Genomic DNA, 72089 nt, shown 5'->3' on the forward strand with positions numbered 1-72089 from the left:
TGATACAGGTGGGTTTATTACTTGACGCAATTTTCATAAAACTGTATTTTGAAACAATAGCCAATGAATTGAAGTGATTTAGCATATGAGCAAGCAAAATGTACAATGTGTTTTAAACAATATTTGATGTGCGTATTTATTCGTTAATATTACAAGGTTTAATCTTTATTCCGTGATTTCATTTTGTTGTTTTCACACGGGAAATCGGGGAAAACCCACAGGGAAAATCCATTTTACCTGTTTGAGCGTGCGCAGTGCAACTTTGGCTGACATGCGCATGCGCATTTGCTATTAAAACAATGGCGGCTCGAATATTTTGAAGCGCCAAAATAACAAACTTTGGAGGTATTTTTTTTTCCCAATTGTGCACCTGTTTCACTTGGGGAGCAACGGATTCTGATAAAGTAAGTTTTTATGTGTTGATTCATGTAAAAATTATGTAGTTCCACGAGGGGTGCAACGGAATTGCATCTTTTCCATGCTCATCCCACGGCCTACAACATTATAAATTTCCTGTCTTTCACTATCTGGTGGAGTCAACATACTGTTGGTTACTCCAGCTGGTATCTCAGCTTAACCTTCAGTCCATTCATCTTCTGGAGAGTTAGCTGTTGTTAAATCATCTGCATCATTTGACGTTTCAATACTATCAGATGTATCATCCATTGACTCTTGTAAACTTCTGTACCAATTCTCATTGATAATGATGCCTTGATCTTCATACAAAGGACTTGTGTTAATCAACCATGCAGCTGCTTGCATTACTTTGTGAGGTCTTATATTCATTGAAAGCACAGAACTTTTGTATTGTAATCTTCGTTTAAATTTAACTTTAATAGTACCTGCCTCATCTGACAACCTAGGAAGCACATTCACTGTGCTGTTTATATCAGCTGGAACATTAACACCATTCCCAGGCTGTCCAAAATTGCGGTAACAAAACCTGGGTTACCGCAAATGTAGTTTTACGGTAACCTAATTTGGTTTCCCTCGAGAGATTTTACAGTAACTTGTCCAAACTAGTGCAGTAAGAAATTGTAGTAATATCACAGAATTCTGTGGTAATATATTCAAAATTCACAACTTTCCTAACGGTCTGGATTCGGCTTTCCACATGAATCAGGAATAGAATACCGTTATGGAAATTTCTCTTTGGTGGAAAAAATTGAAGCCAAGTGAAAAACTTGCTTAATTGAATTAAAACGCTGTACTTTATGTAACTTTATGTAACTCGTTTTCAAGCATTGATGTCCAGTTCCCTCATAATACCGCGCACCAATATGGGGAAAATCCAAAACATAATTTTTATGCACGTAGCAATTGTTATGCATGTTGTTATAGAGAAATGAACACGAACAATACTCAAGAACATGAGCGAATCAAGTGACAAGAGCGTTTCGCTTAAAGCTTTTGATAAATGGCCGTTTAAGGACAATTTCAAGATAAAAGAAGAAAAAGGACGCGTTGTGTGGGGGAAATGTAAGTTTTGTTCACAAATTGACAGGGGAAGTTACTTAAATGAAGCAAGAAGAAGAGGTTTAAAAGGAAATGCGTTAAAAGGTGCTATCAGCCACTTAGATGGAGTCCATCATATTCATCGTACAAATTTCTCAAAACACGTCGGAGACGCAAATTCAATGCACTCTTGGGCAAAAAAACGTGTTGTAGGTAGTACTCAGTTTCTCGAAACATGCACGCCTTCTACCTCATCCGGTACAACAATATCTACAGCTCATCAGCCTCGTATTGACGTGCAGTTGATGAACATAAGTAGTGAAATATATAGTGCTTTGTTCACTACAGTACTGACCATGGCAGAGGAAGAACTTTCGTTAAGAAAACTTGATCCACTTGTGAAGATGCAAAAGAAAAATGGGTTAAAAATGGCCAAGGAAAAAGTTAACAAGCACACATCAAGAGAGATGGTTTCAATTCTGGCAGAGGTTGTAACAGAACTTGTAGAAGATAAAGCGAAAGAAAGTAAGTTCTGGTCAGTAGGAAGTGATGGAAGTGAAGCACAAAAGACAAGAGATGAAAAGGAATTGGTATATGGCAAGGTGGTTTGCCATGGTGATTTTGGGGTGAAGACTCCAGTTTTCCTGTTGGCATGCAAAAGTCTCAAAGACTTCGGTGGGGCAAATGCATCAGGGGTATATAAAGCAATGATCTTTGCATGCACAGAGTACCTTTCAGAGTACGAGATTAAAGAGAAAGTTTCATCACTTGTGGCAGATGGGGCTAGTGTGAACTTTGGTGAACACAATGGAGCTTTGACACAATTCTCTAAATTTTTGAGATGGAAGGTTCTTCTACTTCATTGCATGAACCATCGTCTAGAGCTGGCAATGAATGACAGCTTCAAGTCTATACCAATCTTCAAACAAATAAAGGAGATGATGGGACAGATTTTTCGTTTATTCAAGAACAGTGGCAAGAACTGGCGTGTGTTTCAGGTACTTTCTGAAAAACTGGGCGTGTTTATAGTTCGTTTTACTAAACCTGATGGAACAAGATTCCAAGCACATGTGTACACAGCTCTTCACAACTTTATACGAAATTTTCTTGTTTTGTTGCTGTTCGCAGAAAATGCACAGGAAGCAAGTGGTTTAGTAACTCCTGAGATGAAATTGCGATTGGCAGGATTTAGGAGAAAATGGGTATCATATGAATTTCTTGGTGCATGTCACTTTTTTCACAAAGTCCTCAAAGAAACAAAGACGTTGTCCCTATCGATGGAGAAAGATACAGCCCTTATATATGAGCTACACGAAGCAATAATCCAAGCAGAAGATAGTATTAGAGATCTGCAGGATGAAGTGTGTGATCTTCCATTTCCATACGTGGTTAATGAGTATGATGAATGTGTATTAGAGGTATCAGATCTTAAAGGAAGAGAAAAACATGGTCCACAAAAACACACAATAAGTTCAAATCTGAGGCAAGCTGCAGAAGTGAATATAAATGACCATGTTGTTAAGGAAACCTTTAAGCTTGAAAAGGTAAGTAATTGTAACTTAAATTTTGGTAAAAATGTATTATATGTAGTGTACATTTTTGTTTATTGCCTTAGCATAATTGGTAAATCTCGTTAACCAAAAACAACATTAACTTAAATAAGTTACTTGGGCACATTTCTCGGTAGGTAAGAACTGGACAGGCATCTACGAACAACATTCGTGAAGATTTGTTATCAACAATCTCTTCTTGTCTAAAAAAGAGATTCAATGATAAGAAGGAAGAGTTCAAGCTCATGGAACATTTTAATGTATTCAACACACAAGATTGGCTGGTAGAAGATGATGACGATTCTAAAGCGAACGACAAGACAACAAAAAGCTAGGAGAAATTTTTTCTTGGTAATAAAAAGCTAGTTAGACAGACTTTTTAGTGTATTTTTTTATTGATGCATTTTCTTAAGGTTTGACCATGTTCTCAAACCTAACAAGTTTGACCCTGCTGAGGCATTAAAAGAGTGGCTAAAGATAAAAAGGCTAGTTTGTCGCAAGTATGGTCATCTTTCAAAATATCAGCATTCAGTTTGGACAAAATTTTTATCAACTCAAAAGGATCAATATCCACATTGCAGCATGGCTATTGAGATAATGCTTGTAACAATGTGCTCATCAAGCGCAGTTGAAAGGGGTTTCTCAGCAGTTAGACGCCAGCTGCGTGATCAGAGAGTGTTAATGAAACACAAGCTTCTCGACGAATCTCTTCGCATTAAGATAAACATGCCAGCATTACGAGAACTAATCCAAAATTGTGACCGCTTAGTTGTTGCAAAAGCAGTCGAGGTATATCACAAGAAGAAAAAGTGGCGTTGGAAGGTAAAAGAGCCTGTTTCTAAGAAAAGCAGAACGGCAGAATTGGAAGATCCTACAAGTCGAGACCCAGAAGAATCGAATGAGTCAGACAACGAGTACAATGATGAAAATAATGAATGGTTGTATGATTCAGATCATTCATATTCATACTCTGATAGTGATGAAGATTTTTAATTATTAAAAATAATTCTGATCCTAGTGAAGTAAATGATGTAGTCGCTGAAAATTATGAACTGCAGCAGTTTTTTAGATGTGCATGTGATGTTTGTCTTGGTAACCTGGTAAAATTGTTTAAAAATGTTAATAAAAGTTTGGTTATGGTATGGGCAATAGTATTAAAGTACTAATATACGTTTATAGTTATCTTATTTTTCTTCAAACTCTCGACGAAAATGTTGTGAATTTTTTAAAAGAGGTTTGATGGATTTAGAGGTAGTACCTTTTTAATATATACTTGCTCATGGCTATCTTACGATATTTATTTTAAGATTAAAAAACTTGTGCCAGTTGTGGAAACCTCGTTACCGCGAAGGCGGTTTTGCAGTAACCCAAATTCGCTTCCGCCAAATCTAATTTTGGACAGCCTGATTCCCAGTGATCTTGAGTTGGCCACCTCTTGGAGCTTGAAATATTTTTTGAAATGCTAACCAAGGAGCAATAAGTCGACATTCTAATTCATTTAGATCGAAGAAAGGTGGTTTTTCTGGAAATTGCATTCCATTAGCAATCGCACAAGGAATTTTCCCTTTTTTTAGGTGGTTGTTACAGGTTTGACAAATCCATTCAATATTATCAATACTTTTTAAATTTTGTAGATACTCAGTCATATCAGGATTAACAATTCTTAGTCTGTCTGCAGGAGAAACAGAATGTTTATACCACAATTGGTCACAGCAAGTGCAAACATACAGAGGTCCTGTAGATATAGAGTTATGAAATTTTGTAACAAGTTCCAATGTATCAATGTTACATTGTGAATTATTACCTTTGTTATGATTTGCAATCACAGGGTTGGTATTTTTTCTAAAAGCTCTCTTCTTTTCTTTATCTTTTGCAAGTCTAGTTTACCTTTGCTGAGTGGTCTCATTTTGTCTTTTTGCTTTTTCAACATTCTTTTTTTTCCCAAGTCTAGCCTCCTTTTGCTGACTGGTCTCATTTTGTATTCTTGCTTTTTCAGCATTCCTTTCTTTTTACAAGTCTAGTCTCCCTTTGTTGAGGGGTCTCATTTTGTCTTCTTATTTTCTCAGCATTACATTTTTTTGCAAGTCTAGCCTTCCTTTGCTGAGTGGTCTCATTTTGTCTTCTTGCTTTTTTTGCATTATTCTCCATTGCAAGTCTAGCTTCCCTTTGCTGAATGGTTTCATTTTGTCTTTTTGCTTTTTTAACATTATTTTGTGTAAGTTTAGCTTCCTTTTGTTGAGTGGTCTCATTCTGGCTTCTTGAATATGATTGTGTGTCCACACCATCACAATTGATGCACTTTACACCCCTCAACTCAAATGGCAATATGATATTTGCTTCAGTGCATGTTGATGTTAATCGAAAATATTGTACAAAATTTTCTATTCCTTCGACTGATATTAAAACACAGTAACCAAATGCAGATGGTCTACCACATAAATCTCGTGAGTGTGAATCAAACACTTTAAATACACCAGGAAAAGACATCATGACTGCTACAGTATTCATACCAATTGTAAGCAAACAACTTTTATAGCTTAAAGAATCAAATACTTCATTCAAAGCATGCTCAAGAGTCACATATGGGGGACTATTTTCACTCAAATATAATGCTCCTGAGAACGAATTACTGTATTGCAAATTAAGAGAATGATTATCAACATCTACAAACTCAGGCACATCAGTCAGTAATAAATAACTCTTATTTATACTCTGGCTGATAATTCCATACAAAGTGTTTCCTCTTACTAAAATTGTGTTCAGAATTGACTGATCCCAAATATTGACTGATTTAATTTCTTTGTAAACAATTGCATACAGTGACATGGCTACACACTGTTTACCAGCATTCATACCAAACATTAAATCATTACCTTGATTAACATCAGCATGTACTGTATAAGCAGGATCAACTATATCATTTATAGTCCTAGGACCCGGATTTGCCTCCACATCATTGGAGAGTCTTAGTAACAATGGCACATAAACATTGTGATAATATATCATTTGAACATACCATAGGCACAATTCACTGTTCTTTTGACTCTTATTAAATTGGCTTTTCAGATAAGGCAACCAGAATACATTAAAATAGAACAGTAATAGGATTTGATTCCAAAGTTTCCCCTTAAGACGGCACATACTGTTGCGACGGTCTGTAAAATTGTGGTGTGAACCAATCCTTGACCGATAAACTTGAATGGTAACGCCCATATCTGTCTAAAACTCATAAATTAAATTTCAATTGTTCACTTGAAGTTTTTATTTGTCAGTAAATTTGTCAGTAATGCACCTGTACGTCCTCGTGGCACGTGTTATCTCAGCACAGCAGAGTGGCTGTCTATATATTGAAAATTCGTCAAGTCTGCTGCAGCAAGTGTTTTGTTTGAATATATCAGCACAACGGCTGTCGTTTTATATAAACGCACAATCGCTGGGTTCAATTTCAATACCCGCACAATGGCTGGGTTCAATTTCAATACCCGCACAATGGCAAGGTTCAGTTTTGGTACGTGGCCTTTCACGTAAATGATCCCTGATCTATGACGACCAGTGCGAGCAACAATGGCTCCGTTTATTTGATTTTTTGATACGTGCACCTCTGACACGTAGAGCGCCTGACAAATAGCCAGTGCAGGCAAGTTTGCCTCGTAAAAACGATGTAGCTCCTAAATCCGATTGTGGTCGAAATTGCTGGACCACAATGGACAAATGAGCGATTGAAATAAACAAATATCCCAACAAATATCTTACCTTGGCCTAGAAATTATGAGGTGCTGTTACCACCAAAATTCAGACACGTTATTTTATAAAATGCAGGGTCGAATTTATAAAATGGAGGGTCGAATTTATAAAATGCAGGGTCGAATTTATAAAATGGAGGGTCGAATTTATGAAATTCAGGGTCGAATTTTCTTAAAATGCAGGGTCGAATTTTTAAAATGGAGGGTAGAATTTTGTTAAAATGGAGGGTCGAATTTTCTTAAAATGCAGCAGCCACCGGGGATTTATCCCCGAGGATTATTTTGCCGCATTTCGCGCCATATTATAATCATAATTTCTCACATCATTACTATAGAATATGGCGGAAGAATATTCAAATGTCGCTCAGCTATTTAGCAAGCTAGCGACCTGATTGCGTAGCTTTCCTATACCAGATGCCGTGGGCCAAACAAATAACAGACACCCTGTTACCGAAACAACATCAAATGTTCCAAGTTCTCAAACAAACAAACTTGTAGCAAATGCAGCTCGAGCTTCAACGTCGACTTCGTCAAGGGTACATAACGAACTACAAACCCTTTTCCCTCATCATTTTACTTCAACTTCTGGCCAGAGAAAAAATTTTTCAAATTCAAGAAAGAGAAGAAGGAAAAATAACCAAGATAATGCCAAGAATAGTAAAAAGTCCAATGTGAAAAGTCTTACAAGAAAATTTGTCTGTTTATCTGACAAGGACCAGCAAGAGGTGCCCGAACGTGAAGAAATGCGAGAATTATTAGTCCATGGCCTTGGCGAAGTTAAAATAGCTATACCAGAAGACGCTAATGAAAAGACAACTAGAGACAAATTAATTGAAACATTTCCAAAGCTCAAAAATAGTGGTGGATTCGAGTTTATGTACGTACAGTGCAGAAGGAAGGATCTTAATGTTGTACCTCCAGGGCCAGATGGTCTTTCAATGAAGTATCTGGCTTCTTTCATTGGTCAAGGAAAGATATATGTCCGTCCCATTCAACAAGATCTGCCTATTGAAGAAGATGAAATTGAAGCTGTGGAAGTTGAAAAAGAGCAATGTATTAATTGTTCCCTCATGGTGGACATTCATCTTTTAAGAGAGCATTATGAAATTTGCACTGAGGATGTAACCCAATCAACAGGTACTATTTCAGAATTGTTAGAAATTGTAACTCACTTATGTCAATTAAAGAGTACTTGATCATGCTGTCACTGTCAGCTGGTAACTATAATCAGTGATTGTAATACTGACAAAAAAATTCTTAAATTTTTTTTACCCTGGTTGGTTATACAGTAGCTAAAGCTTTAACCATATAGTCAAAAGAGAATTTTAAAGCTCACCTTGAATAACCAAAACAATACTATATTGTGTGCCTTATGTCATTCCTAATTTCTTATGAAATACCCTATATGATAATACAACATATTTTAATTCACTCAGTGCACCTAAGGGATACTGGTTGTCTGAAGCGTGGAATAAAACTTTGGATATTATAATCACAACTCTTCAACAGCCAGACTTTTGCCTTAAATTGCGGGGCTTTTTAAGGGGATAAAACTACATTGCTACATCATAATGAAGATAATATTTAATGTAAATTCCAACTGAGCTATACTAAATGCTGAATGGGACCATTTGAAAAGAGAAAGTATTTGAGCTTATGAAAATAAGTACCTCTATCTAGTAGAGTAATCAGTATTGTTTCATATTTTATTGGTTTAGAGTTGTCAGAAGGAGTTGAAGACATTACTCCAGATGAATTTCTTGAAAGGCCTGCATTTCAGTTGGAAAGGGACAAGAAAACTAATGAAGTGACTGACAATCAACATCATATTGCTACACCTGTAACCAATGCAGCTGAAATTTCACAGCATAATTCATTCCCAGCTACCACTAGTACCAGTAAGTATTTTAGAGCATACATAAAGTGTGAGACAATAAATACAACCAATGGTAGTAAGGTTTTACAACAATGTTTTGAAAGATTAAGATTTTTAATAGTACATTAGCATATTTTTAGTATATTTAAAAACTATATTTTCAGGAACCTATGATCAGCATTCTGATGGGGAATATAGAAATTACATAAGTATTATAGATGATGAGATAAGTGATAATGATGACCCACAACTTCAAGTGGCAATTGAAGAGAGTTTGACTAAAACTGATGCCACTGAAGAGAGCCAAAGTGTACAAGAACTGCTGTCTGCCTTTCAGTCTGCAAACCTTTCCAATTCTGAATCAACTTTCCTAAATGCAAATGTTACTGTCAGCAGAAAGTGTGTCTTTTCCTCAACCCAGAGAGCAATAGAAAGAAATAGATTTACATTCTTCAAGCCAGTTGTTGTTGCATTTGCTGGTGAAGAAGCAGTTGACGAAGGAGGCCCAACAAGGGAATTTTTCGGTTGTTAATGTGTGAAATAAGTGAATCCTCTATATTTCACGGGTCTTGGTTTTCTCATGACCTTGGTCTCCTTGCAAGCAGATGTTATGAATTAGCTGGGAAGCTTGTTGCTTGGAGCATCCTGCATGGAGGAAGTGGCCCTCGCTGTTTATCGTCAGTTGGTTATGATCTGCAACAATCGTGCCAGGTTGCTCTGGAGAAAGGCGTTGATGCTGTTAATGACATGGAAATGAAAAGCATGTTGCAAGACTTCATAAATTGCACATCTGAAGATATCTTCACATCATTGGTCAGCCAGCATGGTGACAAAATTGCAGAGCTTGGTTATTCAAAAATCTATAGTTGCAACCTGTCACATAAAAATGAAATGATTGAGTCCTTGCTGAAGCAACATTTTGTTTATGGGGTCAATGCAGAAGTATTGCAATTCTTCTATGGATTAAATTCTATTGGTCAGCTTGGTGACATGATTTTGCAAAACAGAGGGCTGTTTGATTTGATCTTGGGCAACCAACATCCGGTATTAACAAAATCAACATTCATGGCATTGTACGAGCTAAACCGTTCAGAAGAAGGTTCCAATGAGAGAAGCAAGGAAGATACTACAATCTACTGCTTCAAAGTTTTTCTGCAAGATCTCGAAGAAGGTGATGTTCACAGGATATCTTTGGAAGATCTTCTTGTATTTAACACTGGGGCCAATTGTTTCCCTCCATTAGGATTCAGTAAGAAAATTATTATTGATTTTTATAACTTTGAAGAAAACAACCGTCGTCGTCCATTTGCATCAACATGTGGACTCTATTTTTTCCTTCCAAGAGGATTTGAAGATCCTGTTGAATTCTCAGAATTCTTAAGAGAAGCACTTTTGCAGTGTCATGGATTCGGAAAGCTCTAAATGTGATATATCTCATTAGTCATAAACAACAGGCAGCCTTAATAAAATTTTATATTTTTTTAATGTTCTGTTCATTGGGAATGATGGTCTCATATTTAAAGTTGTGAAAGTTAATTGGTGTTTTGAAAAGGCCATTTTTTGTGAATAAGCATGATAGATATAATTATGAATTCTTTCTTGCTTTTAAAGATATAGAACTTTGTAAGATATCTAATTGGCACAACTAATGACATCACACTGCATAATGGAAGGTAAAATTTCAGCAAAAAATAGAACCATGGTTCAAAATTAACCATGATGTTAATTCACACATGCATGGTACTTTAATTGTTAGATATTTCAAGTTCAAAATTAAGATATTTTAACTAGCCAATTAATATTTTTCCAAAACCCAGGCAGTGTGACATCACTACATGTGTTATTTTGATATCTTGGAAAAGTTGAATATACTTGGGTTATGTTAAAGACTAAGGAAGCACTAAAGCTATCTGAGATAAGCTGATGTGAAGTTTGAAGATGCATGTCAAATCTGTGGGTTCACATTCTGTTCACATATTTAGATATTTATATATTCAAGTGCTGTTCTTGAAATTGCAACATATCTACATGTGTATAATAAAGTATTTACACTGTATTTACATTTCTACCTCTGTTACATTGCAATGTAAAGTTTTTAACAAATTGATAGCTGCGAACAGATTCATACGGGGAAGGATTACTTGGGCAATTCTGTGTAAACTCAACATTAAGTTAATCAAACTGTTGTTGAGACAAGGGACAATTGGTCTCATCGACTTCAACATCCTGTTCATAACAGGCATCCGAACTTGCTGGACCATCCCAATCTATGCCATATTCACTATCAACCATGTCTTGGGCTCTTTCTGCATTCTCAAAATTTCCCTGAACCCAGAGTTGAAGTGGGGTTTTATTTTGCTCAGAACTCAGAGGGTGTCGTATCCACGCATTAGCCCAAGATTTCAATTTTGTATTAATAACTTGGCAAAAGCAGTAGTGTAAGCACCAAAAATCTATTTCGTTTATTGGGTCAAGCAAACCAATATCTTCCATTGACATGAAAATGTCATAAAACAAATCTAAGACATCCCTGTAAACATCCCGCCATAGTCGTTCCACTCTTTGGTTATGCACACTTCTCCCGACAAGTGCAGAACCTCTATCAGTTCCCCGTTTATTAATGATGTACTCTACAACATCAACATTTTCTCCACCTTTATCGCATCGAATACAAGATGGCAATCCCCATTGTTCAACAGCACTTAAGGAACTTTGTAGCACTGTATGCGCTTGATTATTGGTATGGCAATCTAAAAACACAGGAATCCTAGTATATTCATCCACGCAACCATGCACAACGAACCGCCACCTAATAAGTTTATGGTTTCCATCTAAGTGCCACAAAGCCAATGGACGAGAGACACAGTACACCCTGCGATTAATTGAATGGCACTTTCTTGCAGCTACTCCAAGGGGGTCAACTCGGCTTAGAGAATCTCTAATACGTGCTGGTGGAACTTTAATGTTACAGGAAGCTAAATGCCCAGCAAGGTTTTTAGAGCCAGTGTTTGGGTAAAATAGCTTGATTTCACGAATTTTATTATCCAGGTCGCAATTGGAAATATCTGTAAATGATCGCGCTGACAAACCAAATTGAGAAATACGACGCTTGATTGTTCTTCTGCCAATTTGTAACATCTCCGCAATTTGTGGAACATTAAAGCCAACATCTAAAAGACCTTCAAGTTGCTCTCTGGATAGATCATAAGAAGGACGTCCGGCTTTTCCAGTATATATCTTAGGAGTTTGTGACCATGTTTTCACATTTCTTTCCAGGATTCTTTTGGCAGTCAGCAAATCACGAAAAATGTCTTTAGGCATTCTTACATTGTTATCCAAAGCATACAATGCCTCGAATATAAGGTCCACCTCTTCAAGAATTTCATTTGCTTCTAAGCTGTTATTTTGCATAGAAAAATGGATGTTTTCAAGTTTTAGAACCGTTAATCTTTTTAACTCATTTGCTGTTACAGACTCGTCAGACTCCAAATCATTGTAGTTTAGCGCCATTTTGAATTTTTCATTTGCGCGGGAAATTTTTCGTCAACATACTGTAACTGAGAAATTACCGTACAATTTGTCGCGTTCAAATTATCACACAAATTTGGCTTGCCTACAATAGCCCCCGGTTTTAAAAATTCGACCCTGCATTTTTAGAAAATTCGACCCTGCATTGTAAGAAAATTCTACCTTGCATTTTAAGAAAATTCGACCCTGCATTTTAAGAAAATTCGACCCTGCATTTTATAAATTCGACCCTGCATTTTATAAATTCGACCCTGCATTTTATAAATTCGACCCTCCATTTTATAAATTCGACCCTGCATTTTATAAATTCGACCCTCCATTTTATAAATTCGACCCTGCATTTTATAAAATAACGTGTCTGAATTTTGGCGGTAACGGCACCTCATAAGAAATGTGCGAAAATCTTCGATCGATCGAACGAAAATGAAATTTGCGAAACCCTTCAAATGAAAATGAAATCTTGAATTGTTTTGAATTCTTGATAACTTCCACATTTGGAAATTGAAAGATCTGCTTCCATGCCTTTTTTGTTTTATTAAATTTTAAGTATAGAAATTTATAAGCGACTTTTACAGATTAATTTCTCCGTCCTGCTCAAATCACAATGGTTTATGTACATGTTTTGTTTTTGGCTCATTTTTTTTAACACTTTACTTCGGGTTTGTCGGACTTATTCAGCGAACTGGATTTCTCCTCCCAGCTTGACAAATTTAACTTTTCTTGCTGCTATATTTGGGGACTGGACGGAATTATGGAAGTTAATAAATAATGCCATATTTGGAAAACCGCATGCAACAAACGTTCTTTTTGCCTCTGCTGCTGTCCTGGAAAGGTTTTAAACAGTCCGTGGAAAATACATTTTTTTTTAACAAGGGTAAGGGAAGTGAAAACGTTTTACTTTCGTATTGATGTCGTCAGGAACGCCGGAACATTGCAAAGGGAAAGAGAAGGAACGCCGGAACATTGCAAAGGGAAAGAGAGGCAGATTCCCGTAAAAGGGCACTTCTGTTTTAACGCACACTAAATAGTGCTGGCAAAACATTCGCGGGAAGTGGAACTTCGTCTCATCATGATTTATCTTTATTGCATGATTTCGGGATCTGGGAGTGTTTTGCCAGGCGAATGGACTATTTTTTACCTAATATTAAAAATTTTTTTTAGTCCTTTGACATGGCAGATGAAAGTATCACTGGTTTTGTTCAAAATGTTTCCCCTATTCAATCAGGGCCAAAGAAGAACTTCTTTGACTTTCAATTGCAGACTGAAGTTGACAAGTCAGTGAGAGCAATATGCTTTTCTCCCCCCAAACGAAAGCTGTTTGTTGAATGTGAAAATGATTCAACCCCTGTAAAAATCTGCAAGTTCAGACATGACAACAAGGAAGATTCAAGGGATATCTTGATGGGTGACCACATTGTTGTCACAAAGTTGAAGACAAAGGATGTTTCTTTTCCAAAGAAAGATTTTATTGCTGCTGACTTCAACTTATCTATGCTACAAACCATTTCTCCTCAGCAACTTGTCAGCTTGAAAGCCAAACTGTTACATCTGCAGAAGGAACAAGTTGTAAACACCCCACAAGGAGTCCTAAGAATGGCTGAAGGGTTGTTGGTGGATGTACAAGGTTCAGCTAAGATCACTTTCTGGGAAGATGACATAAAAAAGGTTGAGCCTGGCAAGACATACCAGTTTAAAAATCTTAGAGTAAAAAAAGACAAACTGGCTGGGAATCTTTATGTTAATCTTGCAAAAGGAATTGGAACTATTTTGCCCTGTGAAGCTTTTAAATGTGATCTTTTTATACCTGACTATGATCCAAGCCAACTAACAACATGTACACTCAACCAAGCTCATATTTCTGGTATTACAGAAGTCCGCCTCAATTACTGTTGCTTCAAGTGCAACAGCAATGTGGAAGAGAAGAACATCACGACATGTGAGAATACAAGATGCAAGCTCGTACAAAGGCTAGATAAGTGCAATAAAAAATGGTATGCAAAGGCACTTGTCAGTGCAGGTGATGTCCATGTTTATCTGATTTTTCGTGATCAAGTTTTGATGAGAGCATTGTCCTTGTCAGAAGCATTACCTCCCAATCTCACAAAGGAATTCATTGTCAAAAAGCTGCTGCTGCTGGAAACCATTAATATTACTTATCATGGTAAGTCAAAACTCGTTGAAAGTCTAGAGTTATGTTGGGAATAGAACTTGAATACTTTATTTGTTTTGCTAAAGTATTAACATTATATATAGAACAGTGGTTAAAATCAGGTTAAAGTTATTGTGCTTGAATTTCTTTTGTTCAAAGTTGAAATTGGTTGAAAGTCCGGATTTATTTTGGCACCATGAACTTGAATACTTCATTTCTTTTGTTGAAGTATTGACATTATAGAACAGTAAGTTAAAATCATGTTAATGTAACTTGTTTGGACTTCATTTGTTTTGTAAATATTAAAGTGAAAGTCAAGTCCTTTCTGCACATTGTTTCTGCTCATAAAAATGTGATAACTCCTGAAAGTAAAAATTGACCACATTTAATTGCATGTTTCAAAATTCTCTGGGCAAAAACTTTAGTTCATACTCATTTAGAACAATAGCAAGCCAAAATGGTACTATGTATCAGATACTGAAAAAGGTATATCATTTTTAAAAAATACAACAGTTCAAAATGTTAAAGGGGAACTCCACTCCCAAAACAAGTTTGGTTTATCTGAAAGATAATACCTTGAACAGATTGTTCCTGAAGTATTTCGGTCTAATTCTTTATAGTAAAGCAGAAATCGCTCGTCAAAGTTCGCGATTTTTGCATATTTCAACGCCATTTTGTTATTTCCAGTGCAGACGCGAATTCGGTCAGCGCCCTCATTTTTGATGTCATTGCGTGCTTCGACGCATTCGTTTCTCCGCGGGAATTTAAAAACATACTACGCGCTGAATCTCCTCCGCAGAGCCCGCTAAAACAGTCTTACCGTCTTACATCCTAAAACCGTAAAACCGTCTTACATAAAGTTTGCTGGGGAAGCGTGAGCGCGCATTGCATGAAGGGAGGACGAAAATTGAAGGGGAGCGGGCTCTGCCAACAAATGTCAAAAACTATGGTCAATTGACCAAACTTCGACTCCAACGTAAGATATGAATAAAATCTCAAAATGTCAATGCATATGAGTGATTCTTTGGAGGAAATTCAGGAGAACTTTCAAGATCTTAGTATCGAAGGTCAGTAAAGTCATTTAAATATAAGATTTTGCACGCGAATGAGTGGTATCAGATTGTTTACCTTTAGCAATTATTTTATTATTTTTATATAAATGCACAGGAGGATTGGGAAAGGTAGCTTTATTGGATTTGAGATCGCTTGACGTCCATGATTTAAGCGAGTCTTACTGTATTGTTTTTGACATATACATGAAGTTGTAGATGATCCTAGGCGGAACTGATTCTTGGATATTATATAGCCATTATAGGTTCATAATACCTTAGTTTTTGTAATAATTTATTACTAATGAATAGACATATAAAAATCGTATTATGTGATGGTTTAGACCCTGATGAAAGACGGGGGATTCAGGCGTTCCTTACTAAATTTATATTATTACTATTTTCATGAATAGAAGAAGACTCTGGCTTTTTTCCCGCTAATGCTAGTACTCCAGAAAGGTTGGAAGTTAAAAAGGTGCACCATTTGACTCCTAAGTTGGATAATGAACCATCAACAAAGAGATTGCACACAAGTGAAAGCCCTACAAATGCGGCCAGTAAGTTTGTTTTTTTAATATGTATTAAACGTGAGAGTTTTTATAACCATTTTATGATAATTATGAAATGTTATGTAATTATCAGACATGTAGAATGGCATCATATATGATTGGGGATGGGGATATCCAAAATTAAAAAATATATTGTGAAATTTAAGGCTTTTAACTTGCACACCCACTTTTTTCCCACTTACAGTATTCATCTATACAATAAGCAGGGGCTCTTAAATCCCCCCTACTTGGCTATGTGCCAGATACTTATGCTAATTGTCAATTGGTTGATCATATAAAAAGGTTGATTTATTTCAATGGGTTGTAAATTTATTATTGAGAGTCTTACTTTTTACAAGTACTTAATAAGTATTTTTTACAGGTTTGCAGCAAATGTTATTCTCATTTGTGAATCACACACAGTAGTACATGCTTACTTATTTTACTCCTGAATAATATCATCTCTAGACAGTTTTTATGCTAGGCAACTATTTTCTTGTAATGGATAACAATTTCCACTTATAGATATATATGTCTGAGGGCATGCTTTCTGAGAAGAACTTGATTTTAGGCAACATTCTTTGCATTTTTGTGACACTTTTTTTCTAAATGTATTGTTATTCAGGGCAAAGTTTTCTTTGACAAAAGAAAAATGTTTCTGAATGAGGCCTTGCCCATTTGCCATTTCTGCACTCATCCCTGATTTACATACTGTTTGCTGTGCAAGTGGCAGTGTTTAATCAGACTTCAAATATGCTGTGCACACAAGCATTTTGCTCTTGGTTTCTGGTACTCAGGATGGCATTTTGCTGTAGACACATTAAATAATGTCACAACATGAGAGGGCCTGTATGAAGAATACTATAATTAGGATGAACTTAAATTAAAAATTCAATAATGATAAGTTTTATCAGGTATAAGGGCAATTCATGTGACCTATTATCATTTATATGGTAATTTTCCAAAATGCTTATGAGATATCAAGGAGATTATTTTGAACTGTATAAATATTGCACCAAAATATTAAAGCAGAGTGCATTGCAGTCCCATAATGCAAGTCTTACTAACCAAGCTGATTGAGATTCAATCCTCAAAAATTCCTCCCCTAACTTTAGCAAAAATTGTTTTAACATAAATTTAACATCAAAGGTACTGTAGATTCTATAGAGTAAATAATCTGGTAATGAGTTATTAACCAGGGACCCTGTTCCTTGAGAACTGAGTTTCCCCAATGATAGTAAATTTCTAATATGTACTTTGGGTAAGGTTTGACAATAATTATTGACTAACTAATTTTTTTATGGCTATATGTTTGTATAGGAAATGAACATGCTGAGCATATGGATTCAAAAGATCAAAGAAAAAATATCACTAGCAACATTTTACCAAAGGATGTATTGGTTGGTATACTGAAGGAGAATTTTGTCGAACTGAGTGGAGCTGCAATAAACCAAACTGAAGTGTTTGATATTTTACATTTGGACAAATCTAAAAAGATATTGGCAACAAATGCCATGAAAGAAGCGTTTTCTGGTGTCTTAGTTTCACGTAAAAGAAAAGACAATATCACACTTTACAAGAATGTTGCACGAAAAAGCTCATTCAATTTTAATCCACCATCATTATCCTTGCAAGAATCGTCTGAGATAAAAAATATCAAGGAAGTCATTGCAAGTGTTTGCTGAGTTGGAATTAGTAAATCAGCATTTAGAAAAAGAGCTGTCTGATGATAACATCAACAGAGATGCTGTCCGTACATTGGTTGATATGCAAAAGAAGCTGTTTGTAAGAATTCAGGAACTTTCAAATATCCGAGAAAATGTGTATGAGAAGGAAATCCAGCAATTACTTCAACATCAAAAGGAATGTGAAAGACTTTGTGCAAATGACAAGAAGAAACTTAATGAGGAAATGCAAACATTCATTGGTTTCTTAAATATTGGACTTGAAACCAGTTTAGATCAGATTAATTTTGATTCTATTTTTAACGATCTGCCATCAAATGTAAGAGAAAGATGCTCGATTCTTTATGATGTGTTGGATACATTGTTTTTGAACAAAAGTAGTGCAAGAAATGTTTCAGAAATGCGGGTGAAAGGTTCTGTTCACTCACTTGCAATCCTGGTGAGTTTGAAAAGCCAGAAAATTCAGAACGATTTTAAAACTATGTTGACATGCCTATTTATATCATTTGGAGCTGGTATGCGATTTATTAATGTACTCAATCACTTGGGTTTGACAGTCAGTTGGGCCACAATTATGAGGTTCTTTGACAAGCGTGCTGACAAGAATCGTGAAGATATTGCAAAACATTCTCCAATAGAAAGGCCTATCTTCCTAATGTTTGACAACATAAATATGTATCGCGGAAAGCATAAGCACTTGCGGCTTTTCAAATATATAGGACCTATGATGTGGAACTTCACTGGACAGGCATTGTTGGTTCCCATAATGGAAGGATTGGATGAAATTATCACGTCCGAAAGTACATGTGTTCATCCTCTGTTTAAAAAAGAAGTCTGTTTTGGATATGAATGCAGAAGAATTGTTTATCGAAAGTGATGATGAAAAAGCTGGTGCTTTTGAAAAAAGTGTTGATGCATATTTGATGAAAATTTTAAATAACGCTCTAAACAGATTACCAGCGAGCGAAAAAAAACCTGAAAGATATGACAGAATTGGAACTGAAGCCCTTAATTCTTAACTCCGTTAAATCATCATTTACATCAAAGTACAACATTACAGTTCCTAATGACCGTGATCTTATGAAGACTACAAATTCTTCGAAAAGCAATGTACACATTCTTCCCCTGTCACTGGAAGACAATAGTACAATTGCTGGGACAATGGGAATTTTAGATAAACTTGCAGAAGACTTCTTTTTACCGAAGAGTAATAATGATCCAGAATACTTGCCATTTGATAACGTGTCTAATACGTTTGATGTTAAAACTGCGAGATCACACTACGAATTACTGATCAGCAAAAGAAACCACCTTGGTCAAATGGAAAAGGCGGAAAAACTTTTGCATTCAAAAGAAAAAGAGATAGAAACTAGTACAGAAGAGGATCGACTCAGGTGATGATGATGATGTGAATTCAGATGATTCAGAATTAAGTTCTGTATCGGCAATCACATTAGAAAACGAACGCAGGCGATTTGAAAATATGGACAGGCCCTTTTGGGATGCTATTAATTCGTTGTCTTACAGTTATCTGACATAAATGGAATGAACAGTGAAGAACGTTACTTGGAATTTGTAAATAGTTCTGCTAACAAGAAATCTGCCACTGTTTGCGACCACTTTGGACGGTCTTTTCTTCATGTTGCTGTTAAAGGGAAATGAACGCCTCAGTAGATGTTTAATTGACATGGGTCTTGATGTCAACGGAAGAGAAGGCTGTGGAATTACCCCTCTTAGTATAGCTGTGCTATGTAAGAACACATCACTGTGGAAAATTCTCATTGAATCTGGCGCTAGATGTAATGGTCCGTTATTTACAAGCGTCCCTTCACCCATTTCCATGGCTGAAAGACTAGATCTATCAGAGATATCAAATTGTTTAAATTAGACGAAGATTTATCGGAAGAGGAAAATGAACTCATCGGTAAAATTGACAAAACCTGCGGAGGAAGTCAAAATAGTTTGAAAAAAAAAGAATTTTCAAAGACAGCAAATGTTCAAACCAACCTTCTTTTCCCGGTTTTGTCACACCAGTTATCGGAGACGTGGGAACATGCAAGACGAACAGTGCAGTAATGACACAATCAGCTTCTTATGGTTGGGTCGGTATATGTCCAGGGGACCTTCATAACAAAGGTTACTTTTGTGAAGCTGTGTACAAGGTGCACGGTTCATCTGGTTTACACTACATTATAACAGAAGTTATGAAAAGAAAGAAACTAACAAAAGAAACATTTAAAAAGAAGAAGTTTCAAGATAATAACCTTGCTCAAATACGTGAAGCAATTAGAGATGTTTGTATGGCGTATGGTATGGCTGCCGCTATCGAGTTTTCTGAAAGCCCTCTGTTTCCCTCTGAAAATGAGTTACAATATTGTGCTCATGACCAAGGGCGTGCTTCTCGATAAATTTAAGGAGTGGATATCTACATTGTCTGCAAGCGATGTTGCTTTCCGACACAGATCTACCGCGTTCCTAGTATATGGCCCAGTGCTTAAGCTGTACGATGCTTCTACTTGTTATGGTGATGGTTATATACGTGAAATAATTTATCAGGTTCAGCTACCTATTTATGCTCAACTTGCCTTTAAGAACTATTCTATTGAAGTGTTTCGTCACGTCGAATTCGTTGCCAAATGGCCATTACTAACCAGAAAACTGTTGCAGATGAATAGCTCAGTTAATCTCAGTGGGAAAGAAGGAAAAGGCATAGAGCTCGATGCTTTTGTAGAAGCTGAAGTAGTTCAACCATTGAAGAAATACGTGAGCGGACACACCACTGTCACAATGTGTAAGCGACTAATGGCCACATCGATATGTTTAAGCTAATTAGAGCGGCATATATGGGAAAAAGAAGGATTTAATGTTTACAATACATCACGACACTCAGAACAATCATCATATCCTGATCAGGTGAAAGGACATGGTTTTGCCTTAGAAATAAATTCTTTTCAAACGCCAAACGTCAGGAAGTTGAGTGTTATCCGGTAGATAAGAAAGGTGTTGCAGAAGGTAAGCTTCCCAATCATTTGATAGATGTTATTGGCAAAGGCAAGATAAAAGTCAAAGGAACATTTAAAGAAAAATTGTATGAATGTTTCCCGGACTTAAGATATGACATGTTGTCGTGAGTTTATTATGAATAATTGTACATTATGAATATACATTATGAAGAAAATTTACAGTAATATTTTTACTATTGCCTTAGGGTATTATAAAACACAAAACTATTGATACTCCGTAAATTATTAATATTTTTATTATGTCAGATCCAACTAATCTGAAATGATGACGTCATAACGTTAATGAATTATCTTGTGCCAAGAGGCAATTGTAAGCTCTCTTGCTCCTAAAAGTTTACGCTTAAATTATTCAAAAGCTTCATTCAAATACATAAGTTATAAGAAATATAGAAAATGATAACTCATTTTTGTCAAGGTTATGGCATCTGGTTAGCTAACTGTTATTTCAACAGTTATTTTACTGAAGATGACATATGATACTTGTAATACGTATACAAGAAAAATGTTTTCGATTTACGTGATACCAATAGCTTTGTGTTTATAACACTAAAAGATGTAAAGTACTTGACATTTGTCGTGTAACAAGTCGTCAACGTTGCCACAAGTTAGATACGTAACAGTGCTTCTATCTTCTAAACAGTTAATATTCTCGTTAATGAAACCCTGGGAGACAAGATAATAGATGAATTGGGTAACTACAGCAGTGCTTGGAAACGCAGCCTTTCCTTTTCCGTGTTGTGCAACAGTATGAAAGTTCTTCTCTAGAATAACTTTTGCTTTTGATCCCATAAATGTCATTGCTAGTTCTGATAATTTTATTTGAGATTTGAGTCTGATAATAGCTATTAAGCATTGGATAATGGCCTTTGCATGGTCTGTCATGTCTTGCTCTTGAAGAGTGATGTCTTTCTGGCATATGTCACAAGATTTACACAATTCACCAATATCATCTTCAAAATATTTGCAGATAAACTGTTGTCTACACATGGATTGCTGAATGCAAAAATTAGTTATCTTATTCAAAAGAAACAATTCATGTCCATCAGATTTGGGAAGTGCTGCAATGTTGCGAATATGAAAGAACCGGTCCGCAAAGCGGAAAAACATGATACATGAACAACTATCGCCGTCGCGTCCTCCTCTCCCTGACTCTTGAATGTAATCTTCAATAGAAGACGGTAATGTAAGGTGTATGACAAATCTCACACATTTCTTATCAACACCCATCCCAAAGGCGTTTGTGCAGCAGATAACATTAACTTTTCCTTCCATCCATAAATTCACATTTCTGATTCTTTCTCCTCCATCCATACCTGCATGGTAAAACGTGGATGAAATCTCTTTTTCCTTTAATTGGAATGCCATCTCCACCGTGTCTGCTTGCCTTGCACAATAAACTATGCCACACTGACCACCAAAGTCGCTTCTAATAATTTCTGCAATTCGTTCCTTGGCTTTGGTTTCTTTCTTAGTAAGAACCGAAAAGCACAGGTTATTTCTTCTGCATGGCAATCTCAAAACAACTTCGTTTTGCATCTGCAGTGATGAAGTAATTGTACTTAATGTCCTGTTAGTCGCAGTACCTGTTAGTGCAACAAACTGTACGTTGTACTTTCGCAGCACTCCTAGTTCTTGATAAGAAGGTCTGAAGTGCTTCCCCCAGTTTTCCACACAGTGTGCTTCGTCGATTATGAACATATTAAGTCTTTTCTTTTGCGCTAAAGTGTCAAGGCACTTCTGAAAACATTCTGATATCACGGATTCCGGACTGACAAAAACAAATTGATATTGACAGTCTGGCTGCTGAATGTTGTGTAGTATGTTACGTCTTTGTTCTTCCGTCAGCAAAGTATTGTAATAACATGTGTTTATTCCCACACTGCGAAGTCTGGCTACTTGGTCGCACATGAGCATCATTAATGGCGAAACAACTACAGCTATTCCTGGCTTCAATATGCAGGGTATAGCATAAATTATTGTCTTTCCGCCGCCAGTTGGAACGACAGCTATGACATCTTTTCCGGACATTATTTCATTAATGGATTCCAGTTGTCCTGGTTTGAAAGTGTCATGCCCGAAGACCTTCTTCAACACCTTCAGTGAAGCGTTGTCGTCAGCGGAATCTATATCCAAAGGCAAAGCGTTTCCAGTGGTATTGCATAAGGACGTGTCATGTTCATTACCAATGGAAAACTGGTTTTCTTCACTTGAATGCATCAGCAACTACAAAGAGTGCAAGAAAGAAAAGGTTCATTTCAAAAAGAATGCATGAAAATAAAATTCAATGTACAATTGGATTCGTTTTTTATAGTAATGACCATATCTGCTCCACATAGCTTATAAAAACCCTTTGCAATGACCTATGAGTATAAGTGAAATAAATTTAATAATTTGTAAAATTTCAACAACTTACGTCTCTTTTTGAAATGAAACATTGAGCATAAATCCTATTCCCCGCATCCCATACTTTAAAACCTTTCTCATTTTTAGAGTAGAAAGTGTCGCCATTGTTTGTTTCTTTCACGTGTATCGTACATGGTCGACTCCCTAAAGGTTTCAAAACCCCACCATGTTTCAAAATTAAACCGTATAATTTAGCAGCTTCTTTCAAACTTGTCGCTACGATATTCATCTCCCTAAATTCACAACCATGGGCGTTTACACAGTAGGATGAATATTTTCCCTCGATTGCATCATTTTTCGTCTAAACACAAGTAATGATAAAACAAGAGGTTGACAAATTATGAATTATTTGTGTTTCAAATAATCATAAACTTACCGTTTGAACTCGTAGCCGTAGGCTACCTAACTGCTGGATTACATTAGCAGTTTCTTCACAATGGGCATGCTGGAAAAGACTTTTACATTCGGCCAAAATTAAATTGTTTAAATCCTTGGAACTATGCATTATTCGAAAGTGTTGTTTCAAACCAGAGTCTTCGTTGAAAAAATTATGCAGCCCGTCATTTTTTAAACACTCGCAACAAAGAATTTTCCCACTTTCTTTAGCATGTTGAAACGGTCGATTTGAGAGGGAGAATATTTCCGTCTCTTTATACTCTGTATGTAAGTTTAAATCGTTCATATTTGTTTTGACTATTTATATCTTGTTGCAATTACTAATTATGGATTTTAATTAAATTTATTATTTAACTTATTAAAGACTGTCAAATATTATTCCCAATGTAATCCAATAAATATTTTACATAAATTAAATGTAGATGGTGGTTGATGAACGGAGGTCCAATACGTTTATATAAATATTTGTGTTATATATAGAACTAACGTATTTCTGATAGTCAAATACAGTCTACAATAACAGGTTCTGTGACCACCTCTACGTGTTTCTTTGAATTTAAAATCACAACAGAATCAGTTTAAGACCATTGCATGCTGTCACTGTGTTGTATATACTACAGAATTACTGAATACCACAGTTAGCTCATGATTGCAAATGTTCTCCCTGATGGGTAAAAATGTCTGGCATTAAACAGTATAGGATACATTGTGCATCACCTGTTAATGGTTAACAAGAGAAGTAGGCATGTCCTTTAATTAACCCATTTACTGGTGACAACATTTTCATCAGTAGTAAAATCAACTGGCATTAGAATAGGACAGAATAAAATATATAATACAAATGTGACACACTGCCACTCAAAGGTTTTACATTAAGAATGGCAGCCAATTGAGTTGCAAAATTAATCAGGAGTTCACTCCTTTCTCTTGATGGTTTGGGGTTATAATAGGACTGGGTAGATGCAGGTATCAGAGTGAGCAGCCAAATAAGACAAAAGAAAGAATAAATGGTTAAGTTTGAAAATTATTAAATCAAATATCAAAACAGAAAAGGGGGCACCAAATGTGATGGGCAACTAAGGTAATCAATGCAGAGTTTATTGTTGTAAAGATAACACTTCAGGCCTTTAGTGTCCAGAAAAGATCTAAACTCCCAATGTGCAGGAATTGAACCTGTGTCTTCTGATTGCCAGTTCGGTTGTTATACGACTAGACTATAGGGTTCAGATGGTTAAGCGGTGTTCACTAGAGACCAGCCTCCGACCATAGATATGTGTCCTTTAAGCAAAGGTTCATACTATTATATAATGAGATGTGACTCAATATATAATAGTATAATGAACCTCTGCTTAAAAGGACACATATCTATGGTCAGAGCATGGTCTCTAGTTAGGATTGCTGTCTGAACACAGGTTCAATTCCTGTTGGGAGTTGAAGATCTTTTCTGGACGATAAAGACTTGAAGAACAATCTTTACAACATATATCTAAGTTTGCAACATGTACATACTACATCAACATATTTATAATACATAGTATACATAACATATCCAATGAAAAAATTCCTACATAATTATGATCAGGTATATTTATTATTGTTAAGAATACTATACATTGATAAATATATAGTACTGTACTGTATGTCACAAAATGTTCAATATGGTAACTTCAGTTGATAAGGTATCTCCATCCAAACATTTCAAGGTAGTTCACAAGCAGTTCAGAATAAGCAAATGCGAGTTATCCTGGCGACACTTTATGTTGATGTGTTACATACTTTGTCCACTGTTTTTGCTGGCGTTTTTAATGTTTTTGCGTCTAGCTGTCCGTGCATAAAATGTCCATTTTATATAAACCATACATTAAAGCGAACGCCGGTATACAATGAGTAAACATTCGCATTTCCAGAAATACGCAATACATGTCTTCCTTTCCCGTCTTTTATCCATCTTTTACAGATACAATGGACTGTATACGCTCAAGTTGTCACCCACAAATTTAAATAGTCGCACTCACTTGTCCAAGTTATAGGAAGTTACATGTGCGATAGACACTCATACAACCTTTTTTGTAGGAAGGTTGAGAAAATATTAACAGCAAGTTGTTTAAGAAGCAATATTTAACAGAAATCTATTCGAAAATACAATAATGAATAAGTATTTTCACATTTTATTAACATTTATTATATTCTACGCAAAATCATCCACCATGTTGTTTGCGTTAGTTGGCAGAGGCTTGGGAAATTTCCCTCCTCCCATCATACCCCGCGCGCTAAAAATTGTTGAGATACTTCATGTAATAGTAAACCTTTCATGTAATAGTAAACCTAAGCCTCTGCGGAGGAGAGAGGCGCTGAATGCAAATTTACTGACATACACATATAACAGGTTAACGATGCCGCATTGCACCGTACCGTTGTGTACTAATGGAAGTCGAAAAACCAAGGGAACGGATATTAGTTATCATAGATTGCCAAATGGGCCTCTCAAAAGCGTTTGGCTGCGGAATTTACGTCGCAATAACCCTCGTGAGCGTGCGAATACGTACGTCTGCAGCGCACATTTTACTCCAGATTGTTTTGAACCTGCTACCGAAGTGATTCCAGGTTTCAAGAAACGTAAAATGTTAAAGCCATCAGCAGTACCTACAATATTTGCTTTCCCAAAGAAGCACCACGAAACCAAAACAAGAGCATCAAGTCTTAGACAAATACAAAATCGATCAAGAAAGGTTTGGTGATTACATAGCTTTTGTATACTGATAGTCCAATATGCTTGCATAGAATGTGTTTGGCTGTATCATATATTTGATGATATAAATGTAATACAAAAATGTACAGTATATTTCTAATCAGTATTCATTCAATAGCTTTATTTCTGAACTTGGTTAAAATCTAGCAGAGCAAATTAATAGGGTAAATATTTGTTTACAATATTCTGCTATATTATAGCCAGGGAATTATTCATTTTTGGTTAACATTATCAAGGTTGCAACAACACTGGAACAAGATAACTTTGTACTGGATGATCCTTGTGCAAATATCGATATAGACACTTCAAGTGATAATGTTGTTAACGTTAATAAAATTACATCAGATAAGGAGGTTCAGACATGCAATGAACATATTTACCATGTTAAGGACTATTGGAACCCAAACTGAAAATGTCCATGCAAGAGGAACTACAACAACACACCCTGATGATATAAATAAATTAACTCATCTGGAAGATCACAGTTATTCCTTAGGCCCAAATAATAATCATTCAACAGATAAGAGTAGGCAAATTGTGGAATTTTGCCCAACATTATACACTGCTGTCTCTAATCAACAATTGCTTGGTCCTGGTGTTGTAGAAAATGAGGTAGCTGTTGAATCAAAAAACCAAGCAGATAATGATAGTTGTCTGAGTGATAGCAGTTCTTTATATTGTCCTTCAGCTTCTGATAATGAGTTTGAAACAGATGATGAATGTTCCAGTGATACTGCACATTACCTAGAAAAAAAATTTATAGTGTTTGAAAGTCAGCTATATAAACTATTTAAAACTTGTCAACATTGTGGTGGCCCAATTGACACAACAACCAAAAAAGATCATGGAAGTATGGTCACAATTACAGCAAACTGCATTGATGGACACACTGTTTCCTGGAAATCGCAACCTGAAATTAACGGCACTGCAGCAGGAAACCTTTTGATTCCAGCAGCTATCCTATTTAGTGGCAACACATACAAACACACTTCAGACTTTGCTCAACACCTCAACCTTCAATTTATTAGTTCCTCTCATTACTATAATGTACAGAAAGCCATATTATTCCCAGTTGTGGACCACACATGGAAAACAACCCGAACAGCCATAGTGAAGCAATTAAAGAAAACCCGCAGTATAGATGTATGTGGTGATGGGCGGTGCGATAGTCCTGGGCATTCAGCTAAATACGGCACTTATACCCTCATGGATGAGAACACAAACTTGATAATTGAATTCAGCATTGTGCAAGTAACAGAGGTTACTTCATCTAATGCAATGGAATATGAAGGTTGTAGAAGAACGCTGAATTCAATTATCAAGAAGAAAATCCCAATCCGGTGCCTTACAACAGATCGCCATACAACAATAACAGCAAAAATGCGAACAAACTATTCAAAAATTGAACACCAATATGATGTGTGGCATTTAAGTAAATGGGTCACCAAAAAGCTGACAAAGAAGGCAAAAAAGAAAGGGTGTGAAGAGTTGCTGCCATGGATACAGAGTGTGTCTAATCATTTGTGGTGGTGTGCTGCAACATGTGATAAGAATGCCGATATCCTAAGGGAAAAGTGGCTATCGCTGTTACAACACATCACTGGTAAGCATAGTTGGAGGCTCTCTAAGGAAATTAAACTAATAAAGAAATGTGGACACCCTAGACTCAGTGCAAAAGACCAGAAAAGCATCATATGGCTGAAAAATGGTTCACCTGCTCATGTTGCCTTAGAGGAAGTTGTGACCAACAAGAAGCTGCTGAAAGATAGTTGTGACCAACAAGAAGCTGCTCAGCCGATGATTCACCACTATTGCCGTTGGAATCTCGTCTTGGTTCGAACTGATAGCCCAGGACATCGCCCGCTTGTAAAATATTCAAATGAAATTCGTCTAAACTCTCACCTGAGGAACTAGAACTGCTTGAATCCGATGAATTCTCCATTGAGGAATTTAAAATGTTGGCATTCGTGACAAACTCTATACAAAACACTTGAAAAGCGAAGCAACAACAAGCGTCGAAGCACGCAATGACGTCAAAAACGAGGGCGCTGACCGAATTCGCGTCTGCACTGGAAATAACAAAATGCCGTTGAAATATGCAAAAATCGCGAACTTTGACGAGCGATTTCTGCTTTACTATAAAGAATTAGACCGAAATACTTCAGGAACAATCTGTTCAAGGTATTATCTTTCAGATAAACCAAACTTGTTTTGGGAGTGGAGTTCCCCTTTAAACAAAACCTTTGCTTACATATGGACTAGACTTCCACTTAGTAATATTCTGTACAGTAAGTTTACATGTGATGTCTTTTGCTGATGTGTAAAATTAATACTTTGCCTTGTTGGAATTCACATTACATTTTTTGTTTTGTAAGCCTTGGAAATTACTTCTAGTAAGTCGAAATTGGTTAAAAGTCTGGAGTTAATAATATCTTGGTAAGATGAACTTAAATACTTTATTTGTTGTTAAAAATTATAGAAAAAAGGTTAAAATCAGGTTAAAGCTAACTTGCTTGAACTTCATTTGTTTTTGTTTAAGTGTCATTCATTTGTTGTTTATTATGTACACTAAACTTACATGTAATTTCTTTTGATGTGTATTATTAAAAATTGGTTTGCTCTACATGACCGTGAACCGTAGCCCAGTGCAATAATCAGAGGCATTTCCCCCTCACACCTGTCATAATGTTTTCCGGAGACTTAGATCTCTTCTTAGGTACAAGGATTGTTATGTACAACTTCAAAAGTATAATAAAATTGAGACATTCTTAACTTCTGAAATTTTCCGAAAATAGTTACGAACGCGCATCTTTCGTGTATCCGACTATTGCTTAAGACGGACACACACATCCACAGACACTTTTTCAACCACATAGTGGTTAGCCGCGCATGCGCAGCGGCTACCCACAAAAACTGGATGATATATGGTACTTTTTTACGGTTAGGATAATTGCACCTTATTATATCACATATTATTGTATTAACTAAATTAGAGAGTCAGTAAATTCTGGATTCAGCTGTTAACCAAAGTGTCCCTTGATACTGTGACATATATTATATGTTGATTCAAGAACTGCATATTTCTATGCTTCCAGGTAAACTTTTAAAAACTGAGGAGCTGTGCTCACCATTTTTAAACGATTCTTTCATCATCCCAGTGGCTTTTTCCGCAATAGCATTTAAAGTACTATTAGTCCAATATTTACACATCATGATTGTAGAAAAACAAATAGAATAGATTAACGGAAAAAATTGAAAAATCATTTAGAAATGGGTTTTCATTTGATTTTTGACCCTCAATTGTTGTAGAGTAATGTACATTGGTATCATTATTTAGTTTGCAGCTGTTTGGAAAATTTTCATTGACAGTAGTGTTGTGTAAATTATGTACTTGTTCATCACACGTAAGATTGGCAATGTTAACACCTTTTATTTCAAAGATAGCACCAGGTTTATACAAATACTTTAAATATTCTATTAAATTTTCAACTGTATTAAATTGTAACAAGACACATGTACCATAAGCGTCAGGCATACCAAAAGAATCTCTGGCATGAGAATCAAAAATCTTAATTTTATCATTAGAATCAGTAAAGATGGCTACAGTGTTCAATTCAATAGTCAGTAGAAATAAATTGAAACCTTGACCTTTCAAATTTTCAAAAGAAGTATTTAAAGCCACAACAAATGGGTTGCCCTCAATTAACCTAGGTGTATGAAGTGTATTTGAATAACTTTTACTGATTTCAAATAAGTAATGAATTTCATCAACAGTCACCGTTGTAGGCAGTTCATTAGGTAACAAATATCTTTGCCTTGCTAACTGAGACAATGCAGAATACAATTCGTCACCGAGGAGCATAATATCAACCAAGTTGTTGGAGTTCAAAATTGAATGATAGTGTGATACACATGAATAAGAGAGCATAAACTCATAGGTACACATTGATGACCAAAGATATCAACATTACCTTGCTTGTAAAGAGCATGAACTGTTTCACTTGGGTCGACAAATGTAGGACCTGGATTAGTTTCAATAATGTCTTGACAAAGAGAGAGTGCACAATAATTCATCCTGTGGCTTAAATTTTGGAACGTAACACTAGTATTCTCATTACTTTAGCATAATTGTTTTCTGTAAAAATGCTTCTGTGTAATATTAATTTAATAATACAACATCAATTTCTTTGATTTATTGATAAATCTTAGAATGTTATTTTTAAAATTTACTGTTTTTCCAGTGAATTGAGGAAAACAATGTTTATTAACACCCATAAACTTCATGCCTGTATACTTGAGTGTACTGACATATACATGATGAAAGAATGTTTCTCTTGATCACTTTCTGAACATCTTTCACCTAACATTCTGAGCTTCTTACATTGAATACTACAAAGGGCTCTGCCATCATGTTGACAGAAACTACTATTGCATTCCATCTTCTCAATAACTGCTGATTTGCCTCGTTTGGACATAAACTTTATGTGATGTGACTTGATGCTTGTCAGTAGTTAACCTGGTTGGGTATTCAAAGTTTTTCACAAATAATTTTGCAATTTGTATCACCTTCAGCATTTAAATGTTGGCATTTAGAAATGTAGAAAATAAGTTTGTTCAAATACATATTTTCTTAGAATTCAAGTGGACAACTTTAGAGATGTTCATTTTTGTATTAATCAAACTTTTCACTGTGTTAATATTTAAGATATTTATATATTCATAGGTGTAAGTTGGCATACATAATATGTTACTTGGCATTCATAATTTTTGACTTGGCATACATGTGATTTACAAAGATAGCATTAGGTAAAAAGTAAGAATTCCTTCAATGAGATATCAAGTGTAATGTAACCTAGAAAACAGTTAAAAAATTCTACTGAAATATATACTTTAGTGAGACATAATTAAAATAGACTACTCATAAATATCCAAGAAGATATCTCATAATCCATACCCCTCTAGAGAAGAATAAAAGATGCCTCCCTCTCCCCTTCATACATCTGAATACAGTTTAACATTCAAATGTCCCTCCAACCAGCTCTTTCACAGTTGACTATATGTACGACCTTACAGTTTTATTGCTGCGAGCCGTAAGGCGAGCAGCTCACTATTGCTGACGGGGTCACGTGGGTACATATGCTCTCGCAATCTCGATTTTTTCATCTTGTGGGCGATGATCTTCGGTATACGCATTGATTACTGGTCAGTGGCGAGCATTATGAAATTACGCGCTGTGTACGTCAACACAAGTCATGCTTGATTCGACCACGTGTTGTGTGACTTCTCAACTGTTTGGCTCTGTTTGGCAGTTCACAATTTGGGTTTATTGACTTTATTCAGTTTATAGTAAAAAGAAGTAAGTATATTTTTCTACTATACTGTTATATTTAACTTTATTCTATTCTATTCTATTAAGTTTTTGATGGGAAGACAGTATATTTATACGGATTCTTGTTCTTTGTTTACAGCTTGACTTCGGCTCAGACAGCTGAAGCGACATAATTTTTATACTATAAAGAGAAGTAAGTACATCTTTCTTCCATATAAACATGTCAGAATCGACTCTTCTTGTTGCTGGTAGTATACATCAAGGCGACAAAAGATTTAGCAACATTTCAAATTTCAATGGGAAGACAGTGCACTTTTATGAGTCTTTCTGCTTTGCTGTGTGCGAACACATGGCCAGTAGAACAGTGGAGTGCTTGTACTGTCGACAAAATTTTGATAGAAGGCGACAAGATGTATTTGAATGCATTTAGTAGGGGGTATATCCCAGATGTAGAAACCCTGTCACTGACATATCTTCCTGACCAAGTCTGGTGGCCTTTCCCATTGATAAATACCACATTTCAAACAAATCAACCACTCATTAATAGCATTGAGCATAATAGAACAAACTACATGCCCGTTCAAGAACAAGCAAATTATCAATCACTGCCTCTAATGGTAGAAACCACTGATTCACCTGCAATGGTGAAAAACATTCATCTACCTGTTCACCAACAGGTAGAAAACTGCTCATTTCGGTTGAGTCATTATAAACTACATCCTCATTGGTGTTGTAAGAGGGTGGATCTGAGTATTGTCATTACAAGTAATATCACATTCTGTCTCGACAAGTAAGAAGATCTGATGGGACATCATTGACAGGCAAACATCTTAATGCTTGTTCATTTATCTGAACATCTGCATAATAAGGATTATTTTGTGTAAGCCACAATAACGCATGGTGTACTTTTTGTTTTCTTACACTGACATCTTTGAAAGTATTTTCTCTACCTTTTACCTTCCCAATATATCACAGATAACCCCTACTAAATGCATTCAAATACATCTTGTGGCCTTCTATCAAAATTTTGTCGACAGTACAAGCACTCCACTGTTCTACTGGCCATGTGTTCGCACACAGCAAAGCAGAAAGACTCATAAAAGTGCACTGTCTACCCATTGAAATGTTGCTAAATCTTTTGTCGCCTTGATGTATACTGCCAGCAACAAGAAGAGTCGAAAAGTCTGACATGTTTATATGGAAGAAAGATGTACTTACTTCTCTTTATAGTATCAAAATTATGTCGCTTCAGCTGTCTGAGCCGAAGTCAAGCTGTAAACAAAGAACAAGAATCCATACAAATATACTGTCTTCCCCTCAAAAACGTCCAGCAAGGAATAGAATAAAGTTAAATATAACAGTATAGTAGAAAAATATACTTACTTAGTGCTAGATATAGAAGAACGCACTTTTAACAAGTGCTGTAATATTGATTTGTTACGTGTTGCGTTTGATAAAAAAACCTTGTGTAAATTTATGTTAAATTCGTATCATCCATTTTCAATATTTTTATGACCTTTCACACTAATGAGCAATAGCATTTAGCATTGGCATTTAGTACTACCAAATACTAAATAAGCTCTACTCGCAGCACTTTATTTGCGATAGTAACTTCTAGTATAAGATCATGTAATTGTGTCTACAAGGTTGGCAATTGTGTACCCACTAAGTATAAATTACACAATCCTAATGTAAATGGTGTAAATGAAGCAGCAATACCACTGATCTATGTTATTAAAATAAAACCAAAATCCACACGTTTTAGAAATACTCTTACCATATTTAAACTTGACATGGAAACTAAAATTAAAACTCTACACAAACATTTCTTGCCCAATATAAAGTAAAAAACAAGGGAAAAGGGTTTATTTTTGTTGTGTGCCCTCATGGTCAAATTGCTGTATCATGTGAACTGCATCATCATGAAGTCCTGGATACAACTGAGCATTGAGAGGATTTCAAATGCTAGACTATTTCACGCCAAAACACACTTGCAATGACAAAAAATAATTAAAAATAAAAAAAATAAAAACAAAACTGAGGCGAATTTTCAACTCCGTCGCTGACACGGAAGTAAAAAGGCTGTAGCATTATTGCTTATACACTCACTATTAAGTTGTCAATTTAGAATATCGTTTATCATTGTAAAATATTGAAAATTCAGTGTTATGTATCTTGTCTGATGCTCAATTTCAGTGCCAATATCACCAGGGTTTGAAAATGAACACACATATTTATTGATTGTATATTTGCATTATTTATGATATGGCAATACGCACAAATTTACATATATCGCTAAGGAGGAGAATGTAATGACAGACCAATAAACAATATGCATTGTGAATATAAACACCAACCTTTCTTGCAGTTTTTGCTTTCTTGTTGCATTCACTCTCCATGTCAAGTGGAGCACTCCACTCGTGCAACTAATAGATAAAGGGCGTGCAAATTACACCCGATCCGAACGTTGTATCCAGTAAACTAATAGATATTATATGCACACTTTATCCAGTAAGTTACTGGGAATTGTTTAATATGAAATTTTTTTTAGTATGGGGAGGGCAAGTCGGGTTTTGTAATAAAATGGCGGCGATGGAAGAGTTGAAAATACACAAGATTAAAAATGTATTTTCAAAAAGGTAAAAGAAAAGCCAACTCTAGCATCAAAGTTGTTGATGCGAGGAGTAAAAGAAGGACAAACCAAAAAGTATATAATCAGCTTAACAAGCTGCAAGTGTGGTATTTTTTCAATCTATTGCGTCTGCAGAAGTGCCCTATTTATATGCACCCTGGTGGTAGAACAGTTGAATCCCTATGGAAGTGGTCCTTGCATGCACAGTTCTGCCATTGAATGAGAAACGACTGTCAAACTTCTATGTAGTGTATTATAAAATATCTGAACATGCACATTTACAAATTTCTAAAATAATATTATAAGGATTATAAGTGTCTATCATACAGAAGTATATTATATTAGTTAGTGGTATGATAATGTTGAAATACCTTCAGAATCCAAACTCTTGGCAGATTTTTTCTCTGTGGTACTTGGGTAGTTTAATGCCGAGTCAGTTTGGGTGCAGGAGGCTACTGTTGTAACAGTCACTACAAAAATAAAAGGTTAATTACTAAGTTAATTGGTTAAAGACATTCATACTCATTCTTCAAGTAATGATAGTAATAACAAATAACACCCTAACCTTGCCCCTTGTCAGCATTAACTTCCTTTACAACAATTATTTTCCCTGCTGCCAAAAGATCTTGTAGTACTTTAAGTTCCTTCAAGGTGGCGTTTTTTAAATAACACATCAATTTTATTACTAAAACCTGACCATAACCCTTATGTAAGTAATGTTGGCCCTAAAATTATATGATGCTTTGTTGAGATTATATATGTGTATCTCATGATCACTCTTCCTGACACCAAAGTATTAAATAGAGAGTTGCCAGTCATGCATAAGCTACGTAGATGGATTTCCGATCTTAAATAGTCTGCTCTTGCTTTTTTAGGTTTTCAACAACGCCCTACACTTCGTCCAAGATGGCGGTGATTTTCTGAGCTCGGTTATATTTTGAGCAGTTTGTTTGTTTGTACTTGTATTTCGTGTTATTCTTATTTATGTTTGTAAATGATGAGTCACAATCAGTTTACTAAAGTGATGCAAGATGAGTTTTTGGCTGTTTTGGACCGAAAACTAGAAGATAAATTGAAACCGATCTTGCGGGTCATTGATGACCTTGCCATTAGTGTGCAATATATGAGTGATAATTTTGATTCAATATCCAAAAGAATCGATGATCTAGACGAGAAATATAAATCAGTGATTGATGAAAATAAGTGTCTGAAAGCGGAAGTGTTACGACTTTCACAGATGATGAGCAAGCAAGAAGAGGACATTAATAACTTACAACAATATACAAGAAGAGACTGTGTAGAAATCGCTGGTTTGCCACGACAAATGGGAGAGAAAACTAATGACTTAGTTATCAAAGTTGGTTTGCTAATGGGTTTAAGTCTGGATGAATCAGACATTTCAACCAGTCATCGTTTACCGCAACCTACAAATAGAAATGAGAGTTATGCTGCTAGGCTAAGACCCAGAGATGGAGCTAATATCAATCCTCCTAAGATTATTGTCAAGTTTGTACGAAGAGAGACGAAGGAAGCTTTCTATTATGGGCGAAAGCTTTTGGCTGACAAATCAGCTCAAGATATTGGTCTGGGGAGATTGTCCAATGGTAGAATCTACATATCTGAGAGCCTTAGTCCTAAGAATAAAGATCTTTTTGGAAAATGTCTGAAATTTAAAAGAGACCATGGCTTTAAATTTATATGGACTCATTCAGGCCGTATTTATCTGCGAAAGGATAAGGATTCACCAGCCCATATAATCTCAAAGGTTCAAGATTTGGAAAATGTGTGATAAGTATATTATATTAATTTCTTTGTACTGATGTCTTCTAATCTGAACAGTTTACCTAAACTTGATTTCACATCAAGTTCTCTAAATATATCATCACTGAAGGATTTTGACGTGAACATGAATCTCACAAGTAATGTCAACTTTAATTACTATTCTATAGATAATTTTAATGATAGTCAAAATATCCAACAAATTATTGCTGAACCAGAGAACTTCTGCGTACTGCACAGCAATATCAGAAGCCTATCAGCCAATATTGATAATTTGTTATTAATGTTGTCTGATCTCAATTGCAAATTTAATATTATTGGATTATCTGAGACCAAAATTAGACTTGGTAACTTGACAGTGACTAATGTCAATATACCTGGATATAACTTCATTTCACAACCTAGTAATAGTCTAGCTGGAGGAGTGGGTTTCTATATTAGAGATGACTGTATGTTTCATTGTAGTGATGACCTGACAATTTCTACAGATGAATTTGAGATTTTATCTATTGAGATTCACAGGGAATCACAGAGCAATATAATTTGTTCTATAATCTATAGACATCCTCGTACTAATTTTGATAACTTTCAGCAATATCTTACAAAAGTTATGGATAAAATTACCAACAGCAACAAATATGCTGTTTTACTAGGTGATTTCAATATTAATTTATTAAATTATGAGTCCCATACTCCAACTGAGGAATTTATTAATAATATGTCAGCTTATTGTTTTCAACCTCTTATTTTACAACCAACTAGGGTTACTGACCACACTGCAACCCTAATTGATAATATTTATTTTAATTCACTTGAGCATCAGTGTATCACTGGTAATATTTTATCTGATATATCAGATCATTTCCCAAATTTTCTCATAATTAACAAATTAAATACCAAGTTTATAACAAAAAATGTACATCACAGAGATTATTCTAACTTTAATGAAGAAGATTTTATTGAGGAAGTCAGAGGAGTCAGCTGGGAGCAGGTATTGCCAGAAACAGAAGATGTTAATTCCATCTATGATTCATTTTATAATAAAATCTCTGAAATTACTGACAAACATGTTCCCCTAAAAAAATTATCAAGAAAACAAAAATCTTTCCTTACTAAACCATGGATAACAAAAGGATTGAAAACATCTATTGCAAAAAAGAATAAGCTTTATAAATCTTATTTAAACAACAGAAATGAATATAATCATTGCAAATACAAAATTTATAGAAATAAATTGAAACATTTATTATGTATAAGCAAAAAGTCTTATTATAATTATTTTTTTTCTATTAACAATGGAAATATGAAATATATTTGGAAAGGTATAAAAGAGTTAGTCAATATTAAACAAAACTCAAAAATTATGCCATCATCTATACTAGTTGGAAACCAGAAAATAACAAATCCAAAACAAATTGCGAATATATTTAATGAATATTTTTCAACTGTTGGATCTAATATTGCAAATACAATACCAACAGTTAACACATCATTTCAACAGTTTTTAAAAACACCCAATAGGGTTAGTTTCATGCTATATCCAACATCACCATCTGAGATTGAAACAGAGATAAATGAACTCAATAATTCAAAATCAACTGGTCCTTTTGGCATTCCGACTAAATTACTTAAAATGGTTAAATCAACACTGTCCGTACCACTTGCTTGCATTTTCAATTGTTCATTTTTTTCTGGAATAGTTCCTGATAAGCTAAAGTTGGCTAGGGTTGTACCAATATATAAAAATGGTTCAGTGTCCCAGGTATCAAATTATCGCCCTATATCTTTACTGTCAGTTTTCAATAAAATATTAGAAAAATAGGTACGCTAAGCGTACGTGTATCTGCTCACAAACATCTAGTTTGGCCAGCAAATGGACCATATGGATTTGGCCATGTTTTTTAATTTCCCATCTTCTGGTGAATAGGGTTTGATGATTACCTACACTATTTTTACCGCTGTTCAAGCAATAGAAAATATGCTTAGTAATATGTAGTAATGTCAGTTATGACAGTAATATAGACATGCTCTGTTTTGAGAGCTGGGAGGTCTCATTGGCTTGTTTACATTTCCTATATTCCCTGGCATGTACTCTTCGCTTTTGCTTAGCATCAGGGCTCTGTATTTCATTAGCTCGTTTTTCCTTCATGTATTTTTTCATATATTCTGTTCTTTTTTGGTTAGGCTGAGAGCTCCTATTTGACTGTTCAGGTCCTCAGGATTTAGAAGTACCTGGTGGCAAAGTTGATACTTAATGATACTCATCTATATGACCTAAATAAATATCTCTAAGTTGATCTGTTAGTGAATATCCCAGTACTAAATGGATTCAGAAAATTGTTCATGTGTCTAACTAATGACTATCTTTAACTTCAGCTGATCAGCCACAGCTTGTATAATCATAGCATCACCCCATAACCCTTGCATGGACATATTATTGAGGTATTCTAACCATGAGTTTTCAGTGTTACTTTCAATGAATCTCTCAGGATTAGCTCTCATATAAGCAATGCCAAATGCTCGACCTTGTAGATGGTGATCAGGGTCACCATACAACTGATGAGACACAGCTCGAAAAAGGCAGTCACCATCACCACCAACATCAAATGGTCTTAAATATAATGAAAGCGTTGTAGCTTTTGCTCTAACACTACATTTAATGACAGTCTAGTGGGACTGTTGTTTTGAACAGGACCAGGATTTCTTTCAATATCTGAAAACATTAGTTTCCTTTGAGATATGTGATATTGTTTACTAGCAATATTGCCTGCTATCTTGTGACTGTATAAAACATTAAAGATGAGGTAAAGTCCGTTCTGCGCATATATTCCGCGCAGCAACACATTCCATCAGTGGGGGAGCAACTTTTGGAATGTTAATGATATGCGATATTAGCACGTTGTATTACAAATGGCGGACAGTTCGGAGTTACAAACGAGTTCTTCTTTGCCGCAAGTCGAGCATGCTCGAATTGCGGGTGACGAAGATAAGGCTAGAAGAAAAAAGCAATATTATCCTGAGAGAAATGCTTCTCGAATTTATTTGTTGGATGAGCACACAAGATGGCGAAGTTTGATGGACGAATTGTCGCTAAAGTCTGACAAAGAACTTGCGTCAGTATTGCTCGACAATTACATGGCTCACAAAAGACGACATTTCAGGTAATGACTCAACTAGAAATATACTGCGGAGCTTTGAAGGATCATAGTTTAATGTTGCGTTTTATTAAATATTTGTTGTCATGTATCTTTTAATAAATACACAGTGATGTTGATACACAAACGGAAGGTTGTGAGCCGACTGTGACAGCTGCGGCAATTGAGCAGCCTTTACCGACAACGCCAAGTCATCTCCATTCGGCAATTGACCAGCCTTTACCGACAACGCCAAGTCATCTCCATTCCGACCAATGGCCAAGTAAGTTGCATACCACTTGAAATAGTTTTAATACAAAAGGATTTAACCAAACAGGCTTTTTTCTTTTCCAGTTATGACTTCGACACCCATATCAAAAGGTCAAGTTGCGCAAACAGGTGGTTGCTCTTCACCAAAACGCCGTCGTTTGTTGACAGAAGTTGTTCAGCCTTCGCCAGCTTATGTATGTTTTTTTAAAAAATAACCTTGCTTCCTATTACTGTGCATAAAATTTTAATTCTTTTCTTCAACAGCCCAATCCCCTATCCTGGGGAATTTGTTTTAAGTATGTTTGAAACTTGGTGAATTGCATGGCCACACCAAGGAAACAAAAACACAATTCAACCAGGGTAAACTGCCTCCCTAACAAAAAGTAATCTCTAAACAATTGCTAGCAAATCAGATGCTTTGTGTAGATATGTTTCTCAACTTGCAATCACACATACTGATACTGCACAGCTGCAGCAAAACCTGGCAATGAAAATTGCAATATTGCCTCAACAAAACTCAGGATTTGACTGTAAATAATAAGCAGTATGCAATATGCATCCTTCATATATATATTTTTCCTTCTTGTCTGATAATTTTACTTGTCAGCAGTAGGCTTATGCAAGACAATAGTTTTCCTTTTGTATTTGTTAAGGTCCAGAGTAAAGCAATATACATCATTGTGGGAGACTACCCAAACTGCAAGTGAGTCTGAAGATAGTGATAATGATGAGGAACCAGATGAGTTTTTTCCACAAGATAGTCCACAGTAAGTATAAAATATTCAGACCATGGTATTAGATTATTTGTGTGCATAAACAGGTGCTGATACACAGAATTATAAGACTCAACTACAACATATGATATTCTGAAGACAAAATTCCAAGATAAAAGGGTCTTGTTTGAAACTTGTTGTTAATCTTTTATAATCAGGAAGCTTGATTCAACAATTAAAATATCCCCTTTAGATAATCTCAACTAATGTACATAGCTTGATGATGATAACCATTTCAAATAGGCATGATGATCTGGAGAAAACATCAATTGAAAGCGAGGTATATGATCTCAATGTTGAAGGGGTAGAGGATATAGAAGATGAAGATATGTCTGACTCTGAGGATATGTCCTATGACCCTTGCAAAGATGACACCAAAGTTGATGTGATACCACCATCAGATGTAGGAAAAGTGGAATATTGTATTGCATCAACAACTAAAGTGCTTGAGCTTTTGTATCGCCTTCATGGGGACACTTGCAAACGACCTGGGTGTTACCAACAACTTGAATTTAGAGACATGTATCATGGAACATGCCTTGTGGTTAATTGGAAGTGTCATGCTGGGCACTTTGGTGGACGGTGGGCCTCTCAGCCGGCATGTTGTAAAACCTGGACTGGACTGGACTTGTAAAACCTGGACTGGACTCATTTGTAAAACCTGGACTGGACTCATTTGTAAAACCTGGACTGGACTCATTTGTAAAACCTGGACTGGACTCGTTTGTAAAACCTGGACTGGACTCATTTGTAAAACCTGGACTTCATCCTAGGCCCCCCATTCTTAAGGATTTACTTCCGTATTCAAGAAAATCCTTAATGTTGCTGGTTGTGTATGTATAAACTAGATATAAAGGTGGATATAGAAATATAGTAACACAATGATTTGAAAAAATAGCTGATGCAATAGAAAATTGAATTTAATAGGACAACACACAGTAAACTGTGTCACACAGTTTTTCTATACAATTATATATTCTATGGCTATACTGCTATAATATCAACAATTTTTATATTTGTATTTTATATTATACTTTTATGATACTTCTGGAAGTCAATAATTAATGTTTTTTCTATATGCACCCACTATTAATTTATATCTCTTCTTAATTTTACCATTAAAAGACATCTAAAAGTCAATTCAACTAGTATTGGCTCTTTTAGAGTCCATTTATGCTAGTGTATGAGTGTGATATAGAGTAATTTTTACAGTGCATGATTATATTGATAATTTCTCTCCACCACAAAAATTGTAAAATGTGATACAAAGTAAAATAGGCTTTATTAGAAATACACAGGGTGTAATTGTGCATATATAGGGCTAAATAGAGATAATTGAATAAGGTAGAATATCACAAAAACAAAAATAAACTAAACTACAACTGATTCTGTCAATTTTTAATTATGAGCGATATATAATAAGGTGACAGAACATATGTTTTGTTACATATCTGAAAAGCCAACTAAAACATTCCTTAACTAAAACATTTATCATCTTAAAACATCCCGTCCCGGCTAGACGGGAACATATAAACAGGCCCTTAGTTGGCTTTTCAGATATGTACCATATGTTCTGTCACCTTAATACGGACATAGTAAAGTTCGAAAATGTAAAGTAAAAGTTCGAAAATGCAAAACCAAAAATAATAAATCGTTGTCGCATCATCTGTCACCTTATTATATATGGCTCATAATTAAAAATTGACAGAATCAGTTGTAGACTTGTAGTTTAGTTTATTTTTGTTTTTGTGATATCCTACCTTATTCAATTATCTCTATTTAGCCCTATATATGCACAATTACACCCTGTGTATTTCTAATAAAGCCTATTTTACTTTGTATCACATTTTACAATTTTTGTGGTGGAGAGAAATTATCAATATAATCATGCACTGTAAAAATTACTCTATATCACACTCATACACTAGCATAAATGGACTCTAAAAGAGCCAATACTAGTTGAATTGACTTTTAGATGTCTTTTTAATGGTAAAATTATAGAAGAGATATAAATTAATAGTGGGTGCATATAGAAAAAACATTAATTATTGACTTGCAGAAGTATCATTATAAAGTATAAAATATTATAAAATACAAATATAAAAATTGTTGATATTATAGCAGTATAGCCATAGAATATATAATCGTATAGAAAAACTGTGTGACACAGTTTACTGTGTGTTGTCCTATTAAATTCAATTTTCTATTGCATCAGCTATTTTTTCAAATCATTGTGTTACTATATTTCTATATCCACCTTTATATCTAGCTTACATAAAAAACCAGCAATATTAAGGATTTTCTTGAATACGGAAGTAAATCCTTACGAATGGGGGGTCCTAGGATGAAGTCCAGGTTTTACAAATGAGTCCAGTCCAGGTTTTACAAATGAGTCCAGTCCAGGTTTTACAAATGAGTCCAGTCCAGGTTTTACAAATGAGTCCAGTCCAGGTTTTACAAATGAGTCCAGTCCAGGTTTTACAAATGAGTCCAGTCCAGGTTTTACAAATGAGTCCAGTCCAGGTTTTACAAATGAGTCCAGTCCAGGTTTTACAAGTCCAGTCCAGGTTTTACAAGTCCAGTCCAGTCCAGGTTTTACAACATGCCCTCTCAGCCCACTTGTGCTGGTCTACGATCTGGAAATTTATTGTTAGCCTCAGCAATTGCCCTGTCTGGAAACTCGTTTACGAAAATTGGCTTCTTGTTTAAAATCATGAACATGAAGTACATCTCCAAAATGTTGTATAACCAGTACCAAAGCCTTTATATTGCCCCTACCGTTGATGATTTTTGGAAGAGTATGGAAGAAGAAGAGTGGCAAGAACGAGAGGGAAAAGAAGTGATCCTGAGTTCGGATGGGCGTAATGATTCTCCTGGTCACTGTGCACAATATCTCACATATTCATTTGCTGATATGGATACAAAAACCATATTGAATTTGAATATTGTGGAAGTGAGGGAGATTGAGGAAAGGAAGAGTACCAATATGGAGAGGGTTGGTTTCGAGAGAGGGCTTGATGAATTGCTTGCATCAAAGATGAAGGTGCAGGAAGTTGTGACAGATGGCCATCTGGAAATCAGTGCACTTATGAGTAAGTTGCAAAAGTAAATCCTACAATGTTTGTGCAATAGTTGAAACTTGAAACTGTCTTTTGTTGAATATAGAGAATTCAGTAAAATACAAGGATGTTGTTCATCAATGGGATGTTTGGCATGGAGCAAAAAATCTTGGCAAAAAACTAATTGCAGTAAGTTTCTATTTTAATTATAATTTGAAAGTACCAAAAGTGGTGTTATTAAATATTATAAAACCCTAGCATCTAATCCAAATCAGTTTATCCTATATGTAATGACTGTAAAATGGATATTTTTCTGAAAAGTTATTTCAAAATTATTTTATCATATGTAAAAGTATTTTTAATCTCAAATACTTTGTTTGATGAGTACAGACCCTGGCCTCCCTGTGTATAACTATTTAATTTCATATTTTCACATGTAGGCCAGCAAGGAAAAAGGCAATGATGAGCTTGCGCCGTGGGTTAGTTCTGTGCGAAACCATTTTTGGTATTGCAGTAGGGAGTCTCATGGTAGTACAGATGATTTTAAAGTAAGTTAATATTTCTTTTCCACCAAGGGTTTCAGTTGTATGTAGAGGTGCTGAAATGTGTTGATCGTGATATATAGCTTGAACATCATATGTGATGCCTGAACTGTTCCATGGAATGTTCTTTAAACATTGTTTGCTTTTTTCCATTTGTTTTGCTTTTTCTACCTTTTCCTTACATATGCCTTACATACAGTTACAGCTGTTTGCTCTTTCTTGCATATTAGGACTTATGGGTTGGCATTTTACACCATGTGGTAAATGAGCACACATGGGTGTTAAGTGATGGTAGAGGTGAAGGGCAGTGTGGCCATGGTGTGCTCGAAGAGAAAGAGAGGAATAAACCATGGCTTAGAAAGAACTCTGCACAACAAAATTCGTTGCGCCAGATTATTTTAAAGAAGCGGTTCCTAAACACACTTTCATACTACACTCATTTTAGGTGAGTAGTAACATGGAATGTTATTGCTAAAAAGTATCTCGTCCTAGGAGAAGTGACCTGAATGAGTAACCTCATTTACAAAAGGCATTGTGGCAATAATAGTTGTATGTTCTTTATACTTTGAAGGCACACTGGTTTCTTGGAGTCTTTCCATAATCATCTGCTGATGTACTGCCCTAAGCGGCACTCCTACTCGTAAGTAAATTTCTCGAGTATGTATAGAATGGTATTGAATGCATCTATGAAATAAACTGTTTTGAACACATTTTGTACTGTTGGAATATAATTTTGTTTCAGATTTGTTGGGTATAAATTAAGGAATCAACTGGCTGCTATTGATTTCAATAAACATAGATTTAGGAAGCCATATACTGATGCTCTTGGTAATCATTGGTATGTCAAGCAAACTTCTTTGTTGAGCGATTTCACATCTAAGACATTCAATAAAAAAACAATGGCAATTTTATGTTAATAGTAAGAAACTACAATACAGCAAGAGGACTAAGAGGTGGCGTCCAGTTAATGTATTGGAACCAAAAGAATATTCTTACATTCCAGAGTTGTTGGTAAAGATTTTCTTGAAGAGAGTTGCAGTGCCGGGGCCTGTCACACAACGGCTGACCAGATCAGAAGATGACCCCCGAAACATTGCCCAGAATATTTCTGTAGTACCACGGCCAACCTTAGAGGAAGCAATACAGAGTCACCAGTCACGCTTTGAGTAATGGAGACAAGGATTAACAGTGCTATGGGTGAAAAGTTAACCCATTTCTTATTTTTTCGCCATAAATAAGCCACAAATGTGGATACCTGTTGTTTTAAATTTTTACTATTATATACAAAACAAGATTTTAACATGTGAAGTGCATAAATACTACCAGTATGAAATGTTTTAGTATCAATTTGCATCAGTGTCAAATTTTTGTGTGTGAAATTCATAGCAAAATGTACATCCTATTGTCCATGTAAATATATTGTCATAGGAAACAACATGAAAGTTGCAATTGATTACTGAAACATTGTGCAGTGCATCTCTATTTACAAATTGTGTGTAAAGTAAGTTAAATAACCTGTTCAATTAAAATATAATTTACTGTGCCTTTTGTCTATAATTACAATCTTGATGGACGATACCCAGTGTATATTCCATTTGGTGATGGATATCTTGCCCTTATGGCAAGGACACAGCAACTGGGAACAACCCTTCGGTTTCCTTGCCCCAAACGTCCATACTGCCACAAAACATATTGCCTATAGGCAGTATGTCTAAAGTTTTCATTATTTCGAGGATGATCTAAAGCTAGAACATCCTCACGATATCTCATAGCTATATCCAAGACATTGCCATCCAATATCAGCTGTTGGAAAAGAGGTGATGTGGACATACAAGGCAATGTTCTAGTACAACAACATTTGTTCTCAGCCTGTGTTGGCATTGCTCGACATCGCCCACAATGACACCAGTCTGGTGGTCCATCTGCAGGTGGTTGTGGTTCTTCAGGGCCAGGATGTTGTGCATCAGGTGGTTGAGGTTCATTGCCAGGTGATGGGGGGTCATTATCAAGTGGTTGAGGTTCATTACCTGGTGGTAAGGCTTCTTCACCAGGTTGAAACTCACCATTGACTAAGTCAGCAGACTGCCGGTTGTCTTCTTAATAGCTCAGCTGCAAGTCTTCTAAGAGCACAAATGTCCAGATTATCAACCAAATTCTAAATAATAAATATTTGGTTGATACAAAGCAAGCAAGACATGCCTACTAATGTTGTTTTTAAAATCTGTACACTTTGTACTTGTCCACCTAAATTGAAAAGCTCTAGAAGACTAGCCAGATTCTCATGTTACTTAACAAATTAGTTGGAATTATGCTGAATTTAAAACGCTGTATCTTTTAACAATTATGCATAAATCAATTGACATTCCAGCTTCCTATTAAATCCTGTCAATTAACTGCACACATGCCTGTAATTGCTGTTCTTGATTTGCCATTCTTTGTTCCAAATCATCTTCTTGGACAAGATATAAACAACCCCTTCCTCTGCCTCTGCCTGCCCCTCTACCTCTACCTCGAGCTCGTCCTATCCGACTTGGTCCCCTTTCTCTACTTCTACTGCGTCCGCTTCGGCCTCTGGTTATTCGTCCCCTGCCTCTTCCACGAGGTCTTCCACGTCGACCTCGTGATCTCACACCTCTTCTGGACAGACTTGTCTCTGACAAACTCAACATTGGTTCATTGTCGTCGCTACTTTCTCGTTTGTCCTACAAATATACGGTTTATTTACAAGCTTTGCAAATATTAGCGGTAAATATTAATGCCAATCTAAACTTACCGATAAATGCCCAAGAAAATCTGAATCGTTAGAATCTTCGCTTGAATCTGTTTCCAAATATCTGCGCGAGTTCAAACATCCTCTTTCTGACTCGATATGACAAGCAGATGTGCAGTATTGCCCGACTGTCTTACAAGGACATGCGTTTCTCCCATTGTCCCTGAGACACATACCTTTACACGTACACACAATAATGTCATCTTTATTCGCAATTTGCGCAGATTGTTCTAGCTCCAGTTGCTCTAGATCGTCTAAACTATAACTCTCATTCATATTCATAAAGCCGGAGCGCGAAGGAAATAAGAAAATTATAATGATAGATAAATACGTCATGTAAAGATCATATAACAAACGTAAACAAACATTGTTATGCGCAGAATATATGCGCAGAACGGACTTTACATCATCTTTAAAAGTATTTTTGTTACTATATAAATGTTTTTTTCTACTAAGTGGACAAAAGATTTTAAAAATATGTCGCATTGGCACAAATTGAAGACAACATTGCTTGAAATTACTAGCTATCTTATTTAAAATGGATGACCTAGGGGCATTTCTTACAAAATAATACTTTAAAGTGGATCTACTTTTTCTCTTTCTTATAGACCAATTGCGAAACTTAGTAACCGCGCCTTCGCATAACATGGAAGCGAGGCTTATTATGCAAAAAACAATATTTGTATTTTTTGCAGTACAAAGCTATTCGCCGAGTTATATGCCGTTTTTCGCCTTTGTTTTACATATTTTTCGATACCTTTAAAGCTTGGTTTCATCGTTGTTATCATAGTTTTCAGGTGAGGGAGTTTTGCCTTTCATTTGAGGCGTTTTTGTGATGTTTTCATTAATTTTTTCGGCTGCTTTCGTCGGGGAAATATGGAAAAGGCCGACACAAACTCAGGTAAAAATTCAGTTTTTTCCAAACTATTTCGTCTCAAGTTTTGAAAATTTATTTCATTTTTCTTCCTCTTACTTGTGCAAAATTTGGCGATATATATTTGGTGCAAAATCTATGTTTTTGTGACAAAAATTTATGAAAAGTCACCGTCGAACAACTACCATGTTTACATTTCTCATTTAAAATTATTTTACACCAATTTTATCGATCGATAAGCTGTAATTTTACAGCAATTTTACAGCTCAGGAAAAAATGAGCAGAAATCTGTTGACAGAAACAATCGGAGATAAAATATACAACGGAGTTTTTGGTTTATTTCCCTGTGTATATAGACTACAGTACATGTGATGTCATGCCGACTCAAAAGCAAAACAACTCCTCAACTTGGCACACATGCATGACATGGATAGTAAAATACTTATTACCAAGACATAATATCATTCTCTATTTTGAATTGCCATTTAATATTCCTTTTCCCACAATATTATACTATAAAGGTAGCCACAATGCGAGCAGCAGCGTTTTTTAAGATATACCTTTACATGATGGCAAAGCCGAAGGCGAAAAAAATATACAACCCGAAGTTCGGAAGTGTTTTCCGTTTTATAATGCGATAATGAACGGAATCCTTTCCTTTTAAAGTATTCCTGGTTAACCCTTATTTAAAACATCTATTGCATGGTAGTAGATAGAAAGAATAGTGTTTTGTAGTGACACAAAATATACAGAACGTCAGATGCGTTCGAATTCGACTTTTAAATAAAATTCGGCCTTCATGTCGGGTATGCAAGCCATGCATCGTCTGTACTTTTTTAAAACGAAATAAACAAAAACATTTCAGTTAGTTACTTTTTGCCATTTTCACAGTATTACTCTGGTATAAAGATAAAAAATATAGTGATATTTGTGAATAAATTTGAACCATTTCAGTCATTAGGTGTGAAATTATATAATCTGACTGTCACTTTTCATTTAGTTTTCAATAATTTTTGTCACAAAAACATAGATTTTGCACCAAATATATATCGCCAAATTTTGCACAAATAAGAGGAAGAAAAATGAAATAAATTTTCAAAACTTGAGACGAAATAGTTTGGAAAAAACTGAATTTTTACCTGAGTTTGTGTCGGCCTTCTCCATATTTCACGAAAGCAGCCGAAAAAATTAATGAAAACATCACAAAAACGCCTCAAATGAAAGGCAAAACTCCCTCACCTGAAAACTATGATAACAACCATGAAACCAAGCTTTAAAGGTATCGAAAAATATGTAAACCAAAGGCGAAAACCGGGATATAACTCGGCGAATAGCTTTGTACGGCAAAAAATACAAATATTGTTTTTTGCATAATAAGCCTCGCTTCCATGTTATGCGAAGGCGCGGTTACTAAGTTTTGCAATCGGTCTATAGCCAATATAATTCTCTTTAAAGGCAAGGAAGGTATTGCACTGGAAGGTGCAATGTCTCTAGATCACTTGGTATTTGTCTGCTTTGTCAATTTCCGTACAGTCAGTCGGTGGCGACAACAGCGGCTACGCGTATAGTGATCTGAATTTATACACCTAACACAGCTGCTATCTATACAATACAAATGTATATAATTTTTGTATAATGGTTTGCTGGTGAATTTCTTTGGGTTTTGTTAATCGTCCCAGAAGAGATTGTTTCGATCTCCGAGCAGATTGTTTCGATCTCCGAAGAGATTGTTTTGATCTCCGAAGAGATTGACTATTTACCTCATGCGGATAAGTTTCCATGTTCAGAAAAACTTGGATAAAAAAACACAGAACAAGATTTCTTGAAGCCAAAATTGCAATGAGTCACGAGTATATGTTTATATTTTCTGCATGCTTTAGGTTATGGTGTGAGCGCGTAATAAACTAATTGCTGATTGGCTAGCTATTGTCAATTATATAAGCGCATCGCTGAATGGCTATGTGTTAACATACGGTACGCGCACGATAGCAATATATCTGCGTTCGCAGATACAAAAATTAATGTATAAAAGATTAATTAATTTTTTCGATTACAATAAATTGTTATTTAAAGGGCAATTTGGATTTCGGTCAAATCATTCCACTAATCATACATTATTGTTAATTACCGATAAGATACAGAGGGCCATTGAAAATAAAGAGTATGCATGTGGTATTTTTCTTGATTTAAAGAAAGCCTTTGATACTGTTCACCACATCATTTTGCTAAAAAAATTGGAATATTATGGAATTAGAGGGTTAACAAATCGATGGTTTTCTTCCTATTTAACCAATAGAAAACAGGTGGTTTCATTTGGTGATGTTATTTCTGAACCAAAATTAATTACATGTGGTGTGTCACAGGGATCAGTTTTAGGTCCACTTTTTTTTCTGCTATATATTAATGATTTCTGGTGTTCGGCAAGGAAACTAGATTTTCATTTGTTTGCTGATGATGCTAATTTGTTTAATTCTCATACGAGACTTCAAAATCTAGAATCAAATTTAAATGAACAGTTGTTGAATGTTGATGTTTGGTTATCAGCTAATAAACTCTCGTTAAATATAGATAAAACACACTTTGTTATATTTCATCCACCACAGAAAAGAACTAATTATAATGTAATTTTGAAAATTCGAAACTACCAAATTGAGCAAAAACAAAGTATTAAATATCTTGGTATTTTTATTGATTCACATTTAAACTGGAAGACTCATATTTTGGAACTATCGAAAAAGATATCCAGGGGAATTGGTATTCTTGCAAAGTTGCGACATTTTGTATCTATTGAAATATTGTTACAAATTTATTATGCAATTATTTATTCATTATTTACGTATGCCATTTTGATATGGGGTAATACTTATGTTACCAATTTAAAACCTTTAATTGTTTTACAAAAGAAGGCGTTACGTATCATGACATTCTCTGATTATTGAGCACATAGTTCTCCATTATTCAAAAAGTTCAATTTATTAAAATTACTTGATATTGTGAAACTTTATACTGGTTTATTTATGCTTGATTATAGCAAGGGCTTGCTCCCAGTTGATTTTGACTCCTTTTTCAAAGAAAGTAAGCTTATTCACAGGCACCAAACTAGATTGTCATCGAAATTATTAACTTATGCGTTACCTCAACTGCGTACAATATATGGAGTTTTTAATATTAGATTTACTGGGCCGAAAGTTTGGAATTCTTTCGAAGATATGCTAAAAATGCTAAATCGAAAACAATTTAAAAGGCACCTTAAAAGCCAAATCATTAATTACTACGATCTTGAATAATTTTGTAATTGTCCTGTTAGATTGACTCATTAGATTGACTCATACGTATATTTATTTTTTCTTTATAATTTATTATGTTTTTTTTTATGTGTGTAATGCTTAACTATCAAAAGAATCTGGAGTGTATGTCTTTAAAATTTCTCTTTATAGGTCATCTGACTAGATTAGCCCTATATGGTTATTTCAGATGGCCTAACTCATTCATAAAGTTAAAATTCCTGTATGTCACTTGTATATATTTCTATTGAGTTTAATAAATTCTGTTCTGTTCTGTTCTGTTTATCATGAAATACTGTTTGAATATTGCTGAAAACTTTAGATTGCTTTAACTCATAGCCGTCCGGTTGTAAACAATGCACACAGATAATTTCGATTTTATCTGCAAGTATTTTATCAAATTAACTAGAAATTGTATTATCTTAAAGCTAAAACATTTATCTATTTGTATAAGTTTAGTTCATTTCAAAAGCTTTCCCATAAGCCAAGATATTAATTGCCGATCTTGGTACTTTTTAAATTGAATTTTAGAGAAGCGAAAATACGCAAAGCCTTCCAGAAATTAAAGTAAAAAGCAAATTCCGAACAAACAAGACATCTTGAGAATCAAAATATAATTCAAACAAGACACAGATTGAGACTGTAAATTTTCGACTTTATTACAAAGTCATCTTCAGACAGAATGAAATACAATACTTTACAACGCATATATATACAACACAGAGAGAGAGCGCACGTGTCAATCCAGCATGTAGGCGGAAGGCCGGTAAACCAAGCAGAGCGAAACATGATAAGGTTGTGAATAAAAGTAAATATGCAGGGGCGTAAATGTGGGGGGGTGGTACACCCCCCCAGACACATGCTTCAGTCGGTCTCAAAATGAAGTGAGTCGGTCTCAAAATGATGAATCGTTAAGTTGGACGGGGTGACGACTGACGACGTTCACGGTTGACCGAAAATACATATACTTCGGTCAACATTTATTACTCGTACACAAGTGCATGGTGTTAACTTAACTGTTGTTTGAGCGACTGCTGACTGCAACCATTTGCTAATTGCTAGCGGGTGTAATATACTAATATCTCGTCTGCGCGCAGGCTATCATTAGCAACAAGGTTGTCATTAGCAGGCTGTTTGACAGGCTGACAGCGCTCTTCACCATTTAAATATGCTCGCGCAGGTCTTTCATGCGGACGCGATTGGCGGACGCGGTATTATAATTTGCTTCGAATGAATATTGAATATTACCGGTTCTCTATCATACGCACCAAATTTACGAATATGTATGATAGATATTAAAGATAAAGGTGATGATAACGGATTTGTGATTTCACTTTTCAAGTACGTATAATTTTAACTTTTAATTTTATAACTTAGATTGTTTGGACAAAATAGTACGGACGTCAAATAACAAATTTGGTAAATTGTAGTCCTTGGCTCTTTGCAAATTTCAAAATATTGTACACGTGCCAAGTGGCAGTAATAATTGTTCGCTTGTCACAATAACAACTCAAGTATTTTAAGTTTTTTAACATTGATTTCAAACAATTCTTCACTGGACTCTTCTTGATACACCATAGTAAAGTAGAGTTTAGTCGGGCTGCATTTCAATAACCTCCGTCGGGCATAGAAAAATGTCGCGTCTCTTCAAGTTGGTGTTGTGGGTGAAAATCCGTGAAATATCGCCCTAGAAAGGTATTAAGCCACATTGGATGAAGGGATATGTGTTTCAAACGTTCACTCTAACTCCACTGAGTCTCCACAAACCGAAATAACACCCTGATCGGATTTTACTCTGCCAAAATCTCGCCACAATTATATTACTTCGATCTCCCACTGTGATCTTGTTGTTGTTATTGAAAATTGAAATGGTCCTGGGAACCGAGCTTCCGGCGGATGTTGCGCTACTCTTGGGCCAAATGCCGATTGCCGAAATTTCATTTTGCGTGTTTGTGCCCAACCTACTGCATATCCGAAACAAACCGTTACAAACGCTTCAGAGAAAAATGGCCAAAGACTTACTAATCAACTTTCTATGCTTTATCAAAATATGAATATCTAATTATGTAATTATTAAGCATTTATTGCCAATACTTTAAGACTGCGTTCAGACTGAGTGCCCGGCACCGGTGCCCAAAGTCAAAACTGGTTCATAAAACGTGCTGAGCACAGTGTCCTTGCTCACTACTACGTCTGGAGGTGGTGCCCGTTCTTGGGCACCGTTCTCAAATTCATTTGAAAGCGTCGTATTCAACTTAGGCGCCAGAAAATGCGACGGACACCAGTGCCGGGCACTCAGTCTGAACGCAGCCTAAGTAAACAAAACCGGAAACAATGAAACACTGAGCTAAGTCAGTGTCGTCTGTGGCCGCACATGTTCAAGTTGAGCATATCAATATTCAATAATACTGTTTAATTCATGCAGATGCCTGTTGGAAGACGCTACAAAGTTAGGTGTGGGATATGCGGATCAACATTCAATAAGGATTACACTAATCAGCATTGCCGCAGTTCGCACACAAGTTACAATGTCCACACACTACCAACTTCAGTATGCAGAGAACCCAATCAATCTTCACTCTCTACGCACTTACTATCAAATGCACAAGTACCACAACCGCCACAACCCGAGGAACAGATAGAACAACCATTGCATTCAGCCCGAAATAAGCAGGACCAATTATTGGGTGAAGAGCATACAGATGAGGCACCAGCAGAATTCGAAGAGGCAATCCACAATCCACAGTCAGAGATTGTGCAACCAAATGAGATGTTAAATGATAAAGAAATGCTAGAAGGTGATTCGGCTCTCTGTTTGGAAACGCATACCACTTCAGACAGTCTATATTCCGATACCGAAGATACCACTTATGTCGACGAGACTGATACCGTAACATCCGATAATAGTATGGGAGACTTTGTTACATGTTATGGAAAATTGCGTCACTTGACCGATATTCTTGGCGAATGTCAGGAACTGCTTTCAATTGCTGGGAAACTTGATGACCCAAATCCAAAGCATTTACTGGGAGATTTGGTGGATGTTGTTCAGAGAGTTAAAGATCAGAGTTCATCTTTAGTCGAAATGGCTGTCGGCGAACTAACGAAGCTCGATGCAGCCACAGATAAAGAAGGGTCCAGTAATTCTGATTATTCAGTGGATTATTCTCCCATCGAACGTGATCCTGGGAGAAGGAGGGCAATAATGTCTGACGTTGACAGGAATTACCTAATAGAACAAGGTCCCTTCCAGCCAAAACTTACCTGCTATCCTAGAAATCGTGATATAAAAGATAAGAACAAACAATGCACTTTTTCATCGGAATGGTTTAAACAGTATCCATATCTCGAATACTCCCCCACACGAACAGAGCCTATTGCTTTGTGTGTCAGCTATTCCATCAAAACGACTCGAAAGATGCTTGGATTAAAGATGGCCAAAACGCATGGGACAAGATGAAGAGTGTTGGCCAAAAGAAGAAAGGAAAGCTAGCCGCACACTTTGGTAGTGAAAGTCACAAAGCAGCATTGCAGCAATTGGCTCATTTTTCTGATCAAAAAGTGCACGTTGATTTATTGATGGACAAAGCTCGCAGACAAGAGATGATTGCAGCTGCGGCAGAGATCGAACGTAACAGAGAAGCGATTAAAATTCAGCTTGATGTTACCAGAACTCTTGCACGTCAGGGTTTAGCGTTACGTGGTTCTTCAGAAGAAAGTGAAGAGAACAGTAACTTTAATCAATTTGTGCAGTTGGTTTCTAGACATGTCCCGTCCTTCAAACGCTGGTTGGATGATGCCTCCAAACACCCTCAGGCTGCCAAGTACCTCAGTCCAAGGTCCGGCGGAAGGCCGGTAAACCAAGCAGAGCGAAACAGGATTTCACTGGAATACACAATGCCAGACATTGCAATAAGCTGTTTACAAAGCAACAATTTTTCTTCGGTGGATTTTCTAGTCCTTTCAAAAGAAAGAGAGCAACAGTGGGTATAGTCATCATCATCATCTTGTCCTTTTCCCTTTAAGGGAAATTGGGCCTTCCGTTTTTTCTCTCCAAGCGTCCCGGTTTTTAGCGCAATTACTTGCTTCCGTCCATCCATTGAATCCAAGATCACCTCTTTCCTTCTCAACAGTTCTTCTCCATGTTTCTTTGGGTCTGCCTCTCTTACGTCTGCCTTCAGGCGTCCAGGTTAGAGCTATTCTAGGGTTCTCATTTGCCTTTATTCTTAGTATATGCCCAATAATTTTCCAGCGTCTTTGCTTTATCTGATGGGAGATCTCCTCCATATGCGTCTTTGATCTTATCTCTTCGTTTGATACTTTCATGGGCCAGTAGATTTTTAAAATATGTTGAAGGCTCGTGTGGAGGAAGACATTGAGCTTGTTCTGGTGTCAACAGCGTCCCTAATTCTTGTGATAATCACTTTGCCTAATACTTTTGCGGCCACAGGAAGCAGTGTTATTCCTCTCCAATTTCCACATTCCATAAGATTTCCCTTCTTGGGAAGGCGAATGATCAACCCACATCTCCAGTCATCAGGTACTCTTTCACTTTCCCAGATCTTCGACAACAATTCGCACAACGCAGCTACTGTAGTTTCAATATGTGCCTTCATCAGTTCTGTTGTCACACCATCAACACCACCAGCCTTTCCGTTCTTTAATTGCTGTATAGCTTTCCTAATTTCTGCATGTGTAGCGGGACCTGTTTCAATTTCTAATGTTTCATAAGCAACACTCTCCACTTCCAATCGTGTGGGGGGAGGTCTATTCAGGACTTCAGCAAAATGTTCCTTCCACCTTTTCTTTACCTCTTCCTCTTTTGTTAGTAGGATGTCCTCTTTACTCTTTACTGAGTTTGTTCTTCTGTTTGGTTTGTTGCAAAGTTGTCTTGTAGCATCAAACACTGCCTTCATATTGCCTGTTTTGGCTGCTTTCTCTGCATCACTAGCAATTTGGTCAATCCAATTTTTCTTGTCTCTCCTAAGTTGCTTTTTTACGTCCTTGTCTTTAGCTTGGTATTCTTGTCTGTATGCTGCTTTTAGTCTTTCTGACCTGGTTGAATCCGCTTTAGCTTTACAAGATCTTTCATCAATTTTCTTCCAACTTGTAGCGCTTATCCAGGGCTTACTCTGTTTTTTCCTGTATTCTAAGACCTCCTGAGCTGTTTTCTTGTAACTTTCCTTTATATTAGTCCATCGAGTCTCTACATCTTGTTCGTTAACTTCTGTGCTTTCATCAGCTAAACAGCTAAATCTGTTCCTCAACTTAATTTGAAACTGCTGTCTTACTTCCGGTATAATCAGTTTGGCTGTGTCATATCTCCTGGAATTCCTTACATTCCTAACTATCCCATGCAAACAAAGTCGTACAGTTGTGATAACTAGGTTGTGATCGCTTCCACAGTCTGCCCCTCTATAAGATCTCGTATCCCTCACCGATCTCTTGAACTTGCCATTCATTGTCACATGATCGATTTGATTTCTAGTCTTCCCATTAGGAGCAGTCCAAGTGTATTTGTGGATGTTCTTGTGTGGGAACATTGTTGACACAATAGCTAGGTTGTTAGCTGCACAAAAGGAAACAAAACGAACACCATTTTCTGACCGCTCATCTCCAAGCCCATGTCGCCCCACCACACCATCTTCCCCTTCCTGCTTGGCCCCGATCTTAGCGTTCCAGTCGCCCATCATCATAATCATGTCATGCCTTGGAGTCTCGTCAGTGACCTTCTGTAACATATCGTAAAAGCTATCCTTTGTCTCTTCGTCTGCCTCATTTGTTGGTGCATATACTTGAACCACTGTCCTTTTGATGTATCTTGAAGTGAATTGTGCAGTCATAATTCTATCACTAACTGGCATCCAGCTCTCTAAGCAACCAGCCGTTTCTTTTGTCATCACAAGTGCAACACCACTTTGGTGTATGTTATCATCTCTTCCCGAATACAGAATAGTTTCGCCAGTCTGTTTCTTGAGCCGTCCAGTGGGTATAGTACTGAGCTCTTTTATAGTTATAGCTACATGATTAGAGAAAATGACAATTTTCAGATTACATACAATTATATGAATTTAATAAATTTTACTAACAGTACTTTAATGAAGAAATTAAGCAACTTATATATAGTGATAAATATGCATGCACAATTATAAATTAAATATCCTTACTCAAGGTATAAACCGAACGTCAGGTTCCTCTGTCAATTCTTCCTTTCCCAAGGGTCATCAACTCTCGCTTCATTGACATTGCCAGTAGGACTGCTAACCATATTCTCGTCACTTGAATGTATCTCAAAAGCAGCATCTGCAGGGAAATAAGGCAGTGTATCAAACCCCTCTTGTGTAATATCAATGTGAATAGGTGTATATGCATAGGCCTAATACAATAATGCTCTACCTATATTTCCAGCGATAATGATCCTTCCTGATGAATCAACAGTCTTATGTGCTGCTAATCCATGGTTTTGTAGGGCCTGCTCTTGACGACCGATCTCCTCATTGGTTTTTTTATCGTTTTGCAGATGAACAAGAAGTCGTTTCCTGAATATGTGTGTAGCTGGTTGCATCATGTTGAGGAAATAGTTGTCTTCGTTCATTACACTGTGAAGTTGTTCGTGTGACTCGCTGTTTACATTTGCGTGGAGCTGCGGGCATATCACTAATCATCGAAGCACATCGTCTGGGTTGTTGGAATTTTTCTCGTGGAATCTGTCATACATGCTGTTAACGCTCTTTTGTTTCTGTCACTGGATGTGTGTCATCGTTCGTTTAACCAGCGTTGGCATTGGTAAGTGCTGAACATGTCCACCATGGAAAGTGTTTTTTCAGTTTGCCATCTGTCGGCAGTCGAATATTTTCGTTCAATGAAGGAAAGGGTTTTCCTTCATTAGGATTGAAAAAACCTGGCTCAAGTCGATTCATCAGGTGGGCAAGTTTTTGTGGGATATCAGATACGTTGAATGTAGGTGGATACTTAAAAGATCGAAGAAGGTCTGAATAATCCAGCGGTCCCTCGCTTCTGTGGACGAACTTGATTGCATAAATTCTGTTGTGCGGACAAGAGCCTGACGCCCATCCACCTAAAAAGATAACAAGCAGGAAAATCATACAAATCAGTCAAATCGTCGCTTTACAATTCTGCATGTAAACATATAAAACTAGTCATTAAAATACTTACCAGATGCTCCCCATATCTTTGTAAATATCTTTTTGTAGTGTGTTGGTACATTGGTTGTTTTTGGGTAGATGTGAGCTGCCTTTCGCTCTCAGCGGACCACACAACCTCTGCAACACATGGACCTATTATATAGAAAAAAACATTGACGTTGATATAGCAACATTAATTTCATCCATGGGTTCAACATTCATGCATGTCAAAAAGCTTTTGCAAAATTAGAAAAATGCAAATATTATCGTGTGAAGTGTTTGTTATTTGAGACATTTGTTGAGAAGTGTATTTTTAATTCAAATAATCATTGTGGGGACAGTTATGACAGTTTTAGCCAATTTTGAGATTGCATCCGCGATAACCGAACCTGAGACTTCGTTAATGCATGGAAGCATGCTTGGTTTAGAGATTTGTATGAACTCATGTTTTTTAATCTATACCTGCGCAAAATTCATCATGTCCAGTAGATCCTCTTCAGAATATGTTGTTAAATTCATATCCTCAAGCAACTGGTCACTTTCTGAGACTCTATGACACTTTCTGTACTCTGTGTTATATGCACTGTCCCCTTTCTTGTGTGCGGACCAACCCATGGAGCCCAGAACTGGCAGTTGGCCTTCACTTGAAATGAGGAACTCTTGTTTGCTATGGTGTGAATTAAAATTTTAAATTAGTATAAAAGTTTTATTAGGTTTTAGCCAGGCAAAGTTGACAAATTTAGTATACTTTTGTATTACGTGCGGATATAGATGTAACTAGGTCCATATATACTTACCATTTACACACCTATTGCTAAATGCATCACTTCAACACTTTTCCAGAACTCTCTAATGCTTACATGGTCTGAGTCGTCACATTCAGGTGGAATACTAGATCGCTAATTATTTTTTAATAAAAAATATATAACATATTTAGGTCTTAATATATGTATATATCTATAGAGAACAAGATGGTGCACTTACGTGCAATTAAGAAACACCCTTTCTTGCAGAGATCCCATTTTAGATGTGGAAGGTGATTCCTGCAGAGCACCCATGTAAAATCGTATATGTGTTTAGTAAGAGCTTCGAAGTGATAGTAAGCATTTCGCACAAGGGTTTGATTAAGTTTCACTCCAGCAGTGCTACCAACAGCAGATGCGACTCTTCCTAATGCTGTATGCTCTTGCAATAATTTAAATATAACTTTATTAGAGTCAGGGGCAAGAGTCACTAATTTTTGGCTTCTCTACAAGCTTACCTCGACAAATGCTTGTAACAGCAACAGGAAGCTTAGACTAAAGCAATGGTAATCGTCAAAGTTATGAAGCCCATCCGTATACTCCTGATATTGGTATATCAGTCCACATTGTGGACATGATTTGTAGCATAGTTCATAGTTGTTTATTTTTGCATTTTGAAAGAAATTCAGTAACCATGAAATAATACCCTTTTCAATTTGAACGCCATGTTAACATAGCTGACCGCATAATTATAAATATTAAGCGTGATGTGTTATCGAAAGCTCTGGGTGCATTAGCACAAACTTACCTTTAATAACTTTGGTTAAAGTAAATATCTTTCCTTTCTGTGTAATCAATTTCTCTTTGCTAAGGACAATACCTTCGCAATTGCAGCAGGTTTCTTCTATTGGTACCAGAACACATGGAAAGGACAGAACATCAGCATCATGTGTCAATGATCGTGGTAGAGATGGCGGAATTCTCTTCGCTGAATATATATATTCTACCATTCTGGTTAGCTGTAAATCGTTTGGGGGGTACTCTCCAGCGTTTACAAAAAGTTTCTTTTTCGGCTGGATTATCTACCGATTCACTTTCACTGACATCGTTTCCGTAGTCATTTATTTTATTGCCGAGGTTTCTGATTCTTGTGGTGTACTGTCATTTGACAAATCATCTTCAATCGTCTCACCTGATATAGGTACCACTTTCTGATAGCTTTATGGACGCAGGTGACCTTCAAACGGCAGCAACCGCAAGACCATTTATTTAAAGTAATATTGAATGACACTACCACTCTTTTAAATCGGGAATAATGGTGTACTTCTCCTACATATACTGAGAAGTGGCCAAATCTGTTTGAAGTTTCGTTTTTGTTGCAAAACTCGACAATCAGCGGCGCGCTTGCACTCTCTGCTACCATTTGTGCTTGTTCTCTGCTTCGTTTAAGCCACTTCATTTTAACAATTAGTTCTTTGAGTGCTTTTCATGTAATTTTAGGTGGCCCTTTGAATGGTTCCGAAACGTACGGCACCCTTTTCAAATGACAGCAAGTAAAATTTGGATTCCCTCTTCTTCTCGCTGTCTTAGAAACTTCCCTACATTCGTCTAATTCACACGAGAATCCACCTTCGGTTTCAAAGCTGTGAAGAACATGAATAGGATGACTAGTGCCACTAAATGAGCGTCTTACCAAATATAGTCCCTTGTGCGAATCAACGCAAACTCTGTAAAGATGTCTGTTAGCATTTATGTAATCAGGTGTGACGTGAATGTATTTTATGTTGTTCCGAAGTGATTTTTTGGATAAAAAACATTTTAAACATGATTCGCACTCTAAAGTACCTTGCTGGTTATTAATGTCGCTTGAACTCGTGCGCGATTCATGATCCTGTAAGGCAGATGTTTGCGACTGTCCCGTAAGTGATTTGTCGCGAGCAAGAGTTTGATAGCAATGACTATAGCCATTCGAGGCTTTTATATATAGTCATTCGAGCAATGACTATATATACAGCTTACCGTCAAAAGAGATTCTTGTTTTCCAGTGAATAGCATGAAAATGTTTAAGCAACTTGAGTACATAGTGGGCAATGAAACAGTTTACCTCCGCACTCACAGCTTTCTGAAGTACGTCGCTGAAATATATCTCCTGGAACTTCCGTTATGCTGCTTCTCCATACGGATCATATAGAATTCATTGCCATTAACAAGTAAAACCTTGCTAAAACACAATTGGTGAAAAGGTAAAATAGTACATGTACATGTATATATCTATGTATATATATATGTATATGTATATATATATATATGTATATGTAAAAAAATTTCCTGCATCTCTACCAGTGCCAGTGTATGTCTGCAAAGGCTTCTTATTAGGTTAATTTCTAACCTTCGTAACCACAATTTTGATTTTAATTTTCAAATTGCCTTATTGCCTTATCAATAAGCAGCTATTTAGGGGACATTTATGACAACTGAGATAAAACAAACGTTAGGGAATTTTCAAAATTTTCAATTAAAAATTTAAAAATTTTGGGCATTTGAGTTTTAAGACCTCGCGAGGCTGCATGTTAGCTCAGCAAGTTACTCTCGTGTGCGGATAGGTTTCATGAGGAAATCACCTCGAGCGGCAAGTTTCTCTTGTGTGCGAATGGTGTTTGGGCTGAGTTATCAGCTAACTGTCCCACAAGGTTGTTAGCTCAACTGATAGCTCTCGTGTGCGGCGGGCTTTACTTCGGTGGTATTGTCCCACTCTGTACATAGGAACACATGCATATATAACCCCTTGAAATTGTAAAGTATTAAGACTGGATTATTGACGAATACTCCTAACCAGACGGAAAATGAAAGGACTCTTTCTTTATCAGCATACGAGAGTTTAATAAAAGTTAAAAAAATTGAGCTGGCCCATAACTTATTGACTTACAACTCAAAACTAATAAACTCATTTGACTTATAAAACAGGCGACCTCGTCTGTGAGACGAGAAGGGTGTAACAGATATCAGAAAATGCCTGATAAGAGGATGGTGTAACGGACATCAGATAATTGATTATTATATAGGATTAACTGTAAATATAGACTAACACTAATAGAATAAGGAACAGCTAGTTGCTGCGGATGCACCATTGCAAATGCTTCCGAGATATATATATAAATATAGAAGTTGATAATAAATATAGCATTATATATAATTGCATAATCTGTACGTATCTACTTAAAATAAGTCATAGGGGCTTGAGCATGCCACATGACATGCCAAGATAATTTTTTTTCTTTTACATTTACACAGTCAGACACCGGCGCGAAGTGAGGCACGGCTCTTGGTCTATTATACATATAAATTTAAACTTTTAATGATTTTAGTCTAATTTTTTTCTCAAATAACAACCGTGAGACATTTAATATTCTCTATTCTGACCCCTGTAACTGATCAGAGCCTGGCATAACATGCAGTGTCGTGAAAATGTGTCAAATGTCATGCATGTTCGTCTATGGTGCATTATATATATTCATATATATTCATTTATGTGGAAATATAGTAAATTTGTAAACAGGGGAATATATGCGCGCAAACACATACCCATGTTCAACCACGAAAAGGAAACATCCCATCCCCCTCCCTGCTATAAATTACTAAAGTAAATACGGTAGTTATTAGTGTTATAAAATTAGTTACTAGACCAAAACAGTCAAGCAATAGAGGGAAGTGGTTACACCCTTGCACATAGGTATGAGGCTGGCAAATTTCCCACCTGTTATAAGAAACATGGTGAAACCACAGCGCGTCAATGAACTGTAATAAATAACTGGAACTCTACCTTATGATTGTTTTCGTAAAGCCAAAATTTGCGGGACTTTACTTCCAGACATGCGTGCATATATCACTTAAACCCACCGTACCCACACACCTTTATCATGAAATTGATCAAAATCACACGACAGTGACTCGTTCGCCACAAACTCCCCTGCCTGAGAAGAGGGAGAATCAATGAAAAGCTTGGGCCGGTTGATTTAAAGAATATAATTGGATGAAAGACACAATTCCTGCAGGGGCTCTTTTAAAGTGAACATTGTGCAAAACAGTAGGGGTGTATTGAAGAAGGATCATCTCTTCACAATGTTTACCTCTTTTACAATTTTCAGCCTGCTGACAGAGAGCCCCTTGTAGTTAAAATTGCTGCTTTCATATGCACTGCCTATTGAATATTGACATAACGATAAGTATCATTTTGTGAAATTCCACATTTTCCAATCTTTGCCACACCTATACTAACAATATCGGATACATGACTGCGAAAATTCTATGAAAATTTCTTTTCTCAGTGCAAGTTAAAAACACACAGTTTACTTTGACGGGTACAAACCATTTCGCAATATTCCTCGTTTTAAGGAAAATCATCACAGGCTATAATATTAAATTATTACTAGGGGCTTGAAGGGTCTTAATTTCGAATGGAATTATACACACTTCAAATTAGATTAACATTAAATTAATACTATCAATATTATTAATGATAGCTGTATATTGTTATCGAACATGTGCATTCCAAATTATTCGACCAGTTAGTGACATTTATTTCGAACCACAAGTGGTTTTTAGTCTACCTAATATACCATGCATCCAAATCCAATTTAGTTGCTATAATATGCAGTAAATCCTGTCAATGGATGATAGTTGTCCCACAAACTCAGCAAAATTTTCTTGTTTTATCAATATATAATGATCTGACAGTTTGTTTCTAGTTGGAAATTTGTCTTTTTTGAATCTCCGAGGGTACAACCACATTTTTCAAAATTGATTACTTTCTTGTTATGTGCGTATTGTGCTTCCACCCAACCAACCACAATAGTATTTTTATTTTGCTTAAAATTCGTACGGTAGAACCAGTAAGTTGTACTATACTTTTATCATGTCTCTGCGAACAGGTATTCTAATAACTGTATTACGTAATAAGAAAGATCATACCTAATTGCTCCTTTCCTACCATCAGCAAAACCAATTAACTGGATGAAAAAACAAAAAGAGCTTGCAAATTGGTCGTTAACAATGAGTGAAAAATTCCCTTCGTATTTTCTAAAATACAGTGGGAAATATGAAAATATAGCTAATTTAAAAATATTAAGTTTGATATCTAACAGTTCTCTTGCTTCAGTTGCTTTTAATCTGCTTTCAATAAAAATCCTGGAGATTTTAGACCCAGCTTGATAGGTAGTCACTACCTATTTCAATTAATATATGAAAATAATATAACTTAGCATCAAATGTGGTACAACAACTGCCTAAAATAGACAAAACACTTCTTAACGTTTTGACCTGAGGGCCTTTGTCAGGAGAGTTGGTAGGAATGAAAAAAGCCCCTTATGAATGAAAAAAATAAAACGATAAATTTTTATGTATATCTATCACACATAAAAATGAGATAATGTTATTTCAAAATTCAAACGACATGTTAAGTTATGAAGGGGACTACTTACTCACATAACAGATCGGAGAACGATGATTTCCTTAGAATGAGGAATGTCAAAAAAAGCGTGTAGCAATCCAAGTTAATTGCACATTTTTAATTATTACTCTGTAAGGAAGGTTTTATGAGGAAAATTTGTTGAATATTTGGTAATTTAGGTAATTAGTTCATTGACAACATTAAATTAAGTAGAGAGACATTCCTTGCCAAAGACAATAATTTAGTTACAGGTAAATCTAGAATTTTAGCAGTTGTGTAGTGATCATGAGAGTTGATAGGGATACAGGGTGTGAAATTACCATATAATCAAAAGAAAACCAAAATTGTGAAGTGAATTGTGAATAGCTTTGCGATCACTCTACATTTCCAACATACTAATAAAATTACAATGCTTATTTTATATTATATTTTGATATAGGAAATTGGAACCATATTTTAGTTCTCATAGGTTAATTTGTAATGAAATTGTATAAATTAAATAAACTGGGAAACAAGGTTAGGTTTTTGTGGAGAAAAAAGGGGAAAGTCATGAGTAACTTATATAAAAAAATTATTGTAAATTAAGGGGCGTAACGAATAAACAGAGGGGGTAGTTAGTAGTTTGTTGGACAACCACTAACCAGAAGGTTCGTATGAAAATGAAAGGGTTTTATTTGTGTGTGATGAAACTCTTTAACCCTATTTATATTGGGGGTTTGCACGGGGGTGGGTGCAAACAAGTGATTTTATTCGCTTGCCCTTTTATGACTTTTAATATTTTTCCTCTACCATATCACAAATGTGAAAATTTTGTTTTGAAAGTTCAAAGTTATCGGGGCGTTTGACGACATTTGTCAAACAAGGTGTCAAGCCGAAAATGGGGAAAATGGGGGTTGGTGATTTATGAAAAGGAAAAATAGTAGTATTTATGGACATCAGAGGTATGCCATAACATTAAACTACCTTGTTTGAATTTAAAAAAACAAAAATAACACATCCACAATGTTTTTGTGTCTGAATATTTAGGTTGTCGTATCGAATGGGGCCAAAACGCAGCATTTTGGATGTGAATTTAACTTTTTTGTTATTTAGGTTAAAGAGAAATAAAACGTCCTAAGAATATAACTAAAAGGATAATTTCAGGTAATCGACAAAACTTCTGAGGAGTGTGCACTATCAGCACACCCCTGGTCATATCAACATTGAAAAACCCCGGTGCAAATAGGGTTAAGAAACTATGTAGATATGTGTGTAGTAATAGGTTGTGTATTATTGTTGGCGATGTTTGAAATCAAAGGTATGCAAGGAGGTAGCTACAAAAGGATAACAGAAGACAAGATAGTCGAGCGTGCGAATCAGTGATCCTTTAACCCGTGTGTTGAGCCTTTAGACTGGAAATTTAGGACAAGAAACTTATCTGTGACCGAATTCACATCAGTCGAGTTTCCAGGCTCTAATATGAATTATAAATAGGCCCCGAACTAGGGCATGAGTAGTTGAATCAGGCCTTTGTATAGGCGCTGTTTATATGATCTCGGTTATCCAGGTAAATTTGTGTTCATAATCAGTTGTAGCAGCTGAAACGCAAGTGTTTATATTAAGAAGTTTTAAACTTGTCTCGGCTGGTTGGGTCAACGTGGGTGTGACACGCTGTTTACGAAAAAGACTAAACCTAGTGGTAGGGAGAACCATGTAGCCCAACACTGTCTTGGCCTTCAGATTTAACTTTTCCTACCAGCGTGTGCACAATAGCAAATAGAACATTGATTAAGAAAACACTATTGCTTGCTATTTGTTTGCAATTTTATCATATAAAGGGCTAGCTTGGTATAGTTGTCTTGGGGGTATGATGTCCCCGATACACGATATCAGATGAACAGCGCCCTAGTCTTGTATAGCAGTATTTCAGATAGGTAGACCGTAGACTCTGAGAGGCATGCGAAGGTTTGCAGGTATTGTTCAGTTTAGGCCACTAAATAAATACTTCAATGATGAGAGAAGATGCATTGGAGGTATATGTGAATATCCTGATACGGTTCCAGTAACATAGTAATAACAATAATAAAGTGCCAACATCAATAAGTCTAAGATATCTACAAGACGACGACACAAGACAATAATAAAACGCATTCTGTTGGATTATTAACGCGTTAATATTCACACATTTATAGTAGCTAAAATTAAACAGAGCATCTTAGTCCTATTTCAACTTTCTAACTCCAGTTATTAAACGTGCCAAACATCTTTGGTTTATAATTGTAAACGAACTAACACAACTGTTTGTCGCGTTCGATAACCGCATTACTGCAGGAGAAACGCAAGTGACAGATAAGGCTATATACACCATATATGGCAAGGGCTCTTTCGTGTAATTGGGGTCTTTTTATGAGGGGTCAGCACTGCCAAGTATAGTAGGGCTCGCGACCAAAAAGCGTACCAAAAAAGGTGGCAGATTTTCAGCTTTGCTGACGCCACATGGTCCCCTTTGCCCATGGTAATTACCACTGACATACCACAATACAAAGTCAAAAACGTGTCCATCACCCTCCCGATTTGTATGAAAATATTTTTGGTTTTCGGTATTGTTTTCGGCATAATTATATTTTTTCCGCATTTTATCTAAAAAGTCTCTTTTTCCCTGTTAAACAAGTTAAATGGAGAAGTGGTTTCTTGCTCTATTTATGTTGCTGTAGATGGCCTAATTAACCTATCAGGATATTAATTTTTACCTCAGGTAAGCAGGTTTTCATAACATTTTTGTTTTTTGCCTTTGGTATAGACAACTACCAAAGCGTCTGTTGCAGTAATACCTTTGAAATTAATGTTAAAAACGGCAAAGCTTCAGCCTTTTTGATCAATGGTACATGACTTAGTTACGCTATAAAAAACTATATTTTATGAAAAAGGATGAATAACTGATCTTTCGAGTTTTGGCTATGTTGTTTTTTGAATAGAACTCTTATGGGATTTGAAAATGTCATGCACTGGAGCTTTTACTCATATTTAATGCCAATTCATGAGTATTTTCATTCAAACAATCAAGATAAATCAATATTCAATCCTCTCAGTGAATCTACTAGTCTCTTTATTGAACCATCATCTATTTTAGATGAATTAAAAACATGATGACTGTGTGAGTGCTGATACAAAATATTTCACTGTTAGATTTCAACAGTGTTTGTTAAAAGTCTAGTATGTTATCTTGTTTGCCTTGTCAAATGCAAAGTCAATAATCATGGCTTAATAGACTTCTTGGCATCTTGCACCTTGTTAATCAAGCTACAAGCTTTACTCAAGCTTGTTAATTCGCAATGGTTTCTTCTCCCCTTTGGCTCTGTCCTCTGGCTGTACTCTATTGAGTACAGCCAAACTTGGTCTGATCTCTCTTTTTTAGGATAAAGATGTTATGGAATTTGGGGATGGCTTTTTGCAAATTACTGGAACTTTAAACTGTTAATTTTACCATGTTGACTTTGTTAGTTATAGTTACAATAGTTATTTCAATTATTTCAATGGAAATAAATTTATGAAGACATGCATTGACTGAGCGGTTTGTTTTCAATTTGCAGCAACTTTTATAATTTTCTGGACAGTTTTACCCTCCCTAACATTACAAGGAATATTATCATAGGGCTAATCAGGAATTGAAGGTTAATAGATTTTAGACTAATGGAGGAATGAATAGGCTCAGTTGCATTTTCATTAATTCATAATGTCATATTATTGAATCCAAACTTGTGTATTGAGTACAATTTAATACAGAAGAAGTGAGAGAGATTATTTACAACAAGCTAATATTTATACCTAAGGCCCCTACAAGTTGATCTTTAGTTTCTGGTCCGGGGTTACTTTCGTTAAGGACGCGGGCAGGCGGGCGGGCGGTTAGGACTATAGGACATAAATTACAGTATGGCATTTTGTAGATTTTTGTATCCTTTAATACAGCAATTTCACGCGATTGACGAACCCCCAACACAAGAGTTCATTGAAATAATGTTTGCTTTTAACATAGAAGGCGTGGTCACCAATAACAGTATTTTGTATTTACATCGGGTGATTTTGGAGCCATGCCGTATGTCAGAAACAAACATCTCAACAACGTTTGTATCGGGGGATCGCAAATCCTGGGAAACTGCTGTATTAACAGGTCCAATCTTACAACAAAGCGAATATAAGATGAGAATTGGGTATGAAACGTTTAATATTAATAAATGTACCATATATTACTTGACGTTTATTCATATAAGTATGTAAAATACTTTTCTTATCAATTTAAATAGTGTTCATTGAAATATAGTGATATATAAATATAACCAACATTGTCTCAGAGTTTCAATGAAAATAATAGGCAACTGTTAAAATATTAACAGAAACGGCAAAAACAGCACACAGTTTATCAATAACTCAACTATGCGAGCTGCCGGCCGGCCTACTTAGCCTTGGCAATCGGTTCTTTGTCTTTACAGTCTTTGCACTGTGGGTATAGATTCGCTGCAGTAAAGGCTCAGGCTCACCACAGTAAATGCAGATAGGTTCGTACTTTGCGGTGTAGTACAGAATTTCTATGGGGTCGTGACGATTCAACTCCCGCACATAGACATTTTGTTCTAGCTCAGCAGACAAGTCGAGTTCTTGAAGTGGTGAGCCACAAGAAAAGGATGTCCCACTTAAAGCATCTTCCAAGCTCTTACGTTCCGATGGTTTCAGTTTCCGCTTGGCATATACCAGTCTCCACATTCCACACTCTTCACATTCCAACATCAAGTCAGCATTACGCACATGCTGCAGCTTCCCATGAAATGGCAGCGTTCGCTTCTTCTTGGGTTTCTTCGTAAAAGACGGGCGAAATTCCTCAGTGGTTTCTTTGCCATAGATTTGCTCGAAGGATTTGTAGTGGTCGTCTGCACCTGGTTCTGGGTCAGGGAATGGCTTGATTTGCTGAAATACGTCTTGTGGAAGGCGGACGGGTTTGCAAATATCACATCCGTCCTTTCCACACTTCTTAATTTCAAAGAAATAGTGATGTCGGCGGCAGCAGTGATCCATAAACTTCGAAAGTTGCGGTAGACCTTTCAAGCAAGACTGCTTTCGTACCTGAAAAATAATCAAGAATGCATGTCTCATTAAGGTACTGGATAAATACTTAACACATGTTATTTCAGGTTTATAATTAATAAATAGGTGATAAATAACATATAAAAAATTCATAACTATTTTACTGTATACAAGAGTGAGCTTGATGCTCGCTATTAATTAACAGTTTCTTGTAAACTTGTGAAAGCATTAGACTTACCTGATCAGATACGGGGCAGTTAGGTTCAATGGCAGCTAGTGATTGCCACAAGGCATCAATATCAGTCTGGGCGACAGCGGTATTCATCTTGATTGATTTCCCTTTCAGCTCAAGCCTTTGAAATACTTGACTAAGCAGGACTTTAACAGGAGCTACAGAGTCAAGGGAAGCAGTGCGAAAGTTGTCGTTTTTTGAAGCTTTTTCACGCATGTCACCCATGTTCTTGCATTTATCCATTTCTTTTTCAAAGGTTTCGTCTCCGGTTTCCCTCATGAGACCAACGGACTGTAAACCAAGATTCAATGTTGACATGATACGTTCAACAGGATTTCTCCAGCTATTGCAAGGCGCCGTCCTTGTTGCTAACAAATAATCAAGATTTAGTGATAGGAATAGACATATCAGCGCCACTTGCACGGAAAGGTAGGTGATGCGGTGATCCGGTCCTCCGTCTGTATACAAGCACAGCATTGGATTCTGTGCAGCATTTTCTTGGTGAAGAGATTGCTTCAGCTCTGCAGCATGACGTAGAGGTGACGATGGTTCAAATGCCCCTTCTTTTAGTGTAACAATCACTTGTCCGCGATACCAAGAATCTTCCAGGCACTTGGTATGTCGTTCGTAATCAGAGTAACAGATGGTACCATGCTGAATTTTGTAAATCGTGGTCGCCAACTTCAAATGAATGCGCCAGCACGCACTAACACTCTGCGACCTCGTTCTGCAGCTGCTACAGGGAAACCTGGCTCCCCCACCTATACGATGCGTCATCGAGGCAAGCAAGCGTAGTAACTTCACGAAATTTGACAGCCAACTCTCTTTTGTACCGGAAAATCGCAGCTGCATAATGGGCATCACAATGATCTTTCCTCCACTGCCTCTTTTGTATCATGTATTTGACCTTCAGGCGACCTTGGAAAGATACACAAAAGAGATCACTAATATATTCTGTATGTCTATGTATAGCAAACGTTCACATAAATATAATTATCCTATACTTAAAATGTTTTATGATTTTCAGGATAAAAGAGAGCCAAATTCAGTGGTACAAAGAAGTAGATGACGTAGACTTAAAATGCAGGATACAATGTATTTGTGACAAACAGGCAAAGAAACAACAGTAAAATAGCAAAGAAACATACCAGTATACTGTGATGCAACCTTGGAGTGCTTTGTTTTTGGACAAAACTGGAGTCGGAGCCATTCATTTGACGGTATTGCAGTACCTTCTGGACAGCGTAGTTTAGTTTGCTCTCGAAGGTCTCGGATTGAAATTGCTTGTGCGAGATGTACTACTTCACAGTGACGACGATCATCAACAGCAGTGCCAACACCTTCGTTCAAGTATTGAGAACAATGATCCCAGAAAACGTCATATTTTGCACGCTCTGTGGAAGAATTCAAACCGCGAAGATCAATTAACGTTTGTGGGTCTTCAGGTTCCATATCCAAAACCTGGCAAACTCTGTTATCAATTTCTTCTTCTGTAAGGTTTGAGGAAGCAGAGCTATCCCCAGTGAGATCACGGTAAAAGTGCCTCAGGACAGCAGGTTTTACTTGGGGAGAAATTCTTCCAAACTTGGAAAACAAGTTTTTGCGCATAGCACGGGTATGGTATGTCGGAAGCTGAGGCTTGATAGATTCAACCACGGCAATGCTTTTTTGGAATATAGTTTCCATGCCATCATTACCACAATATTTCCAAATGAAGTGCAAGTTACCACGATTGTTTCCCGGAGAAAAGGTCATAATCACGACTGGGATGTCCAGGCCACGCTGAAGTTTTTGCACGTATTCATAGCGTTGTCGAGGAGCCTCAGGACAGAGGTCGGTTAGGAAAATTTGTTGATATGGCTGCATGTCATTCAGACGTTCCCCAAGGCTAGAAAAACATGGATAACGAACAGCAGACGCTTTTACAATTTCCACTGACAACGATTCAGAAAGTTGGCGAACGGGAACTTCGGAATTGTGCACGTCTTTCATTCGCTTGTTTTTCGAAACAAGGTAGTCACCATACTGAGCCAAAGAACCTGCTAGATCTTCGACATGCTTCTTAAAAGTTTGGAAATGTGAACGCTTCCAATACTCAGCTTGTAAACATCCAAACAAGGAAGATGAAATCGCCGAAATAGAAGCAGCAGACATGTTTTCAATTGTGCGTTTCCGATGTTTTGATGCCTGAGGAAGATTGTACCCAGTAAATGAACTAAAAATGTCAGGGACACAACAGCCTTGCTTTCCCAAGACGCTGTGATGGCCGTCAATGTACCAGAGACAATCTACGAGGTTTTGAACTAAAGCAACACCCGATGAATCTACTTCAGAACTCGACCATGCCAGGTTCTGTTCCTCAAAAAGAGCAATTACGTCATTGTAAAGTATATCTTTCTTTGTCTTGTTTTGTTTTTCAACTCTTTTTGGAAGTTTACGTTGGGAAAGAGCTCTTTGATTATTCATCAATACTTCAAAGGCCGATGCACCTGACTGTTTATTCTGATCATCACACTTCTCCTCTGCGACTTGGTATTTGACGAATGGACCAAACACTCCAACAGCTTCTGGCAAATCAAGGTCAAGATCTACTCTATCAAGTGACACTTTTGAATTACCAATATATGCATTAGTTAACTGCAGTCCACAAAGAACTTCCTCTGAAAGATTCAATTTCAAGCTATTGTAGTATTCCCGAACAGTAACAACTGTAGAACATCTAGTGACTGTCCATGGATAAAGCACTTGGTGCTTTTTCTCTTTGACTATACTACAGTTTACAAGTGTCATGCTGCTGCCCTCGTAATATTATGACATCCTGAATATAAAATGTTTACTTTGAGTGAAATGTTTTCACAATAAATTATC

At 36.3% G+C, this 72089-nt stretch overlaps 4 protein-coding genes across 4 annotated transcripts; 2 read left to right on the forward strand and 2 right to left on the reverse strand.

Annotated features, from left to right (window-relative positions):
- Nucleotides 1-9155: 9155 nt before the first annotated feature.
- LOC114531857 (G2/M phase-specific E3 ubiquitin-protein ligase-like) lies at nt 9156-10046 on the forward strand. Its single transcript, XM_028553462.1, has one exon. It carries the CDS (start codon nt 9156-9158, stop codon nt 10044-10046), a length of 891 nt encoding a protein of 296 aa, XP_028409263.1.
- An 11106-nt stretch (nt 10047-21152) lies between these two features.
- Nucleotides 21153-23514, reverse strand: LOC114531858 (ATP-dependent DNA helicase Q-like 1). The gene is made up of 3 exons (XM_028553463.1): nt 23386-23514; nt 23020-23310; nt 21153-22829 (listed from the first exon to the last, which is right to left on the reverse strand). Exons 1-3 carry the CDS (start codon nt 23512-23514, stop codon nt 21153-21155), a joined length of 2097 nt encoding a protein of 698 aa, XP_028409264.1.
- An 11598-nt stretch (nt 23515-35112) lies between these two features.
- LOC114531859 lies at nt 35113-35904 on the forward strand. Its single transcript, XM_028553464.1, has one exon. It carries the CDS (start codon nt 35113-35115, stop codon nt 35902-35904), a length of 792 nt encoding a protein of 263 aa, XP_028409265.1.
- A 19036-nt stretch (nt 35905-54940) lies between these two features.
- On the reverse strand, nt 54941-57195 carry LOC114531860. The gene is made up of 2 exons (XM_028553465.1): nt 56997-57195; nt 54941-56619 (listed from the first exon to the last, which is right to left on the reverse strand). The coding sequence occupies exons 1-2, from the start codon at nt 57193-57195 to the stop codon at nt 54941-54943; spliced, it is 1878 nt and encodes a 625-aa protein (XP_028409266.1).
- Nucleotides 57196-72089: the final 14894 nt, after the last annotated feature.

Source organism: Dendronephthya gigantea, unplaced genomic scaffold (genome assembly GCF_004324835.1).
Source record: "Dendronephthya gigantea isolate DGI-Jeju-01 unplaced genomic scaffold, DenGig_1.0 000075F, whole genome shotgun sequence".
Classification (NCBI taxonomy): Eukaryota; Metazoa; Cnidaria; class Anthozoa; order Malacalcyonacea; family Nephtheidae; genus Dendronephthya; species Dendronephthya gigantea.

Bases quoted from the DNA above. Each gene is read 5' to 3' on its own strand.
- LOC114531857 (XM_028553462.1), top strand. From the start codon at position 9,156: ATGTGTGAAATAAGTGAATCCTCTATATTTCACGGGTCTTGGTTTTCT.
- LOC114531858 (XM_028553463.1), bottom strand. From the start codon at position 23,514: ATGCATAGTTCCAAGGATTTAAACAATTTAATTTTGGCCGAATGTAAA. The intron at 23,311-23,385 runs GTAAGTTTATGA...ACTTGTGTTTAG, and splicing joins TACGGCTACGAGTTCAAACG to ACGAAAAATGATGCAATCGA. The intron at 22,830-23,019 runs GTAAGTTGTTGA...CACTCTTTGTAG, and splicing joins GTTTCATTTCAAAAAGAGAC to TTGCTGATGCATTCAAGTGA.
- LOC114531859 (XM_028553464.1), top strand. From the start codon at position 35,113: ATGAGTCACAATCAGTTTACTAAAGTGATGCAAGATGAGTTTTTGGCT.
- LOC114531860 (XM_028553465.1), bottom strand. From the start codon at position 57,195: ATGAACGAAGACAACTATTTCCTCAACATGATGCAACCAGCTACACAC. The intron at 56,620-56,996 runs GTAGAGCATTAT...CTAATCATGTAG, and splicing joins CATTATCGCTGGAAATATAG to CTATAACTATAAAAGAGCTC.